The sequence below is a fragment of the Cheilinus undulatus genome, linkage group 22, assembly GCF_018320785.1.
Source record: "Cheilinus undulatus linkage group 22, ASM1832078v1, whole genome shotgun sequence".
Classification (NCBI taxonomy): Eukaryota; Metazoa; Chordata; class Actinopteri; order Labriformes; family Labridae; genus Cheilinus; species Cheilinus undulatus.
The window spans coordinates 31,600,643-31,672,731 of NC_054886.1; the positions used below are offsets into that span (position 1 = coordinate 31,600,643).

Genomic DNA, 72,089 nt, shown 5'->3' on the forward strand with positions numbered 1-72,089 from the left:
TCTCTCTTCCTCTCTTACCAGAGTCAAACCTACCCTCAGAATGAAGGCTGTCCCTTTGTTTGCTGGCTTTTTGGTGGGAGCCTTCACAATATACGGTATCCTGCTGAAGAAGAGGCTCCAGGAGACTTTGTCAATGCAGCAAGCATTCATCCGTAGTGATGATCAGGAACAGCAGGAGGAAGAAATAAAGATATGGAAAAAGGAAATATCTACCCTCTTTAACATGAAGCATCCTCATCATACAGGTACACCAGCTGAGTGTTAAAGATGTTCATGTGAAATAATTCAGAGAACGACTCTAGGTTTAGGAGCAAACATGGCCACATCTGTCATCAAATCTTATCAAAGATTCAGCTGCTCTGCACCTACACATATCAGGTTGTCTCACATTAAAACTTTGTCCTGTACAGACTGTTGAATAAATATCCTTTCCTTGCACTGTGGAAAGAAAGATTACATTTAAAACAAACGGCATAGACTGAATTCAGTACTGACTCTTGTTAGCCTCTTACTAGTGTAGCCATCCCAGCGCTCTATCTGTCAAAGATGTGAACAATTACCTTAACTAGAATGAGGGGGAGGTTGGGTTTGTTATGAATTTAAAGGTGGCTACCTAAAGGTTTGCCTGTTGCAGCTTGAAGTACTCATCTACTGACCACATGAAACAACTTTTTTTTAGAAGAAAATTTATTAAAAGTTTACTGAAAGGTTTTGCAAAATATAAAATATGACATTTTTGTCGCTGAATACAAATAAATCTGCTAGGTATCCTACAACCCAAGGAAGTGGGGGGGGGGGCTTCCCTGTTGTTAATGGCAGCTTTCTCTAGACTAAGAGGAGGCCAAACTTGATGTTTCTGATCACACCTTAACAGTTGGAGATTTCTGATTGGATGGTTTGAATAAGAGCCATCATGGTGACTACATCAATGTTAACCAAAGCTGCAAACCCCACACCTCTTGAACTTTGGATCATAAACCCTTACACCAGCTCTCTGGTTGGCCGATGCCTCCTATCTTTGGACAAACAACGAGAAAACAGATGGTGATCGTAAATAACTCCTTCTCTGCAGGACTCCAACTGTATGGGCTGGAAATCCCATAACTTCTGTAAACATAACGTTTTTCAAAAGTACATTGTCATATTCATCTTAGAGACAAGAAATGGAATTCAGTGACATTTCTCCGACGTTTCTAGAATGAGTGAATTAAGAGATAGTAATTATAACAGTGCCATCTAATGTCCAGTCACCACACATATCCACATGACCGACCTCCTTTATATCCTAATGTCCAAACGTTATGCTTATGCCAAAGGCTTTCAGTTACATTGTTATTCATGTTTAACTGTACAGCATGTATTTAATGTGATATTATTCTATAATTATATAACCATTATGCTATTCCTACTTGCCTTACATTGAATTAATTTGATGAAGAGTGGGTTGAGACATGATATTTGATCCCCTAAGAATCTGAAATGGGGGGCTCAAGAGAATCAAGCACATGCACGTCTATAGCCCTCTGTTCACATGCAGCTTTTTCTCTTCTCCTGTAATTTCATTTTAAGACTTCTTCTGAAACACATTTTTCTTTCCTTTGTTTCTTCAAGTCGTGCCAAGTTCAGCTTTTTGGGTTTCGGCAATTTTATTTTTAGCTCAATAAAATAGTAAATAAATAATACCACAAATACAGTTAATACGGTTTCAGTATTTATGTACTCTTTTTAAATTGGATGCTAACTTCATTACAAGGATGCTACCTGTTTTTGATGACTGACATTTATATGCCAGTAAGTTTTCAGTGTTTCTGATGTTTGGAGTTTTCACGTTTAAGTTGATGTATTTTTTTTCTGTACTAGGAAAGGACAGTTGCATGGCTGATGAGCTGTACAAAAAGGTGCGTGTTCTGTGCTGGGTGATGACCGGACCAAATAACCTGGAGACGAAAGCTCGCCATGTGAAGTCTACTTGGAGTCGTCACTGTAACATTGTGATTTTCATGAGTTCTGAGGACAACCCAGACTTCCCCACAGTGGGCTTAGGTACAAATGAGGGACGGGATCAGCTGTACTGGAAAACTATAAAGGCGTTCCATTATGTCTATGAGCATCACTTCAACGAGGCTGATTGGTTCCTCAAAGCAGATGACGACACCTACGTCATCGTAGACAACCTGCGATTACTTCTTGCAAACCACACAGTGGAGGAGCCAATTTACTTCGGCCGAAAGTTCAAGCCGTACGTAAAGCAGGGCTACATGAGTGGTGGGGCAGGATATGTGCTGAGCAAAGAGGCTCTGCGGAGATTTGTGGAAGGATTTAAAAACAAAACGTGCACTCACGCTTCCTCTATAGAGGACCTTGAATTGGGTCGGTGCATGGAGAAAGTCGGGGTGTTGGCAGGTAACTCCAGGGACAGTGTGCAAAGGGAGAGATTCCACCCATTTGACCCTGCAGGGCACCTTGTACGAAAACATCCCAAGAGCCACTGGTATTGGGCATACTGCTACTACCCCGTCTCAGAGGCAAGTTCAGCAAACATGTTTCTTCTGTTGTAGAATTAAAGTGGCTTCAAGGTTTTATTCATAAATAAAATGCTACCTTTTGATGTCTCTACAATGAAGCAAAACTTAACATTCTGTTTTTTCTCTCTCAGGGTCCAAACTGCTGCTCAGACCTGTCGGTGTCTTTCCACTACGTATCGGCTTCAGAAATGTATTTATTGGAGTACTACACCTATTACCTGCGTGCCTTTGGATACAGCTACCTTTACGAGCCCCCTGCTCTTCACGCTAGCGTTAAATAAATGTCGTGTGTCTTTGGTTGAGCTGCAGCAGCTCTGAAATGCTTGTTTTAGAAATGAAGACTTTTTCATACATCCCTTAAACAACATTTTAAAGTTTTGAATTTATTTTAAACATACCCTCAAACAGATAAAGTTCCAACTAGTTCCTGGTAGTTTACCATAGACTGAATATTGATTTGAATAAATGTCTGAGGGAAAAAACAGTTCAAAGGCCTGTTTTGATTTTATTAAGCCCAGGAAACTTGTTTTCCCTGATTAATATTCAAAAATTTTAAATGAACAATTACACAGATCATGTCCTAGTATGTTTGGCTTCTGTTGATTCTGTTCAATTTGATGGAAACAAAGGAAAAATAACTGTGAAAATGCATTCAATGATAGAGCATTTAGCTCTATTAATGACTGAATCATTTGGACTGCAGTTTCAGTGATGAATATGTGGTCTAAAAGAGGACATATTATGCAAAAATAACTTTTTCAGGCTTTTCTAACATAAAAATGTGCCCCTGGCCTGTCCACAGTCCCCTCAAATACCAGAAAAATCCACTCCATCTCCCCTTCTCTTTCTCCACCTTTCAGAAAAGGAGTACTGAAACAAGCTGTTCTATATGAGAGGCCGTTTAGGTCATATTCCATACTTTGTCTCACACACTGTAATTCTCTCTTACATTCCCTACTATACTCTCTTACAAATACTATCACAGTCACTCACATAAACTACTATAGTCACACACATACACTACTATAGTCACTCCCAAACGCTACCATAGTCACTCACATACACTACCGTAGTCACTCACATACACTATCAAAGTAACACACACATATAGACCATTAAACTCTTACACAAACACTATCAAACTCTCACATACACTCTCAAACTCTCACACAAACACTATCAAACCCTCACACAAACACTATCAAACTCTCACACAAACACTATCAAACCCTCACACAAACACTATCAAACTCTCACGCAAACACTATCAAACCATCACACAAACACTATCAAACCTCACACAAACACTATCAAACCCTCACACAAACACTATCAAACACTCACACAAACACTATCAAACCATCACACAAACACTATCAAACCTCACACAAACACTTTCAAACTCTCATACAAACATTATCAAACTCTCATACAAATGCTATTAAACTCTCACACAAACACTATCAAACTCTCACACAAACACTATCAAACTCCCACACAACCACTATCAAACTCTCAAACAAACACTATGTAACTCCCACACAACCACTATCAAACTCTCACACAAACACTATCAAACTCTTAAACAAACGCTATCAAATTCTCACTGAAACACTATCAAACTCTCACACAACCACTATCAAACTCTTACACATACACTGTCAAACTCTCACACAAACACTATCAAACTCTCAGACAAACACTATCAAACTCTCACATAAACACTATCAAAGTCTCAAATAAACTCAAATACTATCAAACTCTCATACAAACGCTATTAAACTCTCACACAAACACTATCAAACTCTCACACAAACACTATCAAACTCTCACACAAACACTATCAAACTCCCACACAACCACTATCAAACTCTCAAACAAACACTATCAAACTCCCACACAACCACTATCAAACTCTCACACAAACACTATCAAACTCTTAAACAAGCGCTATCAAATTCTCACTGAAACACTATCAATCTCTCACACAAACACTATCAAAGTCTCAAATAAACTCAAGTACAATCAAACTCTCACACAAACACTATCAAACTCTCAAATAAACACTATGTAACTCCCACACAACCACTATCAAACTTTCACACAAACACTATCAAACTCTTAAACAAACGCTATCTAATTCTCACTGAAACACTATCAAATTCTTACACAAACACTGTCAAACTCTCACACAAACACTATCAAACTCTCATACAAACACTATCAAACTCTCTGACAAACACTATCAAACTCTCACACAAACAGTAGCAAACTCTCAAACAAACACTATCAAACTCTCATATAAACACTATCAAACTCTCACACAAACACTATCAAACTCTCATATAAACACTATCAAACTCTCACACAAACACTATCAAACTCTCATATAAACACTATCAAACTCTCAAACAAACACTATCAAACTCTCATATAAACACTATCAAACTCTCACACAAACACTATCAAACTCTCAAATAAACACTATTAAACTCTCACACAAACACTATCAAACTCTCATACAAACACTATCAAACTCTCACACAAACACGATCAAACTCTCAAATAAACACTATCAAACTCTCACACAAACACTATCAAACTCTCACAAAAACACTATCAAACTCTCATACAAACACTATCAATCTCTCACACAAACACTATCAAAGTCTCAAATAAACTCAAATACTATCAAACACTCACACAAACACTATCAAACTCTCATACAAACACTATCAATCTCTCACACAAACACTATCAAAGTCTCAAATAAACTCAAATACTATCAAACTCTCACACAAACACTATCAAACTCTCATACAAACACTATCAATCTCTCACACAAACACTATCAAAGTCTCAAATAAACTCAAATACTATCAAACTCTCACAAAAACACTATCAAACTCTCATACAAACACTATCAATCTCTCATACAAACACTATCAAACTCTCATACAAACACTATCAAACTCCAACACAAATACTATCAAACTCTCACACAAACACTATCAAACTGACACAAACACTATCAAACTCTAAAACAAACACTATCAAACTCCCACACAACCACTATCAATCTCTCATACAAACACTATCAAACTCCAACACACACTATCAAACTCTCACACAAACACTATCAAACTCTCACACAAACACTATCAAACTCTCAAACAAACACTATCAAACTCTCACACAAACACTATCAAACTCTCAAATAAACACTATCAAACTCTCACACAAACACTATCAAACTCTCACAAAAACACTATCAAACTCTCTCACATACACTATCAAACTCTCACAAAAACACTATCAAACTCTCATACAAACACTATCAAACTCTCACACATACACTATCAACCTCTAACACAAACACTATCAAACTCACACAAATACTATCAAACTCTCACAGAAACACTATCAAACCCTCAAATAACACAAATAGTATCAAACTCTCATACAAACACTATCAAAGTCTCACACAAACACTATCAAACTCTCATAAAAACACTATCAAACTCTCATTCAAACACTATCAAATTCTTATGCATACACTATCAAACTCACAAACACTATCAAACTCTCATACAAACACTATCAAACTCTCATACAAACACTATCAAACTCTCAAACACTATCAAACTCTCACACAAACACTTTCAAACTCTCACACAATCACTATCAAACTCTAACACAAACACTGTCAAACTCTCATACAACCACTATCAAACTCTCACACAAACACTTTCATAGTCCCTCATAAATAATATCATTCTGACTCATAGACATGATTGTAAATGTTAGATTAGTTGTTTATGTAAGAGAATTGATGTCTGTGTGTGAGAGTATAGTGGTGTGTGTAAGAGTTTGATTGAAATGGAAGTCAAACTGAATTCTCAGTTTCTGATTGGTTTATGGGGAAATGCCCGCCCCTCTTCATCTTGTTTGAGGTGAAGGACAGCATGGTGGACGTGTAGTGACATCAGGGCCCCTTGACTGATTGCTTATATTTTAAAGTCGCTTCATGTTTTACATCAGTGTCTGAAATGATACAAGAGGGACTTCAGACATGTATTGTTTACCTGTGCCCCCCTGGACAACGAATTGGGAAGACTTCAGTGCCGGTGGATCAGCAAGCAGTGTCCACAGCAGCTATCTAGCCAAGTGATGCAACAGTTTACCAAGCCCCGGAGTTTTTTTTTTTTTTTTTTTTGATGAATCGGCCTTAGTGTCACGGAAGATGTGAGTTCATTCATATATTTGATGTTTTATTATTGGAGCTGCCGATAATTTGTTTAATCCACGCCACTCACTGCTAAACCAAGCTCAGCTGTTACCAGTAGAGCGGTGTGATGAGACTTTAAAACTGACCTGTTTGTTGGTGTTAGTTTTAGCTGTGGACCTCTGGTAACTTGTATTAGTTGCGCTGTGTTTTTATTATCCTGTAATCGCCCATGTCTGTTGTTTGAAAAGTAAAATGTCAGGGACAGCTAACTATCTATATTTTAGCACACTCAGAGGTACCCAGCTAGTACTTATCAGTAGTTCTGTTGGTGTTCTACCATCTGTGCGCTTTTTCCTGCACCTTCTTATAATCGAAAAAAGAGAGACAATGTAGGACATCTTCACAAAGTTTTGACACATATTGGTTGCTAATGAGTGCTTTGCTTTTTGTCCATTTCATCTTCTGTCCACAAATGACTTCATTTAGCTTGATAAATCCATATAAACCCCACTGTCTGTACGCACGCTGCTCCATTAATAAGCAAAGTTCCTCTGCTCTTCATCTACAGCTTCTTTATTTTCATATTGCCGTACATTTTATGCATAACATAATTACCTCCGCCAAGGAGGTTATGTGATTGGTTGAGTTTGTTCATTTGTTTGTTAGCAACATAACTCAAAAAGTCATGGATGTATTTTCATGAAATTTTCAGGAAATGTCAGAAATGGCATAAGGAGGGACTGATTAGATTTTGGGACTGATCCTGATCACTGTCTGGATCCAGAATTTTTTTAAAGGATTCTGTACTATTGGGAGATATGGCTAATGGCAGAGGTCTTCGCTGTTACCACTTTACACCAGGAGATGGCAGACATGTGTAACTTATTCAAAGTTTTGGACTTTATGGACTTTGAAGGACACACGCCTGGTCTAGGAGACAAATCGGAGCGTAGCAGAGAGAAAAACAGCGAATTGTAGCGAGAATACTCACAATGCTGGGAGGAACAGAGGAATATTCACCCTCTGCCATGACTTCCAGTCTTCCGGTGAGACCATGGGTCCTTCTGCCATGACTTCCACATGTAGCAAAGCCAATGCTTTGCCTCACGGTGTTCTCAACACTACACCTGCCAAATCACAGTGTTATTGTTAATCAGACGTGTTTGATTTTTATCTTAGCCTTGACATTCTTGAGTACTGTAAGACACATCTCAGTTGATATTTTTTGGGGGGGGTATCTGAACAGTTTCTGAACTAAATCTGTTCTGTCATTTCTTTTCCCCTTTAGGTCAGATCACCTTTATGTGTTTTTTTTATGCAGTGGAGCCCAGACATGTATGGTGAGGGGGTAAGGGGAATGGGACAAGACCCTGGATTTATGTTTTTCAAGAAGAATGAGGCATCAGAAATGGCCTTGGATAAGCCCATCATTGACCTCAATATTAAAGAATGGGAGGTGAGGTCTACACTGATGAATTGTTCTCTAGCTCCCCCTAGTGTCTACTTGATTACGTTTTGAAATATGACATCAATATTTAGTAAGTGGGCTACAGCAGCTGATCTGCGCAGGAGGGTTGTTGTTGGTACATAATGCTTAAAAATTAACACTGAGAAACACGGAGGTTCACATGTGACATGACATGTCTCACTTCTCTCATATACATAAATCAAAATAACATACAAACTAAAATAAAACCACAATAAGGTTACATCATAAATGCATGAATGTCACAGATTAAGCCCAGCGTTATGTTTAAGTTTGCTTATTGTGAAATTAGTAGAAGTCTTTAAAATAAATCAGTATGAGTACCATACAAACTATACTTGATCATAGTCTGTGTGTATAAAGCTACAGCTGCAGGAATTAGGCAGGGCCAAAATATTGCAAAACACAAGATTTTAAGAAGTCCAGAGTTGTTTGCACCTCAGAGATCTCTTTGGAAGAAATATTAATTGGTGCAACACAGAAGCATTCATTATATATAAAAACAGTATATTTATTAACATCCCTTTAAACATGAGTTTAAACATTTTAAAACAAATGACTACCCATAACACACAAAAAAACAAGAATTAACCTTGGATAGCCTTAGTCATAGGTGCTGATATATGTTCTTGGTAGGTGCTCCATACATAGCATGACTTCAGCTAAGCTGAGTAATGCACACATTTCACATCTTATGTGGTTTAACAGTAACAACCATCGTGAATGTTTGCATGATTCATACACACACAACCTATTATCTGTTGCAGCTAATCAGTACAAAAGACTCAAGCACATAAAGAATAGATAAGAATAGATAAGAACACAATCCTTCTCCACTAGACAAGATTCAGTCCAAGCTGGAGAGGACATGTAGGTCTTTGACTCGCTCTGATGAAGGCCTTGTTGATGAAATGTGTAACCATTTGTTTATTGAGATATTAGCCAGATCTATTCAAATTCATAATGTTTTGTCATCCATAATTTGGACTTTGACATGTGCTGCCTTTTTAAATGTTTTCAATGAAAAAAATTAACATTTCATTTCAAAACATGACCGTTTTGTTTGTTTTTTTTTTCTCTGGTCTTTCTTTGTAGAGTATAGGAGGGCTAAAGACCTAAAGTGTGAGCCAAATGCACCAAGAGACTTTCCAGCCCTTGATGAACGAAGGAATCATCTCCACTCACTGCTGACTTAGTGGATGACCTTTTTCCACATGTGACTTTATGAAATTTGAAGCTACAAGAGAAGAGGAAAGAAATATGTGCTAATTTTTGGACAGATTACCTGCAGGATATTGAAGGTAAATGTTGCTACTTGGAATGGTAATCAAAGTATGCACAGTATTTTCACCACTGATGTCAATTTTCAGCACATTTGCATAGGATCCACACATTTTTTTTGACCGTTTACAGGTGTTGCCTTATTTCCTTTTCTTTTTCTCTCTGTTCAGTTGATTCTTCCACTTCTCTTACTTGCTGTAATTTTTTTATCTTGCAAAAGCCCTTACTCTTACTCCTTTTTTATCCTAATCCTCAACCCTCTCTAACATGCTTTCCATGGTTGTCTTGGTTGTCTTTCATTTTACACTGATCAAAGCGCTCATGCAATTTATCTCATTCCTTTACGTTTTTGATATTGTACATTTAGCATTTTGTTAGTAAATGATTGCTCTTATTCTAACTAACTTCTTCTTTTTGTGTTTTTTTTACTGTAGGGCAGTGCAGGAGGGACCATCAAAACTTGGTGAAATCCTAGCGTTTGCCACAGGTCGAGCACCATTCCTCCAGTTGGCCTCTCCCCTCAGCCATCTGTTGAGTCCCTGCATGATCATTCCTTCACTCCCAAACACCAGGCAAACACCTGCTTCAACTACCTTAGGCTGCTGCTTCTTGAAATGCCAAAGAGTTTTTGAGAGAACAAGGACTTTGCAACACTCGGGGTTTTAGAGAAGAGTATCTGAAGAACAGTCTTATAGCTCCTGACAGTGTATGACGGGTCGTCAACCACATCTGCACAAGAGCCAGATTTAGTCTTGACAGAGACTCTGGGGGCCGTATAGGTATTGTATAAGTATTTGTATTTCTTTTCAAAACGCAGGACATTTTTAGGTATTACAGTGAGATCTATCCCTGTTATCTATAACGCAGCAGGCCACACAGAGACAGGCCAGCCCACAGGACTGTCTGGGCCCCTGAAAACCCCAAATAATAGGCCCTCCCCGGTTTTGGTTGAGCACTAATATTAATTCATCTTTGACACCTTTAAACCCTTTTGATTACTTCATTTGGCCATTCTGCAACATTTTCTTTTTGATCGTTTTTACTACTTTGGCCCACTTTGACACTCTTTAATCCATTTTTGCAACTTTCCTGCCAATAACTGTTCCTGTGTGCCACTCTTTAACCCCTTTTCACTACTTTGCAAGGCTATTTTTGCCCTTTTTAACTCATTTTTTCATAGTTTTTGCCTCTTTAAAACAATTTTTCTATTCTCTAACACCTTTTAAACCACCTTTCCTACATGTTTTATCTCCTTTGGACCACTCTTGTACCCATTTTTTGCCACTTTGTAACTCCTTTTCACTACCTTCTTGCACCATTTTTGCAACTAGTAACCCATTTTTTATACTTTTTGGTCCTCTTTCTCTCTTTTACAATTTTTTTTACCACATTTTAACCTCTTTTCCTGCACATTTTTGCACCTTTGTGCCCCTCCACAACCCATTTTGCCACTCTCTAACCCCTTTTTATCACTTACTCTGGCCATTTTTGCTACATTTCTGCCTGTCTGAACACATTTGAAAAAGATATTTACTAATAATGAATGACAAGTGAATTTCTGTAAACACAGATCAAAATCAGATCATTCTAAAACTATTTCAATATTAATTGTTTTTGGGATGATTAAACAGCTGCATCTTCTTTCCTCCTTTTCTGAGTTTACTGATCTTCTGGGGGCCAGACAAGAAGTTTTGGGGGGCCTGATTTGGCCCTCCGGCCGCCAGTTGATGATCAGTGATGTATGACATAAACAGGTTCACAATGCACTAATTGCTTGTTTTTTGGTAAACCAGAGGTTTAAAATAGGATTTTAGAGTTGCCCCATTTGACCAGACTGATTTATTAGAAAAATAATTTGGGCTGTCAGCATTAATGCCTGGATCATAAAAAGGTTTATAACTAATGATGTATTCTATAACTGATAAAATAAATAGATTAGATTTTTAGATCTTAATTAATCACATCTTATTGTCCCTTTCATCACACTTTGGTTAAGCTATGTCAGCGTCTCCCTGCAGCCACAGTGATGTAAAATAAGTCCACCACTACTCCTTAATGTTTAAAAAAAAACTTCACAGGCAGCTCAGTGGACAAGTCAAAAGTCATCTGAACCTTGTGTTATTGAACATTGACTGTTTTAGTTTTTGCTTATTCTCTTTTCAGTCCATAAAAACCTCAAATTTCATGCTAAAGTTCAATCACTGGGTTTGAGTCTAATATGCATCCTGATAGGTGAAAAACATGCAGGAAACAGCTCTTCTGTTATGATTCTCTGGCAGGAAAAGTGCAGATTTAATGAGGACTGAGATGATAAATATTATTTACTAATACTGGAAAGGATGAAACATTAAACCATTCCTCATAAAACTGCTGCAATCCTGATCATTTTGAGGTAGATTTAATAGAAGAAGAGATTAGAAAAACAAAAGATAACTATGATAATGTCTCCAGGAGGCCCCATAACCACGATTCCTTATGATCAGCTCTTTTTTCTCACATCTGCGGTCTGGTCTGACACTCTGAGACATACTATAGACATACTATATTCTGCAGTTATTACATATCCTGCCCTTCAACTGGAGGATGCTCATCACCAGGCATTGTCATTATTTCTGCACTCCAATTTTGTGGAGCTCTATGTTTACAAGACAAATTTCCCAATTAAGTGTGTTTTTCCTTATGAAATAATGTCATATTTAGCTATTTAGTAGTTACCTCCGGGCCCTGAGAGTCAGCAGCCTCAATGTAACTAACTGACTGTAAAATTTACAATAAACACCTGGCAAAAAAGTTAATACTGCAATTTACACTGGATTGGTGTAGATAGTTTTTACAGCAATACTTAGTTTTTAAGGCTGCTCTGAAGAAAATGATTTTTGGTTGTATCAACCAAATTTCTTTTAATCCAAAACTAAGTAGATTTGCAATCTATCAAATAAAGCTAGATTCAGAGGTGAAAAAACAAATTCAACATGCACATGTTGGCTGCATTTCAGTGCACATTCTTTAAAACAGAAGCAAGAATCCTGAATGAAACCAGCTACTGAACATTGCAGAAGTTTTAGCTTAATACAGATAAGCAGTGGTTCAACAATGTGTGTGTGGGTGGGAGGGTTTTTATCTGTATTTATATTTAACCAGACAAATAACCACTCTTATCAAAGAAAAAAAAAACATCTTTATTTTATTAGTTTGTTTAGAAATTGCTAAAATGGGAAAAATACAGAAACGGTGGTGGAATTGGATTTTCAAAGCAGCAGAAATGGGTAAGAAGTGGAAAAAAATTGATAAAAGAAGCAAAAAATAACCAAAAATTGGCAAAAATGGGTTTAAGTGGAAAAAACAGGCATAATTGGTGGTAAAAGGGGGTTAAAATAGCTGAAAATTGTTTTCAATTGGGAAAAACAAGGCAGGACGTACTGACTAAACAGAAAAGCCCGAACAATTTATCCAATGCCACGTTTTTACTAAGTGTATGAGCATATCTTCCTTTTCCTGCTACTTTTTTGAATCTCACTGCACATTTGGGTTATGCATGCTGCCACCGTTTTAAAGTACACACCAGCACTTAAAGGTACAGTGCACAGTGTAAAAACATGTACATAAAAAACATGAAAGAAAGAGTCCTTATCTCTTGCATAGCTTCACTTCACAACCACTTAAAGTCCATCAGTCACCTCAGCAGAGAGGAGACATGAGGACTGACACTGTTGTTTCTCTTTTCCTGTACTTTTCTACTCCTTTGGCCTACGATTTTTGCTGTTTTGGTACCGCTGGTTGGATTAAGTCCAACGAAACATCTGGATTCACAAAAACAAGACAAATACAGTTAAGACAGGGAAAATACTCACTGCTCTTTCTGCTGTTATTAAGAGAAAACGACATATTTGGTTATAGAAAACAAGCAAAATAGCTAGCTAAACAAGCCAAATTTAAGCACTTCTGAAAATGTAAGAAAAAAATTGAAGATGCTTGCACTTACAAAAAAGGTTGTTTTTTTGATGGTAGTAATATTTTGAAGATACTGATCCACTATAACCTCCTGAGACCAGAGCCTTTGTTTGGACAGCATTTTTATTTTCTCCCACTTATTTGGGATAAATATTGTCAGAGAAGTTCAAATATCAGTCTTGTCGTTGAACAGGAATTTCTTGGAAATTTTCCTTTCCAAACCCCCCAAAAATTCCATAATTAAAAAAATGTCTTTGAAAATACTAAGACATATTTTTAAAGTACCAAATCTTCCAGTGAAAATTCATCATAAAGCCTGAAATTTCCAATAAAAAATTCCCCGAAAATTCCATGCAACTTCCTGAAAATTTCAAGCAAATTCCCCCTTCAATTTCTTGGCAAATTCTAGACATATTTTCAAGAAACATTCTCCAAAATTCCATGAAAATGATGGAAATAACCCAAACCCCCTAAAGTTTTCTAAGAAATATGCTGAAAAATTCAAATGACAATCCGGAAGCCTAAATTCCCAATCCAACTTCCCAAAAATTTGGTAATTATTTCCCCATATTCCCATGAAAATGCATTATTAAAATTAAAATGAATTACATCAGTTCTAATACCAAAAATGATTGCTATGATGTAGCAAAGCCAAAATGTAATGTCCTCATATGTGGATGCAAGGTCTTAGGAGGATAATGCAACTTTGACTTCATACCTTTGAATAAATTCCAGTGTGCATGGATCCTGCTCTTGGTACACTAGATTGAAGATGTAATAGCGGGAAAAGAATGCCGCCAGTCCAGCTAAGAAGTTTGGCTGGGTGAGTTGCAGTGAGGACTTCACCTAAACAGGAAAAAACACTTTCTTTTGTTACCCATTTATGCTTTTTTCTATTTTAACTCATTCTCGCCACTTGTCAACCAGTTTGTCTCTTTTCATAATTATTCAATTTATTTTAAAAAAATGTCTGCTTCTTCTGTTTTATGTTGTTTAAATAAATATAATGAAAATCAAATAAGAAGCCAAAGTCAGATAGCGCCCCCTGCTGGTTGTTACTTAATGTATAAAATGAGACAAACTATTTTTATCTATTATCTCAACACATCTGACAGGGAAACTTTCCTTCATTTTTTCTGTTACAATCATTTCAAGCATTTTTTCTTTCCAAGTCTTTTTTGTATATTGAAATAAAATGCTTATTTGGACTTGCCAGGTGAAAATAACCACATAATGAGAGTTCTGACCAGAAATGAGACAAATACACTTGTTAGAATTTTCAGAGTTTCACTCTGAATAGAAAACAAATGTATTTAATTACAAACAGTTGACCTCTTTTGTGTAAAACCAGTGTATTCAAGACAAAAATATAGTTTTGATTTGATAATGTGTCTAATAACACTTTGACTGTAGAGTACAAAAACATACAGCACATAAATATCAAAAAAATCATATTTATTTAAATGTTTAGTTGTACAGGAATTCAAAGGTGTCTGACAGAAAGGCACAGTACTGACCCCAAAAAATATAATTTATAAAGCACAGTAAAAACAATAACAGCTGACCAAAGTGCTGTACAGTGTAGAATAAAGGGGTAAAAAAGTAAAAATTCAATAAATCAATTTGCACTTCAGTTTCGGTAGTTTGGCCTGAGCTCAAAAATTGTTCAAGTCTCAAAAAAACGTGTTTTATCCTCAGCAGTTCTGAATTACAGATGTCTAACATTTCACCAGTTTTAACCATGCTAAAAATCGCAATAAGCAAATGTTTTCAGTGCAATTCCTTTATCAGAACATTTGAAATTAAAATAAAATAAAAAAATAACATATAAGACCAAAATAAACACAGAAAAAAACGCCATGATACAGCCTTTTTAAATCAAATCAAAACAACCAAGGTCCAAAAAAAAAAAGAAGGCAGTAACAAATAAAAGCACACCGCAAAAATGTACATGCTGAACCTAGAAATAAGCCTGTGTAACAATAATGTTCATAAAAAAAGAAAACAGTGAAAAGTTAACTCAAAGGACCAACAGGGGGTGGCAAACAGGACGGCCCTATCTCCCACTACTCTGCGTAAAACACTGTACCAATTCAGCCACCGATTTTGAGTCGTACAAATCGTGCGATCAACTTCTGTCGGATCATGCTTCGTTCGTCGACCATGACTACGAAGAGCTGCTCCTGATTAGTCTGATGGATTTCTGACGTTTGTTATCTTGGCTGTATGACTACAGATGCTCCCACAGTGAGAGCAGAACCACGAGCAGAATCCTCAACTTTGGGGTATTTTTTTCTTTGTAAACTGTCAGACAGCGTCTTAAAATCATCATGACAACAGGAGCAATGACTTTCTAATGCCCCGCTATAATAAAGGAAATAACTTTTCCTACCCAATGACCTGCAGCTGACATGGATGATGATGCTGTTTGTGTGTCTGGGAGAGAGAGAGGATGTGACTGGATATGGCTTTAACCTCAGGTTTCTGACAGTCCGTCCCAACTTCATTCCTGCAGTGTGAGCACTCAGGCTGTGCACGACCATCGACTGAGTAAACGATTCAACACGAGCTGACATGTGCCACGGCTGTCGTAGAGTCGGCTACACCCAGTGTACACCTAGCTTCACAAAGACTAATGAAAGCGAAAACAAAATGGGATTACCGGCACACTACTGCCAAACTCAACACAACAAAATCCAGCAATATGTACCGTAAAATCTGGTGTAAAAGCTGCACCTTTAATACCTATCTATTCTTTTAAAAAGTCGCTTGATGCTTTGGCCCCAATGAAAGGATAAACCCTCAGAGATTAAATCCCTTAAACCACTGATCATCAACTGGTGGCCCAGGGGCCAAATCAGGTCCCCCAAAGCTTCCTGTCTGGCCCCCAGAAGATCATTGAATTCAGAAAAGCAGGAAAAGAAAATGTAGTTTTAAGAGTATCTTTAAATGTCTGCAGCTGTTAAATCCACCCAAAAGTGATTCATATTGAAATAGTTTTAAAATCACTGCAGAAATTGGCTTGTCAGCCATTATTAGAAAATATTTTAAAAATGTGTTAAAACTGGCAAAAAAGGCTGGATAAAGTGGTGAAAAGAGATTATAACGTGGCAAACCTTGTATATAAAAAGAAAACAGGGGAAAAAGTATATCAAAAATGGGTTGCAAGTGGCAAAAAGAGTGGCCCAAAAGGGATAAAACAGGCAAGAAAAGTGGTTTAAAGGAGTTAAAGAATGGCAAAAAATTGGGGTTAAGAGGCAAAAAAAGGGCAAAAGTATTACAAAAATGGGTTAAAAGTGGCAAAACAGTGCAAAAATAGCCAATGGCAAAGTAGTGCAAAGGTAGGGAAGTGAGTTAAAGAGTGATAAAATAGCAAAAAGTGGAAAAAAAGGGTTAAAAGTGGCATGAAATGTAGAATGAAGCAGTGAAGTAGTGAAAAGTGTGAAACATGAGTTCATGTGGTAAAACATAATTGTTGAGGGCCCATTCTCTGGGATTTTCAGGAGCCCAGCAAATTCTGTGAGCATGCCTGTCTCCTTGTGATCAACTTCATTATAGATCGAGATTGGTCTCACTGGTAATGCCTAAAAATGTCCTGCATTTTGAAAGAAATTATAAATACTAATAAAAAAATATGTTTATCAGAACAAAATATTGATTTAATTTTTTTTCATTTGGAAGTCCGGCCCCCAGAGACTCTGTCAAGACTAAACCTGGCCGTTGTGCAAATGTACTTGATGACCCCTTCCTTAAACACTTTTATACTCTTAATTTTGGCACCCAAACATGTGGACCGACAGGCAGCAAAAAGCCAGAACCTCACGAGTGTAGTCAAGAAGGAACCTTCCATCACTGGTGCTGCATCCAGTTAAGGCTGGCCCAGACTACACGATTCTTTTGGACTTTCACAACGGCACCATGCAAGACTTGTGAATTTACCCAAACTCACAGGAAATTTTCTCTCTGACTTTGAGGATGCTCATGGTTCTTAAACTAAAAGGGTTAAGAAGTTTTACTAGAATTTGCTGGGAAGTTTCTTTGAGCATTTTCCCAGGAAATTAGTGCTACTCTTCTCTCAGACTTTTCCTCTTAAATTCTGACAAAACTTCCCAAGCAATGAGAGACTTTCAGGACTTTTCCCAAACACTTTCAGCGATCTTCCCCTGTAATATTTCAGGAATTTTTACAGGAGATGTTGGGGAATTTTCACAAGGTTTTATGGATTTTTTTTTCTGCCACATATATTTATCTATATTTATTATAAATCTGAATGATTGACAAATATCTTGAGTTGTTGTATACCAGCACTGGAAATACGTCAGATACTACTTAAAATGCAGGCACTGGTATCGGCGAGTGCATGAGTTTGTGCACCGAACCGATACCGTTTGGTTTAGCTTCATATTTTGCTTTGTTTAGCCATGCTAAACCTTAGTGCTATAAACTGGAAATCAATTCTTCCAGCAAAGAAGAACCAAAGGGTCACAGAGATGCTGTACATTATGATTCTATTTGTTGAGCCATGTTCTGAGTCAAATATAGGTCAGAAAGTTCACACTGGTATCAGATCAGTACTTGGTATCGGACGATACCAACACCTTGGTATCGGAAATGTATCAGGAAGGAAAAAATGGTATTGGAACATCCCTACGAATATCAGACATCTGCATCCTGATTTGTTCTTACTGAACCCAAAGCTAGTCCAGTCGACACCCCTGCTTTAAAGCATGTGCACAACAGAGCTGTTTGTTTGCATGTTCATTCCCCAGCTTTGTTTGTGTCTCTATCACAAGCTTAATATTTTTTTATGGAGGGACACCTCCATAAAAAATATAAGTATATATTTTTATATATATATATTTTTAATATGCATATTTCAGAGAGAGTCCAGAGGTGGATGGAGTCTGATCAGCAGGCATTTGAACACACTTGTTAGGATTTTCACCTGAGTGAATGTTTTGGTCATAGATCTACGGCCATGTCTATCACCATGTGCGTTCATTTTCACACAGTCATCACCTCCTCAGTGGTTTTTTTCGGAAAGCAATGAGATTTTAAGCAATTGACTAACAGCCAAACAAGCAGCACAGCTAGAGGCAGTGTCAGTACAATGAATAGACCGCTCTGTCCCCGAATCTTCCTGTCTTTTATCACAGCTTCGATCTGTACTTCCATCTGAGACTGGACCCTCACTGCTGTGAAGAGAAGAAAAGAATATAATATATATAATATATATAATATAACTGAAGATTAAACATAGCCCACATATTTCCTTGTATTCTTATTTCTTTAATTTTCTTACCAGTCACACTGAGCAGGCAGTGACCCATGTTGGCACCAGACTCCGTCATCACCTCACACTCGTATCGGCCCGAGTCAGTCATCCTGAGTGAGGACAGATGAAGTCTGAGCCGTCCCTCTTTGAGGACTTTCTTGTCACAGTGAACTCGTCCTGCAAACTGTTGATGCTGAGACCTACGGACCTCAACTCCATTGTAAAGACGAAACAGACCGGGGTGTTTGTCACCTTTGTACACGGCACAGTAGACAAAGAGAGAATGTAGTGAGCTGTCAGCTTCAGCCGGGAACGTCCACTCCAGTGTGATGTTTTCATTCTCCTCTGCCTCGTAGAAACTCTGAGCTGCATTCACATCAAATGATCCTGTGAGACAGAAAGGGAGGGAGGAAAAAGGGAAAGGAAGGCGTGACTCAGGGAGGACTGAGGTAGTGTAGATGTGTCCCCAGTCAAAACAGTTAAATTTCCTCCTGCTGCGTCACTGTGAATGTGTAAGTATGGTAGTAGATCACGCTGATGGCCTCTCCTCAGAGCAGTGTGGTGTTAGAAGCACCTCAAGACAATCAATCAAATCTGATCTTTTAAAGCTAGAATATGTTCAATCTGAATGCTCTGAAATGTTAACAACTCCTTTGTTATTTATACAGCTCCAGTTCCAAAAAACTTTGCACACTGTGTAAAATGTACATAAAAACAGAATGCAATGATTGTCAAATCTCAAATGTTACTGACCTGTTGCCAATTAACCTAATTAGTTGCAAAACTCTCCTCTGGCTGTTTTTCATAAGAACCACATACTTTTCCAGTCTTTTGTTGCTCTGTCCCAACTTTTTTGAGACATGTTGCTTCCATTAGTTAAAGAATGAGCTTATATTTTTCCTGAAATTGTAAAATATCTCAGTTTCAACATCTGACATGTTGTTTGTGTTCTATTGTGAATAAAGTTTGGGTTTATGATGATTGACAATCATTGACTTCTGTTTTCATGTACACTTTACACAGCATCCCAACTTTTTTGGAATTGTGATTTTATTTAAGCTGCAACATTTAGAAAGTAGAAGCTTGAGTATGTTTATACAGTACGTTTGTATATTAAATGTTTTCAAATGAAACTTTCTCTCTATTTCTTGTATCTTCTTGAACTGTTTTTAAGTTGCAGCTTTACAGGTATGAAATAAAGATATCAATCAATCAATCAATCAATCAATCAATCAAGGCTTGCAGTCTGAACACAGCCTCAGTGTGCAGTCTTAAAGTATGTCTCATGTTTTGTCTGAGTGGATGATAAAATGAAGTTAAACTCACCGCAGACACAGCAGGTCAGGTTGAGGAGCAGCAGGATGCTGGAGATCATCTTCTCCCTGAGAGACAAACACAGAAGGTCAAAGGTCAGTCCTCATATGAGAGCAGAGACTCCTACAGTCTGTCTGTCCAACACTCCTCGCTGATCACTCTCATTATTAGACTCTACTGGACCATGGGCGTTAGGAGCGTAGCACCTGTAAGCTGGAAGTGATGCCAGAGTATTTCAGTTAGTAAATAAACCTTAAGAGGAGTGGATTTTTGTGGTACTTTAAACCACTTTCACCACTTTTGTCCATCCATTACTGCCACATCTCTGACACTTTCAGCCCTTTATTTCTGCTTTTATTAACCAATTTTTGCACACATTTGCAAATGTATTTGCCATTTTTTGCTGCTTTCTGCCCTTTTTTCAACTTTCACCTCATTTTGGCCCACATTCACCCATATCTTGTCATGTTATTTATTCCACTATTACCCTTTTTGTTCCCATTTCAGCAACATCTTTTGCAACTTTAAGCTTATATGGCTGTTTTTTTGCCAGTTTTTGGCATTTTGTGTTTTTTTTTTTTTTGTGCCCATTTCTGTCACTTTTTAACTACTAACCCCCCCACCCCACCCCGCCCATTTCTGCAACATTGTTTTGTAACTTTTAGCTTATTTTAGCCATTTTTTTGCCAATTTTGACCAAATCTTGCCATCTGTACCATTTCCACCCATTTTCCGCAATTTTTCTCAACTCTTTTTGCCAGTTTCATTTAATATTTGCCCTATTTCTGCAATTTCTGTCACTTTTTTTACCCACTATTTGCCCCTTGTTTGTGCCAATTTCTGCAGCTTTTTAAAAATATTTTTTGCTTACTTTAGCAACTTTTTGTCCACTGTTGTCAGTTTTTGCTGAATGTAACCAAATTTGGCTGCTTTCACGCATTTTTGCTACTTTCTGCCCATTTCTTGCCACCTTTGTCATTTGTTTGGCCACTTTTTGCAACATTTATCCCATTTTTGCCCGTATTTACTCATATCTGGCCTGTTTTTGTTTTTGTTTTTTCCACTCTTTCCCCCTTTGTCCACAATTCCGGAACATCTTTTGTAACTTTTTGCTTATTTTATTGGCTTTTTGCCTTTTTTTTGTCTGGGTTTTTTTTTTCCACCTTTGCTGCTTTTTGACCAATTTTTGCCACTTTTTTCTTGTTCTTCTCTTTCTCGCCCATTTCTGTTGCTTTTTTAACCACCATTTGCCCATTTCTGCCCAGTTTTGCAACATCCTTTTGCACCGTTTTCCTTACTTTAGTCGCTCTTTGACACTTTTTGTTCATTGCTGTCAGTTTTTGCAGCATTTAACACACTTTTGCTGCTGTTGGTCTGTTTTTGCTACATTCTACCCATTTCTTGCCACCTTATGTCAATTTTTCTTACCATCTCTCTCTCTATATATGTATAAATATTTTTTTGTTTTACAATTTTCACAACTTTTAACCAATTTGGCTACCTTTTACCCATTTTTCATAATGTTTTTGCCACCTTACCCCATTTTTGCCTCTTTTCACCCACTTTTTGTCTCTTTTTACAATTTTTTCACTCTACGTGACATTTTAATGAAGTCTCAGTGTCTTCTGTTTTATTTTCTGGCATCCTGACATTTGTGCTCATCATGGCCTAGCTGTAAAGTCTGACATCACTTTTCTAATTTTTCAGTGGTTCCCTTGTATCTAAGAAAACCTGACGGTGGTTCCTGTTTTCAGGGTTTTCGGTGAAGCTAATTTCCCTTTAAAGCCAAGAAAGCTGAAGTTTGACCATTTTAACACGGACCCAGAGAGAAATAACTTCCTGTCTAAGCTAGTTAGCTTGATAGTAATCAAGTCTGTGTGCATTTACACTCTTAAGACGACTCCAGCTACATTTCTTTAAAAGAGTGATTGTTTTTTTCATTAAAACTCTCATTTAAACAACAAAAACTGTCTGTACTTACGGACATATCGACTCCAGGGCCCAAACATGAAGAGAAAGCCAGTTTGCATCCAAACTTTTTAACTGCTCTCACTGAAAAGAAACCAAAACTAAACTTAAGAAAAAATGATCTAAAGAGAGATAGAGTGTCCACTGGGTGGCAGCAGAGAGCCAGCAGGGAAAATTACAGACTAGAAAACTGAAGAACAGGTGAACAAGCAGAACTGTGACGGTCTGAAAGCACAGGGGTTTGGCATCAGATTTATTTGTACAAAAAACAATAGAAAAATATAAAATCAACAGACCATAGAAGATTAAACAAACAAACACAAATAAAAAAATACAAACACACAAGTGCAAGTTAGGTATAAAATTAAGATTGAGCTTTACAGCTCTTCTTCATTATTTCCCATTCAGACGTATTTAAAAAAAACTTTCTATAGAATACAAAAGTAACTTTTTAACTGGATGATATTTCTGATAAGGTGCAATTAAAATACACAACAAACATGTGCCATAATGCATTTATAGTTTTTGTGAATTGATTAAAAAATTAAAACAAAGGCATTAGTGCAAGGAAGGTATAAAAATATAGTTAATCTTATATATTTGTTCCTGCTTGATCCTTTTAAAAATTGCAAAAATATCATTTTAGTTGGAAATTCCTGATAAAGGTAAAAATTAAATCTTTAAAATATGCCATACATACACGACAGCTTTTTGTAAAAAAAAAAAAAAAAAAAACAAAACAAACAAACAAAACAAAACAAAACAAACAAAAAACAAAAACATTAGTGCAAGGTACATATAAAAGTAAGGTCAAACTTTACTATTCATTTTTCAAATTATCCCTGCCTGCAGTTCTTTTTAAAAAAACATTTTATAAGATACAAAAATGACATTTGAACTGCATATTTCTGATAAAGGTACAAAAAAATCAAACTTATCCAACATTTTCTTTAACAGAAACTGAGCAGAGCATTTTTCTAACAGGTAAGACAGCGAAAGCAAGAACCAGCTGTGTAAAAGATAAGAAGTATACCAACAATATAACAGCAGAAAAATAATCCTACATTTCGTAGAAATCATTTAAAAACAGAGCTCCATTATAAAGATCAACAGTGTGGTTCTACTAGTAAAAAAATATTTTCTCCATATTAGAAGTAAATTTTGCCATGGTGCCATAACGATCCATGGTAGACGAACCATAAGCTGTTTGAAATAAGACAAACAGAAATAAGGCACTGACTCAAAGGCATCGTAAACGTTGTAACATTGGTTACGGATTTTAAAAGTGCCTGAGAGACGATGCATGGACCCCCATCAGTCGTCTTATCAGCCCTCAGATTTTCACATCATTGTTGAAAAAATGGTCAAAAATGTTAAATATACAGTCAATGTGATGAGTCTGAGGTTTTTCAGTGCACATGATAAACGTTAAAGGACAAGTACAGATTTCAGATGATTCTGTTGTTCTATATAATGATTATTAGGATGTCATTACATTTGAAGAACACCTTAGTCATTTCATTGAACCCACAACCTCAGTCCATGGTTTAAAACACATCCATACACACATTTATCACATCTGGTCATGTGGCGACACCTTTCACACAATCACACCTCGCTTAAAGCAGGGGTGTTAAAACTTTTTTCACCACATTCAGATAAATATAAGGATGACTGGGCCCTTTTGATAAAGCTCGCCTTTAAATGAGTGAAACCAATCCAGTGTAGGTTAAGATGCACTTAGAAATGGAATAAAAACCAGCCGACATCACTTTCAGCTTTTCATTTATAGCCGCCAAGGCATATGGTCAGTAGGTTGTTTGAAATCATGTGATCCAGAATGCCTGGTGGGGGGCAGGAAGTGTGGGACAGACATTAGGAATGAATGGGAACATTAGATCAATCAATCAATAGTGTGGAGTCGATCAGTATCGCAGACCTCCAAGGGTTGTCTAGCTAGATGAAGGCCACAAGAGTCTTGTTGATAGCCAAGTCCCTTTAACATAAAAAAAACATCCTTGTTTTGTCACAAACATGAGTTTAATAGAAGGTAAACTTTAGGGTAGGCGACTAATTAATGATGTGCCGTTCACAAACGAACCTGTCCTCTGAAACGGCTCTTTAATGTGAACCACTGTAGCTACGTAGCTGCGTTTGAGTACCAGTTTCTTTTCCTCCATCCTTTGTCGTTATTCAATCCACATTTAAAAAGCCAAACTGGTACCAGATGAAGAGCCATTTGGGATCAATTAGCTCTACCGAGCTGAGCTAAATGATCCAGATCTCTTAAAGAGAGATGGATTTCCCATCACAGCGAGTGAGACTGGACAGACATCAGCGGAAGAAATGTCAGAGTTTAATAAGCTAATGCATAGTTGTAAACCGTTCAAAATATGGCCTTTTTGTAGCGTTTCTCTATGCAGAAATCACTTCTTACCCCCCAAGGGATGTTCGCTACTGCTGAGTGACATCATCTGCAAAGAACCTATAATTATTAAGGGTTTTGGACAGGCAGGTCCAGATTTTAGGGGGGCTTAATCAGCTCTGTCTACCACTGGATCTGCTCCTGGTCTGCACCATTCATTCTGCTATTTTCTGCCATAGCCCAGGGCGTTATGAATTGAGACATTGTTATTATTTTGTTGTAAATATATTTACCATTTATACTATCACCTCAGTTTAGTTGTGAAAATGTACATCACTGGAATAATCTAGTCATAATGTTTCCAGAACTATCAGAGCAGTACTGCCTTGAGTTGAGTTCAAGCACAAGCTTTCTGTTCTAATGCCGGCCATACTTCATTTTAGTTTTTGAATTTGCTGGAACACCCCTGATTTAAGCTTTTTTTCTGAATGCAAAGCAACAAAACTTTAAGAGAAAACAAACAACCCAACAAGCAGCACTGCTGGCAGAACTGACGGTCCAGTGAGGAGAGCGCTACATCCCAGATTCTTTGGTCTCACAAGTCCAGCCGTCACTACAGTCTGATGTCGAACTGTTGCTTCTGTAAAGAGAAGAACAGATGGTATTACAGCATAATGTGATGAGATAAGGTATTATAAGGTTTATAGTATTCAGGTTCAAGGTTATTTAATCAGGAAAATGTTGCAATTTTCAAAATAACTGTCTTGTTCATATAATTTTGAGGCTGGTCAGAGTCTCCACTGCAGACAGGTCCTCAAATATAGATTTATCTCAAACTAAACCTTAACTGTGAGGCAAGATAACATAATAATTTCTCCAGCCAATGTTAGGGCTCTATACTAATTCAAATGGAGCAGGTAGGCCTACAGGTTGTACATTTTATAACATTAACACTGACTGAACCCTACTGCCCACTCTCATGGCAGTTCTTAACAGCGGTGGCTGTTCCTCACTCTCACTGTAAGCAGCAAACTGGGCGAGGGGCTGCGGCTGCTGCAGGGCGGTTCACGGCAGTGTTTCACATTCAGTTCTAGCTGCAACAACGCAACTATTTTCTATTCTAGCCCATACATTAGGCCAGTAGCTTTCAATCTTTTCAACCCAAGGTACACCTAAGATTAAGCCCAGATTTCAAGGCACACCAAAACCACATCAATGCAAAATAGCCTTTTACATGTTACGGTAGATTTAGCCAAGCACTGCCATATAATTGAGATCAGCTGATCTTACACAAGCCCTCATCAGCTGACGACAAGCTGATTCACTCTAATCATTGGCAAATAGCCCTCATGCTGCCATATTCAAAGCCTGGCCATGCGTACTGCTTCCCGTGCAACCTGTACAACCCTCCTCCACCCCAGCTCCTCCTTTATTCTACCTCTGACTTCATCAGGGATTCAGTTGTCATGACGCCTGCTCTGCTTTGGGTTTTTTTGCTGCTTCTCTGTAGCTGTAATAGTTACATATGGTTGCACAAATCCTCACGACACACCAAGACTTGGCTCACCACACCATTTGAGAAACCTGCTTTAGGCCATACAACACCAAACAACTCACCGACTTCATTCATAAACTCGGTCAGTGGACTGCATGCTATATGTTGTTTTGTGTTGCATCTTTGGCAATACTAGCTTGCCTGTGTCATATTCACCTGGAGTGTTTAGACCCATCTGAGAATTTTCAAATTTAGATCTAGCTCTACCTCTTCCTCTTCCTTTTTTAATGTAAAGGACACTGGTATTTCTTCTTTTCTGGTATCAAAAATAACTACTCAGTACTTAGAGTATATTTTAAATCCTCATTTATTCAAAATCTTCGAACTCATTAATAAAGTTCTTAAATTTTCTTACCTATTACATTGAGTTGGCAGTGACCCATGCCTACACCAGACCACGTCACCACCTCACACTCGTATCGGCCTGAGTCAGTCATCCTGAGTGAGGACAGACCAAGTTTGAGCTGTCCCTCTTTGAGGACTTTTCTGTCACAGTGAACTCGTCCTGCAAACTGTTGATGCTGAACCCAGGGGACCTCATCTCCACGAACAAGACGAAACAGGCCTGAGTATTTCTCCTCCCTAGACATGGCACAGTAGACATCAAGAGAGCGTAGTGAGCTGTCATCTTCGGCAGGGAACGTCCACTCCAGTGTGATGTTTTCATTCTCCTTTGCCTCGTAGAAACTCTGAGTTGTATTCACTTCAATTGATCCTGCTGAGAAAGAGAAAAAGAGAAACATGAAGTCTTACTGAAGTTATTGACTGTGTTTATACTGCACAGATCAACATCCTTTTTTGTTTTAAGTCCGTGATTCAGATCTGATAGGATGAGTGTTAGATAACTGATCCAAAAAAGCATCAAAAAACAACCAAGGTCAGAGTGCAAACATCTCAAACTCAAACTCTGAGCCTTATTTGTTTGAAATTGCCAAACATCTAAAAAGAAATACAGTCATATGTTGTTTTAATCATGTTTGCATAATGACTCCAAAACAACCAAAAGTTGTGCATTGTCATGTATTATTCAGATACCAACCACAGAACATCATAAAGACCTGAAGTTTAAAAGTTGCACGCTCTCTCTCTGACTTTGCACAGCATGGCAGTCCTGCCCAAAGAGTCAACTAGGCCCCCTATAAACCCAGAGAACAAGCCCTCCCCAGTTGTTATTTAATGATGATATCAATGCATCTGTGCTGGAGCTGTAGCAATGACAGTTAGCTCATTTAGGAGCTGAAAAGTTGTCTAGCTGGTATTGGGTTCTGATGTTCAAATTGTTTATTAAACCTTTCAATCAATGTTTCTGCCCATTTTTGCCACTTACAGCTTTTTTTTGCTACTTTTAACCCACACTCACTACTTTAGCTACCAATTTTTGTCCTTATTGCCTCTTGTAACCCACTTTTAAACTGCTTTTCACCATTTATATGCCCTCTTTTCCCCATACTTGCTGCTTTATCCCATTTTTGCCTCATATAACCTATTTTTGCCACTTTAAAGCAATTTTTGCTCTTTTTCCACTTTTCACCACTTACTTCTCCCATTTTTCCCACTTTTAATCCATTTTGCCAATTTTTGCCTTCATTTTGCAAAGTTATTTCAGTTTCGTCCACATTATTCTCTGGTATCCTGATGTCTGTGCCCATCATGGCTTAGCTACGGAGGCTCACATTTGTTCCCTAATGGTTTAGTCAATGGATCAGTTCCCAACCTTTGTTCTTTAGCCCCCCCAGTCACATCTAAGAGAAGCCGAGCACCCCAAAGACCCACCTGGAAAAAGTACACAACAATTGTAATTGTCTTCATTAACAAAATTTAAACATAACCCGCCTAGAGACACTTGTCCCTGAATAAAACATCTATGTATAAATGTCTATTATTATGAATCTATTCGGACCACTCTAGAAAAAGTACAGTAAAAAGTATTTGTGAATTTTCAAGAAAAAAAAATCAAAATTCTCAAGTTTAAAAATTAATTAATTTAAGACAAAAATACTTGAAATCTTTAACTTTAACAGTTATAGTTATACATCATGCAAAACTTTACATTTTTGAGATTAAAAATTTTAAAAATCCAACCACTGTTTCCAGTCTGTAATTTTTTTTACCTTCACAATGTTGTAAATTTATTATTTCAAAAATGATAAATTTCAAGTTTCTTATGTCAAAATAGACAGCTTTTTAAACTCTGATTTTTTTTCCTGTAACTTTCTGACTTCTTAAACTCTGAAATTCTGAGTTTCTGAGAGTTGCAAAACAGGTTAATGCAGAAAATATCAGTTAAGAAAGAAACAAAAGTGAAAAGTGGCAGTCACATGGTGAAAAGCAGTTAAAAAGTGTCAAAAATGAGATGTGTCAAAAATTGGAAGAAATAAGTAGTGAAAATGGCTTAAGAGTGGTAAAAATAGGTTAAATGAGGCAAAATGGGACAAAGCAGCAAATATGAGTTGAGAGAAAAAGAGGCAAAAGTGGGTGGAAAAATGGTGAAAAGCGGTTAAAATGTAGCAAAAATTTGGTTAAAAGTGGCCAAAAGGGGGAAAAGGGGCAGGTGAAATATTGAAAGGTTGGCAAAAAAAAAGCAGTGGCAAAAAAATTGTTTTTTAATGTGAAAGCAAATGTAGCAAAATGGGCAGAAAGATTGATGAAAAGGGGTTTAAAAGTGGCACAAATGAACAGTTTGAACATCAAAACCCAATAACAGCTTTTCAGCTCCAAACTGAGGGAACCGTTAGCCAAGATGCTAGCAACAATGCAACTGCTCCAACACACATTGACAACAACTGGGGCCCATTCCCTGGGTTATCAGGGGCCCAGCCACATCTATGGGCAGGCCTGGGTCTGCAAAGACATTTAATTTGTACTCTCATGTTTACTGACTTGATGATGTGGGCGAAGTGAGGCTGAACTAACCACAGACACAGCAGCTCAGGCAGATGAGCAGCAGGATGGAGTAGATCATCTTCTCCCTGTGAGATAGAGAACATCTTTCCTGTCATGGAAGGCTTTCAGTGTTGCTTTTTGCTCTTTATTTCATACAGATATGTGATCAAATTATGATTACATTGTTGTTATATCTGAGCCAATCGCTGCACTAGCAGCCATCGCTATCAGCTCACAGTGAAACTAAACCCCGCCTGTAGCTACCGCCTAGTTCCCCTAAAACAGGGGTGTAAAACTCAATCACAGCAGAATCCTGAATTTGGGTCCAACCTGAAGGCCAAGCAGGGTCAACATTTACCGGAAACTGTCAACCTAATTTTCACCAGCAATGAATTATGGGAGAAAAAAACCTTAGCAATGATGATTAAGGATTTTGACATTGAAAAAGGTCAAATGATAAGTTTAAAGGCTCAAAATCTGAGATAAAAATTCGAACTGAATAGCTTAAAAGGTCCAAAACATGGCATTTAAAGTCAAAATAATGTTTTTAAAAGGCAATAATATGAGATAGAAAGTTAAAATCATGATTCATAAGAGACAAAATATGAGATAGAAAGTTAAAATCATGATTCATAAGAGTCAAAATATGAGATAAAATTCAAAATAATTGGTTAAAAACATCAAAGCATGAAAATAACATTTACATTTTTAAAATTAAAGGTCAAAATATGACTTGAAATTCTAAATTGAGGATCTGAAAGGTCAGATTATAAGATAAATATCAAAGTAAGGAGCTAAAAAGGCCAAAACGTGAGAAAAAATTTGTAATCATGAGTTTTAGAGGTCGAAATATTACTTGAAAAATTTAATTTGAGGATCTAATTGGTCCAAAAACAAGATAAAAAGTTAAAATTGTGAATTGAAAAGATGCAAAACCATGACTTTGCGTCATAACAGTTAGTACAAAATTAAGAATATGAATTGAAAACATAAATGAATTTGACCACATTCCTGACTTTTTATCTAATTATTTTAACTTTTTCTAATTTTTATGAATTAACAGGACTTTTTATTTCATCATTGTTAAGTTTACATTTTTAAGCTGGATGAAATCTGCAAACCCCAAACCAGTGGGCCAGTTATAATAAAAATATGATATGGTCAAGTGGGCCGGGTATAACTGTACCAGGGGCCGGATTTGGCCCGCGGGCCTTGAGTTTGACACCCCTGCCCTAAAATGATCCTGACTGGTCCAGTACAAATGCTGTGGATTGGAGCTTTGCAGGAAGGATTGTCCTGATGGCAGACATGGAGGCTGGTAAATCCATCTAACCTGCAACGTTAATGTTTTGCAGATCTGCGGTTGAATCTGTCCTCACCTTTGGTGGCACCATCACCTGGTCTGGCATTCTGTCAGGAGAAAGAAAGAGGACAGAGCTCATGAAGGAGGGAGCCAGTAAAATAACATTAGAGCACCTGATTTGTCTCAAAACATTTACACACAATCTCCTCCTCTCTGCTGAATTTAAGCTCTCCTAAGGCCAAATCCAAATCATGACACCACTAAATTCAAAAAGATCCAGTATGAAGTATTTTACTTTCTCTTCTAGTGTCTGACGGTGGTTAGGATGGTTCTACTTCCAGCTGTCATTTATTTTTAGGTATTTCAGCATTCCTTGTGGCTGAATTTGAATGGGGTTCCTGTTTAAGGTTGTGCTGTGAAGCTAATATCCTTCAGGGGTCAAGAAAACTAAAGTTTGACTCAGACCTCGACAGACTTGACTTCCTGTGTAGCAAGTTAGCTCAGCAAACAAGACGGTGTAGTTACCTTCATCAGAAACCTGAGATATCATTTTCTCTGCACTGAATGATTATTGTTGAATAAATTCCTCATGTAAACAACAATGAGATCATGACTTACGGACATATCGACTCCAGGGGTCAAACATGAGGAGAAAGCTGGTCTGCAGGCACGCTTTAGAGCTGCTCTTTGAGAAAAAGAAACCAAAATGAAGAAACCAAAACTTAGCAGAAAATAAGCTCTTCATAAAAGTGTCCACTGGATGGCAGCAAAGAGCCAGCAGGGAAAATTACACACATCTGATACTAGAAGGAGAATGAGTGGGCTTTGTAGATGAGGACCTACCAGTGCTGGTTTTTCACCAGGCCCCTGATAAATACCAGTATGAGACCCTTCCCCATTTCACTAAAATCAACCATAGTAAGCAAACAACAGAGTATTTACTGTAGGACTTACCAGGCCTGCCCACACAGCTGACCTGGCCCCTATGGGGTACTCACTTATAATTTCATGCAGATATTATTGTAGTAGTATTATTGCTCAGTAGTATCAGTGCTCAACAGTGCTGACAGTTGATCCATTTTTTAAAAGTTAAGAAGTGTGTGGCACCATAATTGGGTACTTTTATTCCCTCTTTTAACCAATTTTGGCAGTATGAGGCCCATTTCTGCCACTTTTAAACTGCTTTTTGAACTTTCCCACACATTTTAGCCTTCATTTCTGCGCTCAATTACCTGTTTTTGGCCTTTTCATCCCATTTTTGACACTTTTTAACAACTTCTCACAATTTCTCCGCCCAGCTTTGCCTTTTCATGTTTATTTTTGCAGCTACCATCTTGTTCAACCCATTTTTAGCATTTTTCCAACCAGTTTTTGCCACTTTTTAACCGCTTTTCATGCTTTTTCCTCCCATTTTTACCTTTTCTAAGCCATTTCTAAAGCTATAATCCCAATGTTGCCTCTTTTAACCTATTTTTGGCTTCCTTTGACAACTTTATACCACTTTTTTCTTTTTTAACCAATTTCCCAACTTTTTTGCAAATATTTCATTATTTTAGTTTGCATTACTTTATCTTCTGGCACCCTGGCATTCGTGCACATTGTGGCTTAGCTCTGACTAAGGAAAAAAATAGCATTTTTTTTAAATTAATGTATATTTTTCAGAGAGATTATACCCTAATCTGTAAATCAATAAAGCCAGGTTTTTTTTTTTGTTTCTGATATTGCAAAGGTGTCTCGATGAAAATGAAAAAATGCACTGGGGACATCATAGAGGTGAGCATACAGTATATGCTGAACAAAGTGAATTAAAATGATTTATAAAATTCATTTACATGTATTACTGTGAATGATTATTACACCCAAGACCTCAGTCCTTTAAAAAGTCTTTGGAAACTAAGTTTTATTTTTTATTTTGAGTAAAATACTTGGAGTTAAATCCTGGGGAAAGAAAAGTCACCAACAGCTAGGCATGCCCCAATTAACATCAGTGTAATTAGGCCTTTTGAAAAGTTTACTAAAGAAAAACTTTTTCTCACAATTTGTTGTTCAAATAAACTAAACTTTAACTTTATTAACACAAAATTGCTATTTTAAAATTGTTATGCAATATTTATTTAATGCTATTTTAATGCATCCATGAAAGGGTGGATATAATTTATTTTGCAAATTGTTCTTAAAGAGCATTTTTACCAGTCACAGGTTTATTTATGAAAATAATTTTTGAATAGAGTATAAAATCTCCGCTTAGTCTTTATGAATTATGTTATTTCAAAGTTTATGTTGGTACTGGTATGGAAGAGTATTAGGGCCACTGAAAAAAAAAATTTGAGACAATTTTTTTTTTTTCAATTATGAGAAAAAAGTCAGAATTCTGAGATTAAAGTCAGAATTCTGAGAAAAAAGTCAGAATTCTGAGATTAAAGTCAGAATCCTGAGAAAAAAACATTTGAGACTTTTTTTCATTTGAAGAATAAAGTCAGAATTCTGACTTTTTTTTCCTCAGAATTCTGACTTTAATCTCATAATTCTGACTTTTTTCTCAGAATTCTGACTTTAATCTCAGAATTCAGTTTTTTTTCTCACAATTGGAAAAAAAAAATTTGTCTCAATTTTTTTTTTTTTCAGTGGCCCTAATACTCTTCCGTAGTACTGACCTAAAGCCAAGTTTTAAATTTTTTAAGTTTCTGAAACTAGAGTAAACCTGGGAAATACATAGTTTTATTCTGTCAGTCTGAGTTGAAAATAAATCAAATAGCTGAAATTTGTTGCCTGAATGAATTAAAATATGTAAACGAGGGCAGCCTTACGCTCGGCGGAACCTTAGACGGCGGACCAGCTTCAACCCGTCGGACATTTTTGAAGCACCGCTAGACTTAGCTCGACGGTTAGCGTGCTCCGTTGCAGGCAAGTTCTGAAGTCTTGGTAACCATGGTTACTCAGCTGCGACTTTAATGAGGCACTTTGATGGAGTAGAGTTCCTGCTGAAATAAACCAGACTAACCGAAGTAAGCCAGGTTTAACCCTTTATCCGCTTTCAAACGGGAATTCCCCGTTTTCTCATTTTCATTCCTGCACTTATAAAGGTAAGGTGTTTTATTATTTAATGTATTTTTGATATCTACAGGACAGGTTCTCCACTGAATCTGCCATTTATATCAGCTATTATTTTATGGTGAAATCACATATATGATCACACTGTTTGTTTACGTCGGTGTCTTCACTGTTTGAGGATGTTTGTACCCTTAAACCACTTTAACCTGAGCTGGTCTCTCTTCATCATGTCAGAGCTCTAACACTTTCTGGATGTCTGTTGTCCTTCAGTCCATCCAACTGTTCCCATGAACCCGATGTCTCCAGAGGGATCTTCTTCCAGTTGAGCACTAATGTGTAAGTTCTCTGTGCTTCATGTTTATCTCTAGCTCAGAGGACTTTTACTGATCACATGACCACAGAAACACCACCACCCCTCTTCTTGAGCCACCGCTGTACTTTCACTCTCCAGCAGCTGTATATGAAGTTAGATAAAAGTTAGTTTCATTCTGTTAATGTTGGTATTTATCTCTCTTACTATAAATACTGTAAACATCTCATTATGTTTTTATTTGTTCTTTGTCTGTGTTTGCATTTGTTTTTCATTGTTTTTTTGTTTTAAACTGCATTTTTTGTCAGTCTTTGTTTTTTGTTTCTGCATTTATTTGTACTTTTGCTTGTTTTCTGTTTGTTTATAGTTGACATATTTTGATATTATATATATATATATATATATAGCTTTTTTGTCAGTCTGTATTATCCTCATTTGTTTTTTGCTTGTTTCAATTCTGTCTGCTCTTTAATTTGTTCATTTAAATTTTTGTCTTTTATTTTCAACTTCTGTCAGCATTGGTTTGTTATTTTTTTGTATTTAAATTTTGCATGCTTTCCTTCTGTTTTTTTGTAATTCATTAAAAAAAAAATTGCCTGTCTTCAATTTTTTATTTTTCAAATTCTTTTATTTTCAACTTTTTGTGAGTTTTTGTATATTTTTCTTTTGTTATTTTCTTATTTGAAATTTTGCTTGCTATGTAAAATCACGACGAATGAAGCAAATACTCGGAACTATTTCTTGAGTGAACCACTGGGCGGAGTGACACAGTGCAGCAGCCATGTCTGGAGTGTAGTTCCGGCTTTGCATTTAGCTTTAAAACGTCTCTGTCTCATAATGTTCCATGATTATTTCATAGCGTGGTGAATGTGCAGGTCACAACTTGTCCACGAGAGCGTTTCACAACATCACAACATCACATTCCACAACATCAGGTTCATTTTTTCTGGTGATTTAGTCCAAAAGCTTAACCTACAAATATTTTAGACTCATTACATACAAAGTTAAGACTTTTTTGTTCTAAACTTGATCATTATGGCTTACAACTCGTGAAAATCAAAAATCCACTATCTCAAAATATTAGATTATTGTTAAGTTTCATTCGTAAAGGTTTCATGAGCCTTCAGTCTCACTTCACGACTACAATCATGGGGAAGACTGCTGACTTGACAGCAGATTTGACACTCTCCAAAAGGAGGGTAAGCCACAGAGGGTCACTGCTGAAAGGGCAGGCTGTTCTCAGAAGCAGTATTAAAGCAGATTCATGGAAAGTTTTCTGAAGGGGAAAGTGTGGTAAGAAAAGGAGCACAAGCAACAGGGATGAGCTCGGCCTTAAGAGGACCGTCAAACAAAGCAGATTCAAGGACACCACCACACAGACGGGTCCAGGAAATGGACTACAAGTGTGGTTTTCTTAGTGTCAAGCCAATCCTGAACCACAGACAACATCATCAGCATCTAACCTGGGCTAAGGAGAAAAAAGACCTGGACTTTCTTTTGTTCTTTACAGGTTTAGACCCAAGCTCAGCGCTAACAAGGAATTGGTGAGTGGTTTTATCCTTGTAACAATAAAATGCATTGTCTGGTATCATACCTGAGTAAAATTAATTGATATTAGTTTGGCATTACAGATTGTAATAATGAGGGATTAAATAAGTCAGGAGATTGAACTGAGTCGCTCACTAAAGCGAGATACGATGTCTGCGTTTGTGGCTGAGGGACAATTACGCAGGGAAAACATTTGTCATCCTGAGCGCAGCTGTTTTAATCCCACTCAGGGAAAGAAGTTTGGCTTTACATGGCAAAAACCTCTGGAGGCCTTTATAGACTTATTTAAACTCCTATCAATATCTCTGAGCCTTCCTGTCACATCAGTGAGCTGTGATTGCACAGGTCCTCATGTCTGCGTCGTTTAAAGAATAAGTTGGAACAGCAACAGAGACCCTCAGACCAACAACCTGGTACTGCTGGTAACAAACTCAGAACCCCAGCCCTGGACCAAGCAGAACTCACTGATGCCTTCACCCTCAACCATAACAACCAGAAGATTGTTTCATTATGAAGACATCAAAAGAGCCCGTTTTTTCGGCTGCAGTGTGTTCATTAAATGCATTTGGATCAAGGTACCTATTTTGAATGCTTGTTCTTATCTTTAATGCTTATTCATATTAAGGATGTAATATGAATTGAGCCTTTTGTCGGCTTTAAAGCTGCAGTGTTGTTGACTGGCGGCAGAAACTGGTGGATATTTGTGACCGAGGCTGGAGTGCGCGTGCGCTCTCTCCAACTCCGGTCAGCTCAAACGGCAAAATTTGATAACCTTGGTCAAGGGGGAGGGGAGGGGCGGGCCGAGAAGGGCTGAGAGATTTCATTGGATTAGCCCAATGTCCTTCAAAAAAATCAACCAATGGGCTGTTGCGGTTGATAAAAATGATTTATAATATACTTTTTTGGTTAAATTATGACAGCCCCGGGCTGGCTCAGAAATGTGCATCGGCCCACCAGGCATTGCCCGGTACGCCAGATGGCCTGTCCATGCCTGCTAAGAATAACAAACGAGAATCCTTTGATTTACAAATAGGTCCTTACGCCGACGTTCGTTGCTCGGGCCCTAATAATGACAAACCCAATCAATTTTAATAGGGTCCTCGCACCCTCGGTGGTTCGGGCCCAAGAAATCAGAGCGATTACAATTAGGGCCCTAATGATGTCCTTGGTTCATTACTGTAGTTCATTAGTGGACTTCACACAGTGAAGGCGGGCCTCAGAGCAAAGTCTGCTTAGGGCATCACTTTGGCCAGGCTGCTAGCATTCGGCTATCATATGGGCTGGGCCTGATCCCATCATTTTTAGTTTATGGGGCCCAAAACAAGTTAAAACTGTCAATGAAATTCCAGTTGTGAGATTTGCATGTGAACTGAAGGCAGGTGTGCAGGGTGAGAGTAGGCTAAAATGTTCGTGTCTGTGATTAAAAGTAGGAATGGGTTTAGAAATCAAAACAATTTTCCACAGTCCTTAAACATGTCAAAAAGGTTAAAAATCATTTTTGGTGCATTTAGACTGTCGTCAGGGCATGCTGTTTGTGTCATAAGGGTGCTTTCTTGACAGCTAGATAATGTACTCTGTAGAGCAGTTAGATGGTGCCACAGGTTTGAGGTATTTTGAGGTATAAGTAGTAAATAGATGTGATTTTGGTCAGTCTTATAACCTTTTAACAGTTTAATATACTACTATGGTTTCTATCAGGTTTTACATTCACTGTAAGCTTTATTTCTGCTAAAATCACTTAGACATTTAAAATATGTGATTTTTATAGGGTTTCTGATGGAATTGCCAGGAAAATCTATATGATATATGTAGTGAAATATTTGTGATTTTAGTCCGTTTTACAACAGCATAACTGTTTTCCTCTACTTAAATGGCATAAATTGTGACTGTTGATTGTGAGTGTCATCCCCGCTAAAATTTCCTTGGTCAACATTTTTAGGTTTTATGTTGGAAACATTTAGTTGGCTAATTAGTCCGGCTACTCTGACGACAAAGGAACCTGTGCAGGTCAATATAGATTACTGTGAATGTAAACAGTTAAAAGAAGTGCTTGTCAGAAAAATTGTCTTTTTTTGGGGGGGGGGGGCTGTCTTATAAATTTGAGTGATCTCTGTACAAAAAAGTTACACCTGTTTTCCTATATTTAGTCATTTTTTGGATCTTTAACAATTGTATTTTACTATTTGGTTACAAAATAGATTTCAAAATGAGTATAGATTAAATACACAAGTCTAATTAGCATAAAAGAAAAAGAGCTCTGATCAATACAGAATTTTAAGAAAGCCTCTTAGTTGATACAATTTCAGAAAAAAAAGAAAACATGTCTTCAAGTAAAAAAAAAAGAAAGAAAAAAAAATCACCACAAACCAGCCTTCCACTGGCTTTCCCACAGGTCAGATTTAAAACATTGGAAAAATATAATATAGATGAAGTCGCTCTCATCAGGGTGAAGTCATGTGTGCAGCTGATGGCTCATACAGTCTCCGTTAAGAAGGCACAAGCTAATGAATGAGTAGCTGTGAAGTATTTTCAGGAGAGTGTGTTTATCACACCCTACTACACCCCTACTATTGGGTTTGTAAGAAATCACTGAAACACTAATGTGGTCTCATTTTTGCAAAACTGGTGTAGTTCAGATTCCTTTTTTAAGGTAGGGAAGGTAGGCAGTTAAATTATGTCTGATATTACAGGAAGTGTAGATCCCACTCTCTGATTTGGCTGTAAATAATATATTTTATTTGTCATGAGGTAAAATGTTCTTTATGATGTAACGACCCTCTAGAATTAGATAACTACTGTAACTGCCTTTCACACTTGATCACAACAGATGGGAACGTAATGAATCAAAGCCTCTGCTATCATGACAAGTGTTGTTTCACCACACTCTTGCTATTATGAAGTTCTGTTGACCCCCAGAGGCATATCTGAATAAAGACAAGGAACAGACAGGCCCTGCACTGTTAACAGACCCACTATGAAAGGAGATTTACAGCATATTTAAAGAGATACATAGTAAAACTGAAATGAAAACTCTATCCTCAATCCTGTCTTGTATGAAAATCTTTGACTGGATTGTTTTTGTAGATTTTTAGGTTGTTTTTTTTCCCTATATCATTGGGGTTTAGAGTATAAACACTTTTTAATCTCCTTCACACTAATTTAAAGGTCACATATTTTACCCTTTTTAAAACACGTTTATATTGTTATCAGAGGCCCCCAAAACATGCCTGTGAAGTTTGATGCTGATAACACACTCCAGTATTGGACACAGGGGCACATATTTATGTTAGACAAGCCTAAAAAAGTTATTTTTGCATAATATGTCCTCTTTTAGACCGCATATTCATCACTGAAACTGCAGTCCAAATGATTCAGTCATTAATAGAGCTAAATGCTCTATCACTGAATGCTTTTTTACAGTTATTTTTCCTTTGTTTCCATCAAATTGAACAGAATCAACAGAAGCCAAACATACTAGGACATGATCTGTGTAATGGTTCATTTATAATTTTTGAATATTAATCAGGGAAAACAAGTTTCCTGGGCTTAACAAAATCAAAACAGGCCTTTGAACTGTTTTTTCCCTCAGACATTTATTCAAATCAATATTCCTTCTATGGTAAACTACCAGGAACTAGTTGGAACTTTATCTGTTTGAGGGTATGTTTAAAATAAATTCAAAACTTTAAAATGTTGTTTAAGGGATGTATGAAAAAGTCTTCATTTCTAAAACAAGCATTTCAGAGCTGCTGCAGCTCAACCAAAGACACATGACATTTATTTAACGCTAGCGTGAAGAGCAGGGGGCTCGTAACGGTAGCTGTATCCAAAGGCACGCAGGTAATAGGTGTAGTACTCCAATAAATACATTTCTGAAGCCGATACGTAGTGGAAAGACACCGACAGGTCTGAGCAGCAGTTTGGACCCTGAGAGAGAAAAAACAGAATGTTAAGTTTTGCTTCATTGTAGAGACATCAAAAGGTAGCATTTTATTTATGAATAAAACCTTGAAGCCACTTTAATTCTACAACAGAAGAAACATGTTTGCTGAACTTGCCTCTGAGATGGGATAGTAGTTGTATCCCTGATACCAGTCACCCTTGGGGAATTTATATGTGAGGTGCAACTCAGGGACAAATGGGTGGAATCTCTCCCTTTGCACACTGTCCCTGGAGTCACCTGCCAACACCCCGACTTTCTCCATGCACCGACCCAATTCAAGGTCCTCTATAGAGGAAGCGTGAGTGCACGTTTTGTTTTTAAATCCTTCCACAAATCTCCGCAGAGCCTCTTTGCTCAGCACATATCCTGCCCCACCACTCATGTAGCCCTGCTTTGCGAATGGCTTGAACCTTCGGCCGAAGTAAACTGGCTCCTCCACTGTGTGGTTTGCAAGAAGTAATCGCAGGTTGTCTACGATGACGTAGGTGTCGTCATCTGCTTTGAGGAACCAATCAGCCTCGTTGAAGTGATGCTCATAGACATAATGGAACGCCTTTATAGTTTTCCAGTACAGCTGATCCCGTCCCTCCTTTGTACCTAAGCCCACTGTGGGGAAGTCTGGGTTGTCCTCAGAACTCATGAAAATCACAATGTTACAGTGACGACTCCAAGTAGACTTCACATGGCGAGCTTTCGTCTCCAGGTTTTTTGGTCCGGTCATCACCCAGCACAGAACACGCACCTTTTTGTACAGCTCATCAGCCATGCAACTGTCCTTTCCTAGTACAGAAAAAAAATACATCAACTTAAACGTGAAAACTCCAAACATCAGAAACACTGAAAACTTACTGGCATATAAACGTTAATCAAATGTTTTATTGACTTTCAATCAGAGGATCAGCGACTGAATTCTGTGAAACAGTCATCAAAAACAGGTAGCATCCATGTAATCAAGTTAGCATCCAATTTAAAAAGAGTACATAAATACTGAAACCATATTAACTGTATTTGTGGTATTATTTATTTACTATTTACTATTTTATTGAGCTATTTTAGTGCTTTTATAGTATCTTGTTCTGTTTTCATTTCATTTAAATTTATTGTTTTTTAAATTTCATTTTATGTGACTCTGTTACTTTGTTTTTACATTTTAACTCTTTACCTACTGAGTCTAAAAATGGCGATTTGGACATATTTTGTTATTATGGCTGTAAAATAGTCAGGAAATGCCCTAAGTCTGAGAGCTTTTGGTCCCTTTTCCCAGGAATACTTGAACTTGACTTTTCAACATCTGGTTAATGATTATTGCACATTATATGGAATTGTCAGCAGTTTAAAAGAAGAAAAACACAAAAACTGACTTTTTTTCATGGCTTTTATGAGAAGAAATTTTGTTATTGCTCATGAAGTTTTGATTTGACATTTGAAATGTGAACCTATACATGTTTAGAACAATCACCAGTCATTTTTTGAGTCTAGGACTCTGGATGTGCAAAAGATAACTATATACATAGGCGACAATTAGTGCAAATAAAGGTGGAAAAATGCATTCTCAATATTCTCAAGTAACATATACCGATTTCCCACTAAAATTAGCGTGTAAAAGCGGGTTTTTTAAACACGGGTAAACCCGCTAACAATCGGCAAGTCACTCCTTTCCCATTGCCAGTAGACCTGGGTCTGATCATCAGCAGGCGAGCTGGGTGGTTGTTTTTTTGCCTCTGGTGCGTAAAGCTGATGTCATCACGTTGCTTTTCTAGCTCAGTCTTTCTATACCAAAAATATCCGCTGAGAATAATTAGTGTTCTACTGACATATTCAGCTCCTACAGCCTTGAAATTCTCATGGATTATTCAGTAAAGCACAGCGCTTCCTACTTACGAGCGCAGCCAAATAAAGTTGAGGAGAACCTTTTCTAGACAATGTTTCTATTTCAGTTTTTCACATCTATCTGCCTCTTGGAAATATCAGGCAAACGTCGATCTTTTTAATGATTTTAAACAGAAACTTCAGCCTGTCAAACTCTGGTCTCCTCTATCAGCTGTCATCCGGCTAACAGCTGATGGAGGAGAGGGCACTTTCAGACTGAGATTTAAGGGTGAAAACTAAAAAAAGAATAGTCATTTCCAAGGAGCAGACATGTGATAAAGGGAAATAGAAACAACCTTTTAGAAAAGTCTTCCATTCTCCAGCTGCGTTTTTATGCAGGAAGCGCTGCGCTTCCTGTGATAAACCATGAGAAGTCCAAGGCTGTAGAAGTCTGACTTGTTCACGAAACAATAAAAGCTTCCAGCAGATATCTTCATTATAACAAGAGTGAGTCAGAAAAGCATTTTTGTGTTTATATGCGCCATTAAACTGCGTTGCCGTGCTGTGAAACGTCTGCCTTTAAACTGCTTCCTCAGGCTCAAACGCACAGCTGACAGAATAAAGTTTCTGTGCAACAACAACAACTAAAAGGATCCATGAGATCACAACAGGTAAGAAATCTAGACGTATTACTTGTATTTATATAAACGTAGGCACGTTAGGCTACAGTCATCTCGTGTTCACCCGGGTGTGATGTTCCCACTGGAGCCGATCGGAGGTGAGCCGATAAAAACCCGTGTCCATTGCAGGGTCAGTCGACCCGGGTCGACCACTCTCACTCGCTCTCCTTTTACTCTCGTCCTTCACTCTCCTTTCTCACTCGTCTTCTGCCAAAGCTGCCGTTTTCGCGGTGCTGTTCGACATTATCGTAATATATATACCACACATCATATATTGACGGAAAGCACAGATTCTCAGCTCTCTGGCAGTATTGGAATTTTTTAGATTGAGTAAACTTTCGAGAAGTTACAGTGTTGAGAATCCATGTAGCGGTCTTGCGATACTTCTGGTGTTTTGCTATGGTGTTTTGGTATGAATGCCCACGTCATATGGTTGTGAGTACCGTAATGAATCATATATGTGCGCATGCCCACAATTCTCAGCTTTCCAACACTGTTGGAATTTTTCTGATTGGACAAACTTTGACAGAGTTACGGTAATAATACTCCGGACATATAAAACACAGTGCCGGCACCGGCTCAGTAGGTAAAGGGTAAACCTGGCCTCCAGTGTTTCCTCATTTTGATTTTTAAGATGGCCTTTCCTCAGTATGCACAATCCTGCTCTTACTGAATCCACTGCTCATGATGTAAAATGGACTTGATAAATGGATTTGAGCTTGTGTAGTGCTTTTCTATAGTCGTCTGTCTACTCAATGCGTTTTATGATATACTTGCCAATACTGTGTTTGGATTATGGTGTGGGATGAGGGGTCAGGAATGGGGTGGGGAAAGGGCTGGAGAGGGAGGGATGGGGTAGGGTGGAGGCTGTGCTGGTGAAAACTTTATAGAAAAGTAGCACACAGGATAGTCAATGCCAGCTGAGTCTTCTTGAATCAAGACAACTCCAGCACCTTTACCACTGGCTTTAGTGGAATCTTTGGACTGAGAATACGTGAATGAGAGGGGGAGGGAACAAAAAAGATAAATCATTTCTGATTATTGTGTAAAGCTGATGTTGTTCTATGCCTATTTTCTAGACTGATAGGAGTGATAATAACCTTTAAATTTTAATTTTAAAGTTGTTTTATGTCACTTAAATGCAGAGAGGGAATTCTGTTATTCCACTATAGAGCTCACACAGCTTTCTGTTTTTTTTTCCTCACTTTTCAGTGGCATTTATGAAAAATTTCTGCGATGTCTGGTGAAAACACTACTGTTGCCAGTATTATGTCTGAGCAGGACTACATTGGCATAATGTTAATTTTAACATAGGCCGAGGTCAGAGACTTGCTTCATTATGTCTTGGTAGCGGGAAGCCAATTGCCCCTGGTACTGATGAATGCACTGTAGGCCAGTCTATGTTTCATCCACCAACAGTCCCTGAAGCTACCTCCACACCTATTACCCAAGCTCCTTCACAACCAGGCAGCAAAATGAAGCCAATGCGGAAGTGCAAAAAATTGCTGGCATTGGAACCTCCTCCTTCAGGTTAACTTCTTGCCTTTGGATGCCACTCTGGATGATGATGCCCCTCAACTCCCTTCCTACTGGCAGTGCAGGGCCCATGGACTCAGGTTTAGGCCATAGGCTTACTACCAGTTTTGGTAGGGTTGTTAGGCCTGTTTGTCGTTTGATTGAGTCTATGGCTCAGCTTGAGTCACTCTTTGGTCTTGACCAGGTTCAGCCTTCTGTCATGCATGTGTAATTCTTTGATGCGTTATGAGCTTGTGATTACCTTTTATACGGGGCAGATACTGGTTATACCTGTGAATAGTCTGTTTGGAGAGATGATACTTGTGTACTGTGTGGTGTACAAGGCACCACTTTTGGTCTGTAGAGTTATCCTGAGATTTTGCTCGGCGCCAAGCTTGTCTCTGGCCTTTTAACTTGTTTAATAAGGTAGCGATATGCTGAACTTTCACTTGTTGGGTGATTTTGTTTTTTATGCCAGTTTTGTTTGGTGGGTGACTTTTGTGTAGTGTTTTTCTATTTTGTGTAATTCTAGGGGGGTGAATTAACCTCGCAAAGCAGAGGGATATGCCCGTTTCCTTGTTTCCCCATGTTTCATGTGGTCAGTAGATGAGTACTTCAAGATGCAACAGGTAAACCTTCAGGTAAGATACCTTTAAATTCAAAACAAACCCAACCTCCCCCTCATTCTAGTTAAGGTAATCTTTCACATCTTTGACAGATAGAGCGCTGGGATGGCTACACTAGTAAGACGCTAGCAAGAGTCAGTACTGAATTCAGTCTATGCTGTTTGTTTTAAACTTAATCTTTCTTTCCACAGTGCAAGGAAAGGATATTTATTCAACAGTCTGTACAGGACAAAGTTTTAATGTGAGACAGTCTGATATGTGTAGGTGCAGAGCAGCTGAATCTTTGATAAGATTTGATGACAGATGTGGCCATGTTTGCTCCTAAACCTAGAGTCGTTCTCTGAATTATTTCACATGAACATCTTTAACACTCAGCTGGTGTACCTGTATGATGAGGATGCGTCAGGTTGAAGAGGGCAGATATTTCCTTTTTCCATATCTTTATTTCTTCCTCCTGCTGTTGCTGATCATCACTACGGATGAATGCTTGCTGCATTGACAAAGTCTCCTGGAGCCTCTTCTTCAGCAGGATACTGTATATTGTGATGGCTCCCACCAAAAAGCCAGCAAACAAAGGGACAGCCTTCATTCTGAGAGTAGGTTTGACTCTGATAAGAGAGGAAGAGAGATAGTAGGCATCAGAGTTACGATAAAGAACCCAGCAAGAAGCCATAAGCTACACATCCATGCTCTCCTGGTAAGTGTGATGGTGTCAAATATCATGTGGCAATCCCTGTTTAAGGTAACCTGACACGCCAGATGGATTTGTTTCAAACATCTACCTGGCAAACCACTCAGACAGTGTTTGGGAGAGGGCAGAGCCTTTGAAAAAAAAACTTGAAGGATGATTGGATGAGCGTTCTGTCTGTCACTTCTTTATGGTCTAATCAGAGCAAAAAAACACATGACGTCATTGCCGCTACTGAGGTGTGCGCCCAAAAGTACTGCCCCTCGTAGCTGATTGGTTTATCACTTTCTAACAGGGCCCAAATGGTTCAGACAGGAGCTTTGCAAGATGGATTCACCAGTGAGAAACAAGGAAACGGGCGTATCTATCTGTTTTGCAAGGTTAGTTTAAGGTGTGGTTGGATAAAATAAAAACATTCACAGAATCATCTTCATGATACTAAAAAGAAGTGATGACAACATGGGTGCAATAATGTGTTGGGAGAACATGTGCTACCTAGCTGCCTTGTTTGTCATTTGACTGAGACATTGTGTGTGAGATGTGTGTCAAATAAGTTTATCAATCCAAAGTTTACATAGAGGTTGACAGACATGATCTTAGCTTTGAAGTTCATGGTTCATTGTTCTTTAAAGCCAGTTATTTGGCTCAACAGGTGAACACTGACAAAAAGGAATTCTTAATCTATCCAAAAATTTAAAACTGCCTGGCACCACACAGACAGTAATCTCAGACTGTAGACAAGGAGATTGAATAGAGCTCAACAACATGGTTCTGGAAGTAAAAGTCCCAGTAGTTTTCTCCACAGTGGATTTGAATGTTAACAAAAATGTTTAGTAATATCTGAGTCAGGCATGCCGGTAGTCAAGTGGTTAAGGCGCGTGCCATGTACGCAGGCGACCCAGGTTCGAATCCGGCCTGTGGCACTATTTCCTGCATGTCTCTCCCCGCTGTTTTCCCTGTTTCAGACTCTATCCACTGTTCTATCTAAAAAAGGCCAAAAATAAATCTAAAAAAAAAAAAAGAAATATCTGAGTCAGACTTACCTCGAGCTACCAGAATTGGAAATGATGATGTGTGCTCCTGTAGAAGACAGATGTTCATAAGATATCAACCTCACCTGAAAAATGACAAAAAACAAAAACATTGTTTTTGGGGATCTCAGCTAAAAATACTTCAGTGCCATCCTGGAGTATCACAGCAGCCAGCAGTTTCTGTGATTGGTGGATTGCTTTAACTGGTCAAGTGTTAATGACAACAACACATGCCCTATAGTACTAAGTATGATGTGTGTAAGTAATAATATGTAGATAAATATACATATACAGTGCTTAACAAATTTATTAGACCACTCTAACCCTAACCAAAGTAAGGTTTATGCCACAGCTGTCCTAAATTAACAGCATTGGTAATTACCAAAATCATTTTTTATGTTTCTGCAATGGTTAATACACCGATATGTAGAAGCTCTTTAACCCAAATGATATTTTTAATGCTAAAATAGAATTATTATTGTTATCCATGAATTTTCAAATTTACTGATTTACAAAAAAACTGAGTAAAATAGTAAAGCACATTAATATTTCTTGATTAATATGTCAAATTACAGTTATTTACTTGCATTCCCAAACAGAAAAATGAGTTTTAGTGGTTGAATGTTCTGCTTGATTCATTTCTGACTTCTCAGAGAAGCCCAGTGAGCCGGCTCAAATTTGGGTGAATTCAGTTTGAAATCCCTCATTCCTGATCAAAATGGTAAAACATGGAGAGCTGACTGAAAATGAAAGAGTCCGCATTAAAGCACTTCATGATGCTGGATGGTCTCTGAGACAAATATCACAGGTGGTCTAATACATTTGTTAAGCACTGTATATATATAAACTTTTATATATTCTAGATTTATGTCATACAAAGTGAAATATTCCAAGACTTTTTTGTTTTCATTATGATGAAACAGTTTACAGCTCATAAAAAATAAACATAATACTATCTCATAATATTAGAATATTGTGTAAAAGTCCATTTTGCTAAGTTTTCCATAGCTTTTACCCTCTCGCACTGGTTCAGTACACACAATTGCAATCTTGAGGAAGACTGCTGACTTCACATTTGTCCAGAAGACAATCATTGCCATAGAAGGTCACTGCTGAAAGAGCAGCCTGTTCTCAGAGGCTGTATCAAAGCATATTCATGGAAAGTTGACTAGAAGAGTGTGGTTAGACAAGTTGCACAGGTAACATGGGAGAGCTCAGCCTTCAGACGATTGTCACAAAAAGCAGAACTTAGAGATTCACTAAAAGCTGACTGAGGCCGGAGTCAGTGGATCATGAGTCACCATAACCTGGCACGCCAGATGGATTTGTTTCGCACATCCATCTGGCAAACCACTCATAGACAGCGTTTGGGAAAGGGCCACGTCTTTGAGAAAAACTCAAAAGGGGGTTTGGCTCAACATTCTGTCTGTCACATCTCTACGGTCCAATCTGGGCAGCAAAACACATGACGTTGCTGCTACCAAAGGAGTAAACTCCATAGAGAACTGCATAACATAAGCCATAGTAGTCATGTAGACATGTCAGTGCACGACTTTTTTCATTTTTGAAAAGAAAACAACTCACTTCTGTTCTTTGTTCTTCTGTTCACAAAGAAATGTTGTCAAGTTCTGATAAAACTGGCGCCTGGCAACTGTATGGATGGGGCAACATTTGTGACCAAAGCTGGTAAAGACTCCTGCAAGTTGTCCGAGGTCATTTTTGATTTTTTACACATTATGAAAGCGTAGATTCCAAGCGTTCTGATGGTGTATCACACACCTTTATCTGAGCATATTTTACAAAGATATGCTCATTTGGATGTTAACTTCTAGTTCCTGTTTGTTCTGAGAAAACCAGGCTCAAAGTTTCAGGACTTTTCCTACCTTCAGACAGGCCAGGTAATGGGCATGAGCAATAGGGCCACATTTACATAAAGTCCACCCAAACCAAGCTTCTGAATCGACTGGTGATGCTCATCAAAATATTCCCATGGGAAATCCGCCTTCATCAAACTTTCACTGTCGAGTGATCCCAAAGTTTTCCCAAGTCTGTTGAAAGTTCTTGTCACTTCTTCACGTCTCTTCTACTTTTTTCGCTGCAGGGTGCATCTTGAGGCTTGTTGATAAAGGTGATGACTAGAAACAGCTGTATACGTACCGGGTAAGGGGTGGTGTTTGAGCCATGCGGTGTTCGTTATTGTCCATCTTAATGGGCAAAACTGGGAACAATGGGAGCCCGAGTGGCCAATTATCACCCCGCAGTTTCGCTTTCCCCTCCCCTCAATCTCCCCGCAGGAACTTTGAAACAGGGCATTTTAAAACACAAAATTAATGCTTTTAAATATTACGTTTATGTTACTTTTTTAGTTTAAATGTCAGGCTTACATAAAATGAGAAAAAATGAAAAATGATCATTTTGAAGAAAACGACTTTGTATCCATTTTTCTCAACCACCGAAAAGCCGACTTGCAGGAACTTTATCTGGCTTCGGTCACATTTTTGTTGTTCCAGGGCTGCAACACAAACTAGAAAACAATCTTGCAGAAAAAATGCTGAGAGCTCAGATACAGTGTAAACTACTTCATTGTTGCCAAGTCCACTTATTTTAAGCGACTTTGGGCTTGTTTTTATGTAAAGTTGCTTATAAATATTGGTAGTCGGAGGTTTTTGGGCTTGTTTCTAAAGTGTAGTTGCTAATTTGGGCTTGTTCCCAGCTCCATATGATAAGTTGTCAAGCAGATCTTTTCGATGTGTTATTTAAACGTAGGATAGTTTGTCTTGACTGTTCCTTCTGTCCCTCCCCTTTCCCCATACACACACACACAGGAGACAGCAGAGTTTTTTCCCACCCGCCTCCTGCTTCTATTGGGGCTTTTTCAAGAGGCATCTGGCTGCAGCCCTCGGGCAAACCTCTACGCTGGGGCATGATGTATATTACCCGCGACGAAATTTCAGCTTTATCCACTTGCCGACAGGCTGACCCTAAACCTAACCAGTTGGATTTAAATGCCTTAACTGAAGCAGTCGGGGTTTAATAGCGTAGACCCATACGCTTTGCCCCAGCATACGGGGCTATGCTAATGTGTCATAAGCACAGCGTTGTAGTCATGCTAACAACAGCTAGGTCATGCAAACAACCGCTAACACGCTGCACGCCTTAGCGTAGGCTTGGGCAATGACGTCACGCCCCAGCGAAGAGGTTTCGCCCCAGCGTAGAGGTTTCGCCCCAGCGTAGAGGTTTCGCCTCAGCGTAGAGGTCTCCAACCAAACGCCCTAGCATAGAGTTTTGCTCGAGGGCTGCAGCCAGACCCTCTTGGCTTTTTCAGAACATGGCGCAGCTCGGCTTGACTTGGTTTGACTCGGCACGGCAGCCCAGCAGGGGGTTTGCTTTTCCACCACAGCCGAGATACCCATTTGAGCTAGAGCTGATGACGCCGTGTTTTGATCCCTCCTCGATCTCTCTTCACCGTCTGATCTGAATGACTTTACATTGTACACTTTAAACTGTCCACCAACAGCGCTGCAAGCTGCTCTTTTAACTATCCTCCCTCTCGCTCTCTCCCCGCATCTCTTTTCCTCTCTCTCTCTATCTGCATTTAGTGAATAGTGGGTCTTTAAAGAGCAGAAAATGAACGCAATCATATTTTTGGATTGGGCAGTGAGAACGGCATGCTTTACGGCGCCAATTAATAAATTAAAGACGGACTCCATCATGGGCGAAATGTTTCGACGTCTCCAGCATTTTATTTTGTAAAAGTCTAAAATTGTCCATAAGAAGGGGACAGGGTCAGACTCTGGTTATTCCTGGTCCTTCATGATTTCACTCGTCAGAGTGAGAATCTGTGCGCAATTATCTTACCATAGTACGAGCACAAAAATCTCAAGTTTTGGTCTTGTGTCATAAATATTTAAGTCATACAGTGAATGCTGACACCGCTGTAACAGAGTTATGGACAGCTGGAGCAGAGGTAGGGGTAAAACGTTTCTCTTTCTCTCTAATTTGCTGTGACCCTGATGGCAACGAGTACTAGCCAATCACAAGCAGGGCAATCTGTTTTTTTCTTTCTGTTAAGGGAAACGTCAGTGACGTTTAAATGAAAAGCATGACTGATGGTGGACTGTAGGAGAGTTCTTCTGAGCAACAATGCCTGGGACAAAGTGCAAAATCCTGTAACTAAAAGAAAAAAGGAAGATGAGTGCATAAAAGCAATAATAAAGAATTTGTGAATTCAGGATGATATTTATTTGTGTGTGCAAATTTTAATCATCAGAGGTTTACTCTGTAGATAATGTACTTGGTACGTCAGTCTATATTTGATATCCCATCTGTTTTCTATTGTTAAATAACATGAAAAGGTGGTTTAACTACCTTTTGTGGTCATTGTCCTGAAGCTCGGGGAGGGGGGATAAACTGTATTGTGGGTACAGTTTTGCAAAATTGCGCAGAGTTAACCAATGTGTCCACATGGATGTAAAATGGCAATCTGTACCCACAGTTTACAATCCATCCCCACAGATTTTTCTCTCTCCGGAACCTAGGGGGGCTCTGTAGCAAAAGTCGCTTGTTTTGGGCTTGTTTTCACAGGCCTGGTTGCTTATTTGTCTCACGAGATCTGGCACCACTGAACCACTTCTGGGAATCCTTCTCAATCTAGCAGGCCTTGGAACCATGACACAGGTATGCTGGTTAAACAAAGTTATTTGACTTGAAAATGGCACAGGCACAGGGATGTGGCAATGAGAGAGCAAACGGGATATAATAAGAGAACATTAAATTTAAAGAAGCACATCCACAAAGTCAATATAAAAGGTCATATGAGTTTGTTTCCTCTTCTTCTTCAGGATGTTCAAACAAACATCCTGGAATGCTTCAATCATGTGGGAGGAGATGCCTGACCTATATCAGTACAAGCAAACACCAACCATATCTTGTTCTTGTTAGGTTTGCTTAGTTTCATCAACTGATCCTTATACCTGTATACTAAATTCAACGAAACGACACAAAAATAAAAAATACACTTGGTTGTATTCTTGATGATAGAGCTGCATTGATCACCCTGCTGATGATCACGGGGTTACGATGTAGCACTGGTTCTCTGAGTGAAGAAACTATCTCTCTACGTAACATGCACGGAATGTGATCCCCTGCTCATCAGGGTCCGTAAATAAAACTTTAAAACACATCGGCGTGCCTTGTCACATCCCACAGCTCATCTATAAAGCACCTGTGCTGGCGTGTAATCATTGATAGATTGATTGGAACCTGTCTCCGAGCGGTGTAGAGGCTGGAGAGATAGTCTCTTCACTCAGAGAACCAGGGTTACATTATAATCCCATGTTCTCTATCATCTCAAGACCATCTCTCCACCCCAGTACATAACATGAATGGGGTAACTCTTAAAGACACCCCACAAGGAGACTCAGGCCCACTCCAGTCTGGTACACGAATATGTATTTACTTGCATGCCAACCAGGCCAAGTCCCTGTGGAACGCAGGGCCTTTTTGTTCTGGTTTATATCCCATGTTTTTAGAATAATTTTTCCAAAAGTGTTTTTTCAAGTTTGGGGCTGTATTATGGCCCCGCCCCCCGGGGAAAAGTCCTGCATTTGATAACTTTAGGTGTCCATCTTGTCTAGTTTGAGGAAAAACCAGTCTGGAGTCAATCGGATAAGTCCCCTCGAACAAGTTCGATAAAATGCGAGGACTGTTTAGCCAAAAATCACCAAAAATGGCCAAAATTTGACACTTTTTTGTTTGTAGTTCGGTTCCTGTATGTTTTAGAGGATGGTCATAATGTAATTTTTTTCCCGTCTCATCATGATACATATGTGTAACGATTTTCATGCCTGTAGGTCTTACCCAGTCCCCTGTCATTTAAAAATCCAATCAGGTTTCATCTCAAATTTGAATTAATCTCAACTTCATTGAAAACCCAGCCCACACCTGTGTCAGGTACCCATCCCTAGTTTCTCTACCTCTCCTCCACCTGCCTGTTTGAGTGCTTCTCCAGAGTGCACACACACCAACAGAGATACACAGACAAGCACACCCACTTGCAAGCACAGACGTGCTGCAGGACTACTTCTACAAATGCTGAATTCATTTATTGATGAGCAGACATCCCTGTTTTAAAGTTTAGTCCTGTGTCACTACTTCAAAACATTGTAAAAAAAAAAATCTTTGGTCATAAACTTTCATGACATCACTAACAAGAAGCCTCCTGTGCACACGTGCTTGAAAGAAAGCTTGTTCATGACGAATGACACCTTAACTTTTAGAATAAATTGAAGCACCGCTGAAGAGGCAGACGGACAAAAACAGGAGGCAGAGAGCCAATAGGCTCTACGCACTGCAGGGTGTGACGTATTTCCAGAGGAAAATTAGGCAGCCTGCCAACTTCTACCCAACTATACGTGCTAATCCAAGATGGAACCTAGTGTCGTCATTCTCCAAAAGTAAACCATCCTACACTGCGATTATTTGTCAGTTTTTTGTGTGTTTTTTTTTGGTCAGTTTGTTTGTGTTTGTGTTTGCTCTTTATTGTGATCACATCCAAATGTGCTAAAATAAGATGGGTTATTAGCACTTCTGGACATCACTGCTGTGTGCCGCAATGTACATCATCAGCTTAATTTAAACGTTATTGACAGTCACTCTCAGTAACTCCTGCAAACAGATGGTAAACAGCAACAAATCTGCCATCACCACCGTTCTCTTCTGCAGTCAATCTCCCAACCAGAAGTCTGGGAGCGGCCTAATGTCAAACCGGTAAGTGATGCGTGCATAGAGCCTATCAGACTGAGAGCAGAGGTAGACCCACTGCCTGTGTGTGTGCTGGGAGGAAAAGGAGATTGTCAGATGACAATAGCGTAACAGATGAGACACAGTCAGAGCCGGCCCAAGGCATAAGCAACATAAGCAGCTGCTTAGGGCCCTGTAACAACCAGGGGACCCCCAAGAGCAAGGAAGTGAATGTTCACAAGCAGTTCAGAAGCAAACAACAGTGAGATCAGCCAGGCTGTGAAAGGGAATGAGGTGCTGGGACTTAAAGTCAGGGAGAAACAGAGCCCAACCTCAGATTTAATAGTTTAAGTCGATGTTTTACATCAGAGGATTCGTCTAACACCGTTTTAGGCTGTTTCTCAAGTCTATTCATTAAACGAATGTAACTTAATGTTCTTGAACGCAACACACAACAGTCAAATAGCGTCTCTGCACTGGAGAAGTAAAGGCATGCTAAACACTTATGCTGCGCTCCAAAATAGAGCATGTGTGTCATGTCATACCATATGTACCAAATTTGGCATGTACCACATCGTTTCCAAACACCAAAACTCTGGCTAGTGGAAATACCTAGTGGCTAGTAAGTTTGCAAAACCACTAGCTACCATGGCTGGTGGGCAAAAAAGTTAATGTCAAGCCCTGTTCACACACACACCTAAACATGTACTTCATTAGGATCTCTTCTCATCTACTTTAAACGAGACATTAGCACACTCTGTCAATAACACAACATGCACATAAACACCTCTGCGTAGCACACAGATTTAAACACAGTTCCAGCACATATACTAATAAACACAGCAGACAACACAGCAGATTTTAAAACACACATAATCTAGCAACTTCAGCAAACATAAGTGTGATTGTGATCCTGTGTTTGTATGCTACCAAATTTGGGAATTACGTTTGATGCGGCCTCACAAGGGGCACCACAAAAAAAAGAAAAGTAGCAATATGAAATGTAGTTGCTCTTTGGTGGAAACACCGCATATGCAGATTTAAATAAGGCATAACCACATTTAATCTTAAAATGTACATCAGTCTCATACCTCAACTGTAAATTCTCATTTTAGTGATGACCTTCCCATGAAGAGCTGAAAATTCTGCAGAGTCGAGTGGTGCCAAAGTGGATCTCTCTGAGCTGATGGTCAGACACGGAAAGTGATGTCCTCTCCACTGATTTGGGTCGACTCGTCCAGTTCCAAAAAACAACACAAAACCAAAAGTAAAAACAGTTCTTAATTTGCCCAAATAACCATCAAAAATAATGTCTCTGGCCAGCCGACACCACTTCAGTGGGCTACTGGAGAAAATAAAAAGGCAGATAACTACAGCTATGAAGTCTGGGCATGCAGGATTCAGATAAGGTTACAAAAAGGTATTTTAAAGTTTTAGGCTGCTGTGATTAAGCCAAAATAGAACAAAAACAATTTAAAAAATACCCTGCAACTAAATAAAGTTGATGAAGATTTACAGAGATCAAAAGTTTGGACACGGCGCAAAACTTGAAAAAGAAGGAAAAAAAAAAAAGGCTAAAGCCCAAAGAATGAAACGCCAACTAATAGCAAAAGAGAGAAAGAGAGAGATGTGTTGCAAGAAGAAGAGACGGTGTGAAAAGAGGGTAAACAAGGAGAGAGTAAGAAGCCAACCAAGAAGAGAGTCTGTGCTTAAAAGCTCCACTTCTCAACTCAGGGAGGGGCAGGCCTTGCTGCTCCTCCCACAGACACTGAAGTAACAAATATCACGTTTCAGTCTCACCCTCTTTAGGTTAAATCTCAGTCCATAAAAACAACCAACTCATATCAAACAAAGAAAGAAGACTTAAGAGAAACAAACATACTTCAGTTTTTGGATTAATTCAATCATCTTAGTCCTGTTTATCTCTCAATAACTAAAAATTACATTACCTCTTAATTCAATATAAGACAAGTAGGAATAGCATAAACAGTCATACAACACTATAAGATTATAACATCAAATTGCAGCAGCAGATTGCATTTCTGAGATGCTGACCCCTTATGAATCATCACACAGCCATAGATCCTTGGGCCAGGGGTTCCTGGTCATTCCAAAGTCAAGACTTAAGTCTAAAGGAGACGGGGCTTTTGCTGTCACGGCCCCTCGACTTCAGAACGACCGCGGTGAAATCCGATCAGCTCCTTAACTGCTACAACTTAAAGCATCTGGGCAGGACCTTGTTGAGATTCGATGGTCTTGATGTGTTGTAGGGACTATCCAGCAAACTAGATGTATCCAGAGTGGCTGCTTCTGGCTGGAATTTGCTCTACATGCAGCATGGCTACCTAACAAGCCTGTGGCGAGAAGATGCTTTTGATGACATGTACAGCAGCCATGCGGTGTTCTTGTCCACCCTCCAGGTCCTACCATATTAATGTAGCAGCCAGCCCTCCCTTGGTGAGTTGGGGCTGGGTGCACTGCAGTGATAGAGCAATACAGCCTCCCTTTGTCAGCCTAGACTTTCAGGTTGACCTTGGTGGCCTCCCTGTTCATGGGCTTGATTTGGCCTGAGCTCATTTTGCTTGGTTTATTTAGTATTTTGCAGATTGACTTCTGCCTCTCAGGTTTGCATGTAAGTAAATGCACTTTGTTGTACCAATTTAAAATACTTTAAAAAGCAGCATATTTTAAGACTGGTAGGCAGAATGGAGTGGGGCTTAGTCTCCACACAGAGACTCTCAAATATTACACATTACTGAGGTACACTGTTTTGTAAATAATGCTGAATGACGTTCAACAGTGTTACCTTTAGAATGGGCATTTTTTGTTAAAGACACGTTAAAAGTGAATTTTTCAAAAAAGGTTAAAAAAATTAAAATTCTAATGGAATCAAACTATTAAAAGATTATAATATGCAACAGTTTTTGATGTGCAGCTACATGATTTGTAAGCTTAAGCAAACCTAACAAGAACAAGATATGCTTGGTGTTTGGTTGTACCGATTAACGTCAGGCATCTCCTCCCACATGACTGAAGCATCCTGGGATGTTTGTTTGAACATCCTGAAAAAGAAGAGGAAACAAACTCATATGATCTTTGATATTGACCCTGTAGTAAACTAATGTGCTTCTTTTAATTTAATGTTCTCTTCCTGTTTGCTCTCATCTGTGCCTCGCAATTATTTTGTGCCTGTGCCAAATAACTTTATTTAACCAGCGTACCTGTGTCATGGTTCCAGGGCATATGAAAGTAAGAGCATTCTCAGAAGTGTTTTTTACTCTGCATCTAACCTTCAGCATTCCCAAATTGTTTCTGCAAGGATTATTGTATTGCAGTCCTGGTACAGCAAACATGTTTCCCCAAACATGCAGTTATAGGTTCATGCTCAACTCCCCACCACGTTTCACTTACAAAAAGATTCAAGTTGACGATCAAGGAATCTGCCTTGGTGTTTGATGAAAAAACAAGGATCACAGAGGAAGAGAAGAATAAGAAGTATTAAGGGGCTTATATAATTCAATACAAATTTTAAACATTAAGGGGTTAGACTTGTGACACCGCAGCTGTGCGGCTGTTAGGTGAGCTGCACTATTTTCCCATTGCTTGCTCTTGATGTGCGTGCTCGTACGAGCACAAAGGAGCCGATGGTCTGCTGCTAACGTGAATTTGGGGAGATTCACCTGCATCATGTTTACAGGAGATAAGGGAAGTTACACTTTTGAACGTTTATAGTTTGAAAAATATATGTGAGAAAAATTTACGTTTGGCCCTTCGACTGCTGACACACAGGAGGCTAAATAATTTCATCAAAATCCGTCCACAACTTTTTGAGTAATGTTGCTAACAAACGAACAAACCCACCCGATCACATAACCTCCTTGGCAGAGGTAATAAAACAGCTTCACTGCTGCAAAACAGTGTAATATATTAGTGACAAATACACTATTATTATAACAAATTTATGACACTCAGACCTATAACTTATAGAGGGAAAATTCAGACTGTCAGGAGTTTTGAAAATCAAATTTTCAAACAATTTGAAATTATATTAAGCTTATTCATTTGAGATTTCCTTTTCACTCCTTGCCATCCTCTCAGTTTGCTCAAGTTTTGTGTTTGTCTGATTACTTTTTAGATTCAAGCTGGGGCAAAGTGGGAGATGGGAGAGGGGTAAACGGACCTTCAGGAGATGTGATGGGACCAGTCAACTGTCATTACATAAATAAATAAATCATACAGGCCCCAAAGTACGTCGGCCCACGGAGGGTCTCCGTTGTAAACAATCCAGCGTGGCTAGGGGTGCAGCTCTCTGCATTGGCGGTGTGCTTGGTCAGCAAGTGGTCCAGGCTGTTTAAGACTCTACAAACTCCAGGTAAGTCGGTTCATGTCGACAGTAAGAGCAAATAACAGTCTTATCTGGCATTAACCCACAGGACCCGGCACCTATTTAATGAGAAATCACCAAAATTTATTTAAATGTTTAATTTACCACACTTTTTCCTGTGATAGCATGCAGGGGCGCACTTTAGCATGAGGCAAACATAGGCAACTGCCTGGGGGCCCTAGCTAGTAGGGGCCCAGTGAACACAAAACTAACTTAACCCTTTCTCCTACCATCCTGTCTTCTGACAGTTTAAAATCTTCAGGGGTAACCCTCATAAAAAGTGTGAACTGTGTAACATACTTGTTCATGTTATGGTGGAAAATAAAGCCTTACAAAACAAAATGCAAATATTTGTGTAGAGCATGATATCTTTTTTTTTTTTTAAACTTGTCAATTGAAAAAACATCCAAAAGTTATTTTACAAAAAATATTATACAAATATTTTGGCAAATAAACACATTTGGTCTTTTTATGGTTTTGGTTGGGAAAACATGACAGAAAAAGATAAAAATAAATAAATCAAAATGTAACTACATATTTTTTCGTTCAGCAAGTTATTATTGTAAACACAAGAAAACTATTTTAAATTTGTATGAATAAACTTTATACTCAATGTATATTTTTAACATATTTGGTTAATATTATTTCATGTTTAACTTTATACTTTGTATTGTTTTTTTTTCATTTGTATTTGTATAAATTTGCAAAAAAATAAGACGTGAATTAAGTATCCCATAACTTTATTGTCTGATGGTTACCTGAAGCCCATCTAGACTCTCCAAATATATCCTGACATTCACCTGGACATTTTCTGTTAAAAAATACAACACAGTAATGTTAGGTTGGTTTTCCATCATGGTATGAGTAGGGCTTTCTTTGGAAAACAAAAATTTAAAAGGGGGGTGAACAATGTCTTCATCCAGGGCCCAAAAATGGCTAAACCCAGCTCTGGTAGCATGGTCATCCTTGTCCATACTTTTGTAGACTTCCATCCTGGTAGTGGTGTGAGGAGAAGGGTTGTCTCTCACTGATAAATCAGTATTTAAACGTAACCCTGCTGGTAAAATGTAATGAGAAAATGAACACCTCAATTACTGGCTTCATTCTGAGGCTTATGTGTTTATATAAATACAGTTAATGTGATAAATAAGCCAAATATTTTGTTTTTTACGGTTTTAAACGGCTCGATTTCACGGTAGTTTTACAGTGTAAAACGTCCGTCACTCTGGACGGGAGATCCTATCTTTATGACGCCAGAGGACAAGCTACGTTGTCACAGTGTTGTCTGGAGAAGCTGATAGACAGAGAAAACTGAGTCTAAAAAGTACTTAAAGTTTATATTTAATAAGGTAAGAGTTAAACGTTCTCCTGCAGAAGCCATGAAACCGCCTGAAGTGTCATTTACAGCCTAAAAATCTGCCCTTCAACCGTCTCGGCAAGCTAGCTTTTCACTTCATTTAGCTAGCTTTACCGTGTGTTAGCAGAGACGTTATCGCTGTGTAAAGACATTTTAACAGTTTAATGTGACACTGTGACTGTCTAATACCTAAATGTGATCATATTTCATGCTCTTGATCCAACTTTTGTGGTCAAATTCCTCGTTTTATTAAAAAGCTGAAAAACGTTAATTTCCGTTAGTTGTAGAGATTGGAAGCCTTTACTCATCATGCTCCCAGAAGGTTCTTTGAGTTGCTGGGCATAAGTGATATGCTTAGATTTGGTGTTTGATAGATAAAAACGGTTAAAAATTAATAGTTTACTTAGTATGTTAAAAATGTACAAAAAGAAAAAGTGAAAAGGTGTTTTTGATGTACAGAATGTATGTTCAGTAATTCCTTTAATACTGGTTAAACTGTCCAAATCTGATTATTTTTGATATTTGCCCCATGTATATGTTTGTTTGTTTTTTGTTTCATAGAAAAAAACAATTCTAATACCACTCAAGGTGTCTAGGGGGTCCTAACAAGTATTAAAAGTTGCTAAGTCAATTCAGCCAAAATTGAGGTGTTTATAAAGTTTTACATGCAAAACTACAAGGTCTTAATTTAATTTTTGTTTGTTTCATTTTATTTTTCTAAGCTATCCATCTAAATGGGTTGTAGGCTAGGTTTTTCTCTGCTTTTGTATGCAGATATAATCACTCTTGAGAATTTTTTTGGAACTCTACCAGGTCTGATCTAAACTCTTCTCAGACTTATGGAGGTAAATTATTCAAATAAATACAACTCAATGAGTGTGAGCTTTGGCTGATCAGCTGCAACAGTGAAATGATCACTAAAACCTCAATGCTTTAAATCAGAATTAAAGATTTAAATGTTCCTGAATTTGGCAATTATGCCTTGTTTTTATTTCCTAAGACCTCACTGTAGGCTGTTCAGTTTTTAAGATTTAACTACAGTGCTTATAGATAGGTATTTCTTTGACACTCTTGAAAAATAGATTTTTAATCATTTTTTTCCTCCTGGTAAAATAAAGGTTAAAAAGAAAAAAATATATATAGATTTTTGGATGACTACTTTTAGGCAATTTAAGTAAAAATAAGACCTTCCATTCAGCTACCTTTGGTAGCCGATTTTTTTTCTCCTAGTCTATTTCCAAAATGCTCCAAAAAATCTTAATTTTCATTCTGTAGTTAAAATACTGCTGGTCTTTTCTCCTTTTTTTTCATCACATTCATGTCTTGGCCATCAGCCAGAACAGGTTAGTAGCTGTGTCGTTAATGTACCTGGTTAGAAACTGAAGATGCAATAGGCCTGTAAAAATGTAAGAAGGGGGTCTTTCTTAAGGTCTTTACACACTGGGTCTGTTATTTTCAGGTGCGTTTTTTTTTGGGATCCGTAATCTGAAAAAACGTCATGCACTCGGACCTTGCACACTGGGTCTAATGCGTTTTTATTTGCCTTGACTGCGAGGCAAATTCGTAGAAGATGGCAAATAGTTTCGTACTGCGAGCCTGTATCTCCGTCACTCCTTTAAAATCCCGCTGGATCCATCCTGGCAGAGAGCTTCATTCAGCACCCATTCATGCGTCATAGCGCTGAGCCACGTTGGAGAGATGGAGAGCATTTTTTTAATTCTGTCTCTGTTATGACCTGTGAGTAGACTACCATCGTATGCCCTTATCTGTTATATGTCCATAGCTGATATCCACATTTCACACCTGCAAACTACAGCATTTTAAGTGAGGTTTTGAGAATGGGAGAGAGGGAGGAGTTGGACGGGGGTGAGTGAGTGAGAGAGAATAAAGTAACGGGCGCTGATCTGAATCATCAATCACCCATCTATCTGTTATATTTCCATGGTTTATATCCACATAATAAATGAGCAAACTTTGGTGTTTAAAGTGAGGTTTCAGGGCAAGAGAGAGGGAGGAGGGGTATGGCGGGGGTGAGCAAGTGAGGAGGAAGCAGTGGGCACTGTTTTGAATCACCACCCACTGATTGAAATTTCGCATAAAATCGAACCTGTTCCAAATAAAAAAAATGAAAAAAATTCGAAAGAAATTATCGGACCCAGTGTTCAAAGGCCTTAAAGGTCTTGATAGGTATTAAAGGTATTAAGTCCAATGTCAGATTTTCTACCTGGCCAAAACGTTACATTTGAACTGGAAAAATAATGCATTTTATTGATGTTATGTTATTTTTGTGACACAATTGACACATAAATTAATATAAACGTAAGAGCAACCTGTTTTAACATTAAGACAGAACAAAAAGCCTTTAGCCTTTCTCTAAATGCAGGTCATGTTTTGTCAGATGAGTACGAATATTTCCTTCCATGAGTGAGAAGATCCTCCGGAGAAGATTCAACAATCCTTTGATGACGAGCCTCCTAGCTGATCCCCAGAATCCAGATCTACACATCCAGTGGACCAGATGGATGAACTCTCTGCTTGTGGTAGGATTGTACCTGCTCAAACACACAAACATCTGAGTGCACTCATACCAGACTCCATCTGCCTGACTTTAAGCAAAGCAGGCCTCTTTCTGATCAAGTTCAGAAAGTTCAGAAAGTTGACTCAGACTTCACTTTTGAGAGGGAAAACAAAGAGCCGCACTATCCTTTTATTTTAAAGGGCCTTTAAGATGTAACAACACATAATGCAACAAAAAATGTTTTAATAAAAACTATAATTTAACTGGTCGATAGTGTAACAAAACGCTGTGTTTAGATTTTGCTTTTGTCATTAAATTCTGAATTATGCAAATATTTCCCCAATGTAATTATTACATTATAGAGTGAGTCAATAATTTATGGATTAAAATGGTAATTGCTTCACAGTAGAGCGTAGTCAGCACTAAAATCACTCTTTCAATAGTTCTTACTGTAGTATTTAGTTCTGCCTACTCAGTGAAGTGCTGATTTTTACCACAGACAATGTATAAAAAGACAGTTAAGTGTCTCAATGAAGCAGACAAGAGGCTGGCAACTTCAAATTAGGGCAAAATTGCTTCCACAATCTCATTTGATGCAATAGTAAAAAGGCTTTATTATATGAAACTAGGGCTGGGCGATATGGTTAAAAAATTGAATCTCCAATTTTTTCACACCAAACTCGATTTACGATTTTAATCGATTTTTTGTTTGTTTATTTTCAAATGAAAAAGAAAAAATACTTGAACAGGGGCCTATAGCACGAAGCAGGATTAATGTCTTAGCGAGGTAACTTCAGGGTTAACCCTGGGTTATCGATAGCACAAAGCCGGTTCATTTCTTATCGGGGTAGATCACCATGGTAACTTACGATGAACGGCCAACCTGCTCCGGAGCAGGGTAAGTTGGAGGTTGAATCTGATCCTATTAAATGCCCATCCCACTGGCCAATCAGCTTCTCCGAAACAATGGCCAGCCCTTTTCTCCCGAACCCGGTAGACAGAGGAGCACAACTTAGTGAGGAGAGCATTAAGACGCGAAGGAGTGTTCCGAGACCGTTTAAACCTACTGGATCAACCCGATAATGCGCTTTATGAGAGGTACCAGTTCTCGCGGCCCGGACTCCTTTACCTGTGCGAAATCTTAAAGCCGTTTATTACCCATGCGACCCGCAGGAGCGGTGTGATTGTCCAGTATGATATGAAATCATACGTAACCATACAGTTAGAGGTAATATTCTAGGAAGGGATAATCAAACTTCATTTATATAGCCCCTTTGACACATTCAAATGCAACACAAAGTGCTTGACAAATAAAAGGGATGTAATGCTAATGTGAAACAGCACATTATTCCATCATGTCATTTTTACACTTCATTCATTGTGTTTGAGGGCTTTCTTTCTTTAAAGAGGGAGAGTGTATTTTAGTCCAGCTGCTGATTTGTAATTTGTTAATTTAGGTCAGACATCAACTCGGTATGCATGATTTCACTGTGGCGACAACTTTAAGCCTAATTGTAGCATGATGTTAAGTCATGAAACAGACCAACTTACCAGACGCAGTGATTTTTTTACACTTATTTTTAATCTGCACCCAGGTTCTTTTCACTCCAGAAGGATAACATCTGGGGGAATGAGATGATGATTGTAATGCACGCAATTCATTTGCAGAGTATATTGTTTCATGGGATTCATGAGTGTGATCAGTGTCAGACTGAGCCATTGATGAGTAACTTACGCATTTACACAGTCTGCTATGCACTGCCACGCATTTTGCCTGCGATTGGCAGCCGCCACGGTGTTTCCTTTTTCCAGGATTCGGACTTTTTCCTCCTCGTACTTCATCATTATTAATCTTTGCTCCTCACATGTGAAGTAGGGTGCCCTGCCACTTGCTTCCTTGCGATTCTCCATCTATTTAGCGCTCATGATTGCAGTTGGTCAGCTGCCTCTGTGCCCTCCCTTTATACGTGCACGTTCACGGCTCTTGATGAGACAAACCTGGGTTAAGTTACCGTGTGGATAACCCGCAACGTGCTATTGATTATCCTGATTGCCATTGTTGGGGTTAGTCAACCCTGGATAGATGTGAGTTACCCGGAGTGAGCGGACCACGCTTCGTGCTATAGGCCCCTGGTTTCTTTCATTTTATCAACAACAACGATAACAATAACAATACTTATAGTAACAATAATAATAATAATAATAATGTTTTTATCATTTTTATTTGTAACAAAATTGAACTGAATGTTCATTTAAAGGTCAAAGTGTGAGCTGTAAACTTATCTTTAAAAGTGCACTATGGAGGGTTATTTACACGAACATTCAGACTCTGAAAGTTTTTATCTGCTTAAGAAAAAGACAGAAAGTAATTCTAAAGTCTCAAGCAGACCAAAACTTCTTTTAATTTCAGTTTCTACTAAAAGTATTCAGAATGAATCTGATTATTAAAACAGAGCAGGATGGCATGCTGGTAGTCGAGTGGTTAAGGCGAAGCCGGCCTGTGGCACTATTTCCTGCATGTCTCTCCCTGCTCTCTTCCCTGTTTCCAACTCTATCCACTGTCCTATCAAATAAAGGTAAAAAGGCCAAAAATAAATCTTTAAAAAAAAAACAGAGCAGGATGTTTTTATGTATTTGGGAACACTGTGGTTACACATTAGCAATATGTTAGAGAAAAATGGATCATTTTGTTAACAGCCTTGCCAGAATGATCATAAAATTAAAGCTACTTACAGTAGCTTTTACTTTAGTATAACAGCAGTAAAGTTTAACAGAAAATCTCGATTTTCAATTTTCAAAATCTCGATTTTCTAAAAACCCGATTTATCGATTTAATCGATATATTGCCCAGCCCTATATGAAATGCTGTTTTATTGCTTATGTCACATCAAGTTTATTTTGTGTCATATAATTACATTACTCTCTTAATATTTTGTGTGCAGGACTCATATTTGTATTAGAGCATTTTTACAGTGTTTTGCTGCTTTGACAGAAATGGAGGGAGGTTTAAAGGACTGTAATCTGATTCCTGGATGAGCATTCACTGTGGTAAATCTGTCAGAATGTGGAGGACAGGACCCAGTGTACGTTCACTGCTCTTTCTGTGCTCCAGATAAAGGTATGGCAACTCATGAGGCACTTATTTGGACTAGTAATATTTATAATAGGGCTGTTAACATCAACGCGTTAACGCTTGTGAATAATGTTGAAACCTTAACGTGTTAAAAATGATAATGCAGTTTAATCATACGACTAAGTTTGATCACAACTTGCTCCCGTAGTCCTCCAGCTTTGATGTTTACGTGCCTGGGGGTGAAGAGGTGAGAGGGTTGGACACAGCCAGCAGCGATGAGTGAGGAGACAGACCCAGGTCTGCTTAATGGTGATTTTCTTTTTAAATAGCTGGAGAATGTCAGTGAAGATAAAACCAAAGCTGTGGGTACATGCTGCAGCGATGAACTGTCTTTACACCGAAGCACAACGAGTCTTTAGTTCTGCCTTCAGGCAAAGCACGTCTTTAAGTATTTTTAAGGTGGCTTCTTTGTCTTTCCAGATCGCTGCTGTACAGTCATGGAAACTTAAATACGGGTGTGTTTGCTTGTTATTTGAACTGCAAGGGGACACTAGAATGACATTTTTGACTTAAATATGCCATGATCCAACCACTGTTTTTGTTGTGTATTTTCCATGGAGTGGTAGCGACCCGGAATGGATTTTCCACTGCCTTTCCTCACTACCGCTTTTGGATCGCCACAAGCAGCACCCCCGGCAGTTAACATTTGTCAGAAAATCTGAGGCAGAACATCACTGACAAAATTCACGTGACTGTTTTTTGTTTCTTTGTTGGATTTCGGGCTTGTCATTGCATGATTTGAGTCTTTGTGTTCATGAATTCTGTTTTTTAATAATAGGGCATGTGGTATTAGTTTGTGAAGCATGATTTGTTTGAAAAATGGTGTGCATTTGTTTGAAAGTCAGGTTTTGCATTTGTAGTATTTTGATACAAACAGCTTATCACTTATTCTTATCACTATAAAATCATAATAAGACCTTAACCTAACCTTTAATCCTTTACAAATGAACCATATAGGTGTATATATTATTAAAATGACTATAGTTATTTTTACACCCCTCCTTTTAAGCATTTTAATATAAATCAACTTTGAAGATAATTTTTAATGTAAATTAATATATGTATATATAGATACATGTATTTATACAAGTTCATAATGTATTATATTGTTTATTTTTACAGTTTATGACATCCGGCTGAAGAGTTGAACGACATTCATCTGACTCAGTCAGACTTTGGTAAGACGGATGATAAAATGTATACATTATACACACATACCAGTGAAAGACTGGAGAATTTTAATTCTTATTTTAGTTGGTCAGCTGTGTTTCATCAGGTACAGAGAAAATATTTAGTTATATAAGCAGCAGTTATATAAGTTTGTTTGTATTTTATCAAATCATCATCCTGTCACTTGATTTCTGGTAAGAAGAAAAATATCAAGCAAACCATCTGAGTGCCACTTCTTATCAAACATTTCTAAGTAAGCTCCCCCACAGCTTCATGGCTGTCTCACATTTTCATAACCTCAAAACCAATCTGATAAAAACACTGAGCAGTAAGAGCTGATGTGCTGCGTGACAGGATTTTTTTTCACTCACAGACAGATAAACCATCCCTTAGAGACAACTGGTGACTAAAAACAGCTTTCTACATTTAACAGGACAAAAATAGAGAAAAATCAAATAAAAAGCAGCAAGGTGCAAACAGGTTGTAAAGGTGAACTAGTGCATAAAAGTTAGAGATAGTAAAGGAGAACTGTAACAACTGTATTAATGGCTGGGTAATATGTGCCATCATTAGTATAAGAATGTAAAGCTCTATTCACACATGCACAGAACTCCTAAAAACTTTCTAAGTTTACTGAAGTGAGCTGCATCTGTGACCACAAACAGCTCAGTTCTTCTCTCAGACTTTTCCCAGGAATGTTCCTGCTAGTTCTTTAGTTTTCTCCTCGTCTGGCCTCTCTTGACTGAATCATGATTTTTGTAATAATGTAAACAGTGTGCTCTCTCCTCTACAGGTGTGACGTCTGTAAAAACAGCAACATACAGCAATTGTGCTTGTTCTGCAGAGTGTCTCTGCAGAACAAGCACACAGTAGCTAAAGCTAAATTAAATCAATGATAAATCTGCTACTGCCAACAAATCCTTTATAATAAAAGTTCCTAGTTGTGATCTGAGTGCTGAAGCATCATGAGAGTAGACGGGGGTGTAGAATCAGGGACAAGAGCTTGTGCCATAGTTCCAAGGAGCTGGAAAAGCTTCCCTGGATTTAGCTACAGCCCTATCAAGGAGCTTTTCCACCATGACTTTTGGCCGTGCCGATCCAAACCAAGCCGTGCTGATTTACTTTTCCATTTCCAGTTTGTCCACGTTGGGCTACGCCTCAGAATGGTCTTTACTCCGTACTCCTGCGTGACACTGACATCATGAGCAAGAACATGTGGTCCCTGCAGCTGCATGCACCTTTGAGGAAAAACAGGTGAATCCTGGGTAAAATAACAAAACAAACCCCCTATAAAGTTAACAGTCACAAGAGCATTCTGCACTTTTATTTAATGACAGAACTTGTAACCTCTTTCCAGCTGTTACTGAGCATCAGATGCGCCATGTCCGTTCATTCTAGGGGAACTGGAGCCCAAAACTTATTGCATAGGATGGGTCTACTACCTGGAGCCCTCTGACTCAGATGTGGATGACGGGTAGGTGTGTGGCTAAGGCTCGAGAACACATCTAAACAGTACATCAAACAACTTTATTCCTACTGAAGATAATATTTGTCCATAATTGGAGTGGTTTTATCCTCTGCCTCATTTGCTTCAGTTTGTTATGACTCATTATGACGTAGCGTTCTGATCATATTGGTAAAGTGAGATCAGAGCTGCGTGATTCTTAAGGCCTTTGAGAGAATGAGCAGGTAACTTTATCAAGACTAAAACAGAAAGAAGGCAGCAGCACAAACTAAATTCAACATGACAGTGATCAGATAATGATGCAGATGAAAATATTGCCTTAAAATGTCTTTAAACTCCAGCTGTGAGGCTGATAATGATGGAGACAGGTTATTATTGGTAAAATAATTGTATATAATAAAAATAAATGGTCGAAAAGGGTCCAGATCACCGATTTAAGTGTAAAACTACAATGTAAAGATGCAATGTTTAAAGTAGTTCTGCATTCAAAAGTGTATTGGCATTATAGTAACATGGTTTCAGAAAAATAATATCCCTTTATCACATGTAAACTTCCCCTTTATAAAGAACGGCTCAAAAAAGAATAAAACTCTTAATGATTTTAAAATAAGTGATGCACAGGCTACACATAGTGAGCTCTTTAGTGTTAAAATATATCAAATCTGGGCTATTTTTAATTACTTTACACTGCTTGGTAGTGGGTTCCTATCCCTACACAGCATCAGAAATATACCTTCATATAATATCGATTATGTTTAGTGTAGTAAAGATTATTTTTGGAGAGTAACTAGTAGCTCAGTTTGCTACATTTCTGCAGGGTGTAGCTTCAGTGTAGTAAAGCTGATTATTTTTGGAGAGTAACTAGTAGCTCAGTTTGCTACATATCTGCAGGGTGTAGCTTCAGTTTAGTAAAGCTGATTATCTAACTAGGTTTGAGAAGCATGGTAAATCCAAAGTCACATAGATTTTGCTGTGAAACTGAAGCTTTTTGGACGTGTAAGGATAAGGAAGTTAGCAAGGAGCATTAGCACAAAAAAGCAGGACGACCAAGTGAAGAAAATCCGGGAGATTCTAACGGGGCTTATTGTTGCAGCATTATATCTGAGGAGCAGCTGCGGACAAGACAGTCTTGTACATCTGGGCAAAATATCCATTGACTCTGCTGTTGTGGATAGCTTAAAGACCAGGGGGGAATTCTATGACATGGTTATTGACCACTTTGCCACAATGAAGGACAGGAGAAAGGCCTTCCTCCTCAAGTACCCTTTTCTATTTTTTGCTTTTCTTTTGGCTAAACTTCTTGTTTGGTTATGTGTGCATTTAAAAAATCTTCACGGTCAGCTTGCGTCTTTGCATTGCTCACCTGGATTCACCAGTGTGTGTTAATCAGTAAGATAAAACGATGATTTTACTGCAGTACTAAAAATGGCCTTAAACACCACCAACAGTATATCAGCACCACAGACAGCGCCCGTTGTCACTGTCATTGATTTAGCTTCTCCATGTACATTGGTTGTCAATTATGTGTTGTTGTTGTTGTTGGGACTTTGTAGTTGTTTTTGTCATATGTTGCTGAATGAGTTGGCTTTCATACCTTTACAAAGTATGGAAGAATGAGACTCAACTTTGCATGTCGAGTCAGGCGCTGACAGCGAGCTGTGTTAAATTTCGCGTGAGATTGCCTTCAGCCAGCTGGTATCTATGATGTGAACAGATAAAACTTTGAACTTCTCTTGATCATTTTCAAAAGTGTGCTTTTTAGGACCTTTCTTGAATTTCTAGCAGGATTTGAGCCATAAATTAAGTACATTTGTGAAAGTAGTAACAGAAATTGTCAAGGACATTCACTGATGAGCGAGCGAGGGCGAGAGAGAGAGAAAGGGCGAGAGAGCATGTGTGCATGTGTGTGCATATGTGTGAGAGAGAGTGCAATGTCGCTGCAAGGGGCTGCATCTATACATGTGAAATACATGTGTGTAAAACAAACTATAAAAGCATATCTGGCGACATCATCAGCAGCAACACTTTCTTTAAGTGAAAACAGCCCAAAAAGCTGTATAGATTTAAAGGCATTGTCTTATTTGGCTTCCTCAAAAAAAATCCTCATGCCACGCCACTGAAACAAGTCCCTCTTTATTCTTCAAAGGTGACGATGTAAACAATGTCCATACATCCATAACATTGAAAACAACGGCAGAAACTTCCAGCTCAGTGAAATACAGCTCACACTGTCAGGTCAGAAACCCTCGGTCCTTCTGGGATCACACACCTGACCCGGAATCCATGTTATCCTCACTGGATAAATGAGGGTATTTTATGCTCCAGGATCTGCTTTGACTGTTTTTCAACCATTAATGCCAATAAAGCATTTTTGAACTTGAGGGATAAAACTGGACTTGTTGATCTCACTGATGGCTGCTGGGACAGATTTTTTTTTTTCTGTCACTTGGTGATAAATAATGGTGTCTTTCTGCTTTTTGAAAACTAGTTTGTGATTAAAAGTATGAGCTGAACAGGAAATAGATTAGAAAAAAAGGCCGATGAGTGTCAGTGGGCAGGACGTGAAGGCTTGATAAAGAAGACGACCAGCCGGGGAGGGACACAGAGAGGGACAGGCTGCTGAGGTGACAGCGATGGATCAGAGAGTGCTGATAGTGTTTCTGTGGTTCTGGAGCTCAGGTAGGACCCTCACACCTGTGGGACAACTGAGAGATTAAAGAAATTAATCTCATTAATGACAGGCTTTGACATGAATTAATGGCATATATGATAATATGAGGAGGACAGTAGATTTACTGTATAATCTTGTCTGTAATGGTTCTTTGAAGTTATGAATATCTGATCATTGGTAGCCAATCTTTGACTCTGGTCTTCACATTATTAAGAGTTGATAACTTACTGTGTGTAATGTGTTCCTCATGGTCCTCATCCCCCACACACACTCACTGTCTGTACAGTAGTCTAGCTCTGCTCTGAGGCTACACAGGCTCTCTGCCTCTTCACTGCTGTTTGTTTGACTCTCAAACTCACACTGTTAGTCCTCACAAAGAAGTTTTTGTATTGAAGGAAGCTTGTTTGTGCACTTGACATTTTTCCAGGGTTTTAAAGTGGCGACACAGAAGTAAGCTTTAAAGAGGGACGTCTGCACATCAGTAGATAAATCCGATGTTTTCAGATGTAGTCGGGGTGAACCACTGCTCTAGGGTCTTATTCATCAGCCCTGATGGTACCTATCTTTCAGGTAATCATAGTCTGAATAACGGGGGGCTGAGGGGACAGCCTCAGATGAGACGTTTAGAGGGAACTCTGAAAGGTTGTTAGCAATATTTTATTTTATGTACATTAGTGTAACAGTGTACAACAGTGTAAATATCTCAGAGTTGCTTGTTTGCTTATTTATTACATAATAAATCCCACCAATCAGCAGAATTCTGCATCTATTCCTGCTCAGGTCATTCATGTGTGGCAGCGCTGCACTAAAATAAGGCTCAGAGTTACGACGGTCCCTGAACTCATCAGTGAGGTGGGCTTTTTTCTCAAGGATTTTTGTGGGTAAAAAAACACATGTCCTCTGATTGTTTTCATTATGTATTTTTTATTAAACTTGTTGTGCGATACTTAAGTTGTTGAATTTGGGGTTGCCAACCGTTCCTTAAAATCAGGAATCATTCCTTATTGGAAGCTAAAGTGCATGTTTCTTACTGAACTGATAGGGAACGCCTTTTGTTCCTTATTTTTGACCTCTTTGAAAATCAGAGTCTTTATAGATTTATTCTAATGAAATCATCACAGCTGCTGCTTTCTCAGTGTGCAGAGCTTTTCATTGACCGATGAGAAGCTTCAAGCTTCCACTACGCCTGCTCTCATTGACCAATGAAAAACATTTATAGTGTTCTTGCTCCATTCTTGCCTCTTCAGCAGAGGGGGATACAATAAAAGCAGGTGGGGAGGGCTCTAAAAACCAAATAGGAGAAGTGGAGATATCGCATAAGAATCAGAAAGAATAAGAGCAGACAGAGAGGCTTTAAGGTCAGATTTGACAGAGAAGTAGAAGATCTAAGAGAGAAAAATATAAAAAGAGGAAAGACAGCAAAAGACTCAGTTGATCAACTGATTCAGCGTGCCTTATCTTCTCGGGCAGGTCATAGGTAGAGGCTGATGGGGAATCTAAATAAATGAATAAAAATCCATTAAAATGTGACTTGGAAAACCGTGGTGTGAAGAGGAAATGGGGCTCCCCTGAAAGCCACTGAATATTCAAACAGTGAATTAATAATTATCTAAGACCATGTCATGTCTGTTTTATAACCAGTTTACAATGACAGTTGTAGAGAACAGTGGCGTTTGATGTCAGACATTTAACCCTAAAATGCTCCCACTGCTTCACTGGTCTATACTGACGTCCACCCTGTGGTGTTGAAGATCTTCAAAACGGTGCTTTTGAACCTTAAGTCCATTTAGCGTCTATAAATCTGACTGGATAGCATGTGTTTACTCTGATCTGACTCCCTCTTTCCCTGACTGAACACGGTGGTGTGATGATATCTGTGTTTTTGTGCTGATGAAGATCATGCAAAGACTCAAACACATCTCTGATCATCTGATAAAATAACCCCTCGTTTGTCCACACATGGGTCTGAACGTGGTGCACGCAGCCAGACTTAACCCTCCTGTAGAAATCTGATCTGAAACATTCTGCATGTGAAGAATGTTATCCTCTGATAAACGTATGATTTTGGTGTTACCATGTACCTTTATTCATCAATGAAAGCTTTTAATTCAGCGCTTTTACTTGAAGTAAATTGTCTGTGTCCTTCTATCCACCAATGAAATGGAGTCATCTCCTGGTGTGTTTGCTGATCTCCCTAAAATAAACCCCCTCCTGTGTTATTCTTCACACCTGGAGGTTTTTCCACAGGTAGATGTTTGACTGATCCTGACCTGAAACTGTCACATAGCTCCATTTTCCCTCTGATTGAGTGTTGATGAAATGACCTGCTCATTCTCTGGCTGTCCTCAGGATTCACTCAGCTCTGAACTCTCTCTATCAGAACTGAACAGGACGCTGAAGCAGCCTGAGAAGGGTTAATAAATGTCTCTAGAATGCTGTTTCATATTTACACATGTCAGAGAAACCCTGCAGTCATGTTTGAGGTATGAAATATGATATTGGAAAGGGAACATGTGCCTTAGATATCACTGAGCTCAGCTGTCAGTGATGGATGCATGTCTCTGCTGTGTGCTCTTTTTACCATGAAGCTCATAAATGTGACTATGAACTGACAAGTTCACTTTTCTTTATATAGGTAGAGGAGAGTGTGAGCTACACGGGTCAGAACGGTCTAGAACATTAGAACCAGGATCAGGTTCTCTCTGAATGAGAGGACCAGCATGAAAGAGCAGAAAATGAAAGAATGAAGGAGCAGATTGATTTCAGATAGAGGCCATGGTAGAAACAGCAGCTGTCCTGATGAAGACTTGCTGCAGTTGAAATGCCTTCATCCCTATTTAATAAAGGATTTGGATCACCTCAGAGTGGACTGCCGTTTCGTCCTGTCTTCCTTTGTCTCTAACTCTGTGCACTGATTACCTGTGTGTCTCTGTTTAGCGCTTCCTGATGATGTCAGGTTGGTGGGCGGAGCCAGCCGCTGTGCTGGGATCCTGGAGAGGAGAGATGGAGGCGACTGGAGAGCAGTTAACGTCTCTCTGTCTGAATGGAACCTGACGTCTGCAGAGACGCTGTGCAGACAGCTGAAATGTGGTTCTGTACTTTCACTGGAACCACCAGAGAACTCCTCCAGGACTGAACCACCGTCATATTCTAGAAACCTGCAGCTCAACTGCTCAGGTAAGTTTGACTTCCTGTTGATCTGAACTGTAGAGCTTCTACAATGATTCCATTTTGCTCTGTTCACTGTGGTGACAGGCAAAATCAAAAGTGTTTGGAGTGAAAAAAATTTTTTATTATGATCTTAACACATAGCCT

General features: G+C 38.5%; 4 protein-coding genes across 5 annotated transcripts in view; 2 read left to right on the forward strand and 2 right to left on the reverse strand.

The window, feature by feature from the left end:
• The first annotated feature begins 208 nt into the window (after positions 1–208).
• LOC121504975 (glycoprotein-N-acetylgalactosamine 3-beta-galactosyltransferase 1-B-like) lies at positions 209–2,943 on the forward strand. The gene is made up of 3 exons (XM_041780090.1): positions 209–245; positions 1,861–2,525; positions 2,657–2,943. Exons 1-3 carry the CDS (start codon positions 224–226, stop codon positions 2,804–2,806), a joined length of 837 nt encoding a protein of 278 aa, XP_041636024.1. The 5' UTR covers positions 209–223; the 3' UTR covers positions 2,807–2,943.
• A 19,339-nt stretch (positions 2,944–22,282) lies between these two features.
• Positions 22,283–30,826, reverse strand: LOC121504805 (coxsackievirus and adenovirus receptor homolog). Of its 2 annotated transcripts, none has more exons than XM_041779868.1 (5): positions 30,753–30,826; positions 30,165–30,241; positions 28,862–28,917; positions 26,304–26,666; positions 22,283–25,033 (listed from the first exon to the last, which is right to left on the reverse strand). In XM_041779868.1, exons 3-5 carry the CDS (start codon positions 28,908–28,910, stop codon positions 24,900–24,902), a joined length of 546 nt encoding a protein of 181 aa, XP_041635802.1. In that variant the 5' UTR covers positions 28,911–28,917; positions 30,165–30,241; positions 30,753–30,826; the 3' UTR covers positions 22,283–24,899. The 2 variants fall into 2 exon arrangements, with proteins under 2 accessions (XP_041635802.1, XP_041635803.1); XM_041779869.1 differs by having other exon boundaries at positions 30,211–30,241; positions 30,753–30,824.
• A 7,813-nt stretch (positions 30,827–38,639) lies between these two features.
• Positions 38,640–47,528, reverse strand: LOC121504863 (glycoprotein-N-acetylgalactosamine 3-beta-galactosyltransferase 1-B-like). Its single transcript, XM_041779942.1, has 5 exons — positions 47,493–47,528; positions 45,348–45,421; positions 44,001–44,224; positions 39,102–39,766; positions 38,640–38,970 (listed from the first exon to the last, which is right to left on the reverse strand). The coding sequence occupies exons 3-5, from the start codon at positions 44,203–44,205 to the stop codon at positions 38,821–38,823; spliced, it is 1,020 nt and encodes a 339-aa protein (XP_041635876.1). The 5' UTR covers positions 44,206–44,224; positions 45,348–45,421; positions 47,493–47,528; the 3' UTR covers positions 38,640–38,820.
• A 16,135-nt stretch (positions 47,529–63,663) lies between these two features.
• Positions 63,664–72,089, forward strand: part of LOC121504336 (scavenger receptor cysteine-rich type 1 protein M130-like) — a 21,727-nt gene continuing 13,301 nt past the window's right edge. The window contains exons 1-6 of the mRNA XM_041779048.1: positions 63,664–63,717; positions 63,889–64,156; positions 64,591–64,646; positions 65,775–65,892; positions 65,996–66,112; positions 71,712–71,951. Coding sequence (XP_041634982.1) covers positions 66,100–66,112; positions 71,712–71,951 — 253 coding nt within the window. The 5' untranslated portion in view covers positions 63,664–63,717; positions 63,889–64,156; positions 64,591–64,646; positions 65,775–65,892; positions 65,996–66,099. The remainder of the gene's footprint in view (positions 63,718–63,888; positions 64,157–64,590; positions 64,647–65,774; positions 65,893–65,995; positions 66,113–71,711; positions 71,952–72,089) is intronic.

What these genes read in the sequence shown, in the direction of transcription:
- LOC121504863 (XM_041779942.1), bottom strand. Translation starts at nt 44,205, where the DNA reads ATGAAGGCTGTCCCTTTGTTTGCTGGCTTTTTGGTGGGAGCCATCACA. An exon ending in GACGCATCCTCATCATACAG is followed by an intron (nt 39,767 to 44,000) that starts GTACACCAGCTG and finishes TTTCTGTACTAG; the next exon opens with GAAAGGACAGTTGCATGGCT. An exon ending in ACTACTATCCCATCTCAGAG is followed by an intron (nt 38,971 to 39,101) that starts GCAAGTTCAGCA and finishes TTTCTCTCTCAG; the next exon opens with GGTCCAAACTGCTGCTCAGA.
- LOC121504805 (XM_041779868.1), bottom strand. Translation starts at nt 28,910, where the DNA reads ATGATCTACTCCATCCTGCTGCTCATCTGCCTGAGCTGCTGTGTCTGT. An exon ending in CCTGAGCTGCTGTGTCTGTG is followed by an intron (nt 26,667 to 28,861) that starts GTTAGTTCAGCC and finishes TCTCTTTCTCAG; the next exon opens with CAGGATCAATTGAAGTGAAT. An exon ending in CTGCCAACTCAATGTAATAG is followed by an intron (nt 25,034 to 26,303) that starts GTAAGAAAATTT and finishes TTCTCTTTACAG; the next exon opens with AAGCAACAGTTCGACATCAG.
- LOC121504975 (XM_041780090.1), top strand. Translation starts at nt 224, where the DNA reads ATGAAGCATCCTCATCATACAG. An exon ending in GAAGCATCCTCATCATACAG is followed by an intron (nt 246 to 1,860) that starts GTACACCAGCTG and finishes TTTCTGTACTAG; the next exon opens with GAAAGGACAGTTGCATGGCT. An exon ending in GCTACTACCCCGTCTCAGAG is followed by an intron (nt 2,526 to 2,656) that starts GCAAGTTCAGCA and finishes TTTCTCTCTCAG; the next exon opens with GGTCCAAACTGCTGCTCAGA.